This window comes from Eschrichtius robustus, chromosome 13, assembly GCF_028021215.1.
Source record: "Eschrichtius robustus isolate mEscRob2 chromosome 13, mEscRob2.pri, whole genome shotgun sequence".
NCBI classification, from domain to species: Eukaryota; Metazoa; Chordata; class Mammalia; order Artiodactyla; family Eschrichtiidae; genus Eschrichtius; species Eschrichtius robustus.
In genome coordinates this window covers 97283641-97353444 of record NC_090836.1, presented here as the reverse complement: position 1 = coordinate 97353444, position 69804 = coordinate 97283641, and the positions used below count along the sequence as shown (strand labels likewise).

General features: G+C 49.3%; 3 protein-coding genes across 7 annotated transcripts; 2 read left to right on the top strand and 1 right to left on the bottom strand.

The window, feature by feature from the left end:
• Positions 1-7261: 7261 nt before the first annotated feature.
• On the top strand, positions 7262-25016 carry CBX7 (chromobox 7). Of its 4 annotated transcripts, none has more exons than XM_068560769.1 (6): positions 7262-7363; positions 9635-9678; positions 17535-17600; positions 21624-21690; positions 24346-24418; positions 24812-25016. In XM_068560769.1, the coding sequence occupies exons 1-6, from the start codon at positions 7295-7297 to the stop codon at positions 24967-24969; spliced, it is 477 nt and encodes a 158-aa protein (XP_068416870.1). In that variant the 5' UTR covers positions 7262-7294; the 3' UTR covers positions 24970-25016. The 4 variants fall into 4 exon arrangements, with proteins under 4 accessions (XP_068416870.1, XP_068416868.1, XP_068416867.1 ...); XM_068560767.1 differs by having other exon boundaries at positions 24067-24418; positions 24815-25016; XM_068560766.1 differs by having other exon boundaries at positions 24067-24418.
• Positions 25017-47664: 22648 nt separating this feature from the next.
• LOC137774958 (DNA dC->dU-editing enzyme APOBEC-3B-like) lies at positions 47665-59723 on the bottom strand. 2 transcript variants are annotated; one of them, XM_068560495.1, is made up of 8 exons: positions 59558-59723; positions 58089-58245; positions 55902-56181; positions 55562-55676; positions 50041-50197; positions 49053-49320; positions 48656-48771; positions 47665-47943 (listed from the first exon to the last, which is right to left on the bottom strand). In XM_068560495.1, the coding sequence occupies exons 1-8, from the start codon at positions 59635-59637 to the stop codon at positions 47854-47856; spliced, it is 1263 nt and encodes a 420-aa protein (XP_068416596.1). In that variant the 5' UTR covers positions 59638-59723; the 3' UTR covers positions 47665-47853. The 2 variants fall into 2 exon arrangements, with proteins under 2 accessions (XP_068416596.1, XP_068416597.1); XM_068560496.1 differs by lacking the exons at positions 50041-50197; positions 55562-55676 and having other exon boundaries at positions 49053-49331.
• A 4762-nt stretch (positions 59724-64485) lies between these two features.
• Positions 64486-66881, top strand: LOC137774957 (activating signal cointegrator 1 complex subunit 2-like). The gene is given in 4 exon segments (XM_068560494.1): positions 64486-64587; positions 64890-66373; positions 66375-66802; positions 66805-66881. Coding segments are annotated over 4 exon segments (2067 nt in total). The 5' UTR covers positions 64486-64509.
• The last annotated feature ends 2923 nt before the right edge of the window (positions 66882-69804 follow it).

The following is a 69804-nucleotide window of genomic DNA, read 5'->3' as shown; positions in this document are numbered from 1 at the left end:
CACTTGACAAGTCCTTTCAATTTGATGGCTGTATCTCTGCTGACGTCTGGGAAATTCTTTCCTATTTGGTCATTTCCTCCCCTTCGCTTTCCCTGCCTTCTCTTTCTGGAACTCCTGATACAGATGTTGGACCCTGTAGATCCTTTATATCTCTTGTCTTTTCTTTCATATTCTCCATCTTTTTGTTCTATCTTCTAGAATCCACTAAATCTTCTGTTAATTTTTAAAATTTCAGCAATATTTTTAATGTTCAAGAGTTCTTATTTTCTGGTTGCTCCCTTCTCAAAGCATCTTGTTCCTGTTTTTCATATGTGGTATCTCCTAAAATATCTCTGAGGAGGTTTCATCCCAACAGATCACTGAGGGAAAATTACAGCTGAATTTAATTCCTCAACATTCTTTGTTAGGAAATTATTTGAGCATCTACTTCAGCAAAGTTATCTTATATCCTGAATTATTTTATTTTATTTTGAGTCAGTTTTTTTCTATTATTCTTAGTATTTCTCTTTCAGCTGTAATTTTCCCTCAATGATCTGGTACTTTTTAGGACAAAGACAAAAATCCTCAACATCAGCCTAAAATGCCCTGTAGAGTCCCTAACTACAGTTTCAGAAAGATTTCTTTTAAATTTAATTTAACTTTTGGATTGTGACACATAATGCATACATGAATGTATAAAAGATACGAACATTCAAAGACTAATGATAAAGCTGACACCCACATAAACAACTCTCAAATTAGGAAAGGGGACATCACCAGGAACTGTGTGTTCCCCTGCATCCATACTCACCTCTCTCCCCAAAAGGAAGTCACTATTCCAGTCTCTGCAATAATCATTTCCTTGTTTCCTCATGAGTTTTTACCATCTACACCTGCATCCCTGTACAAAATAGTATTTAGCTTTGCCTGGTTTTGAACTCTATGTAAGTGGCACCATATGGTTTATATTCTTATTTCCATTGCTAAACCTTATTTTGAAAGACTCATTCACGCTGATGTGCAGCACTATAGTTCGTTCAGTTTCAACGCTGGATAATTATCCAGTGTGTGAATATCCCGGACTTTACTTGACCAGCCTACTGGAAGTGGGGGCTGTTTCCAGGTTCAAGTTTTTGCAAATGTTGTTCCCGTGAGCACTTTAAAACATGTTTTCTGGTGCGCATGTGCAAGAATTGTCCTAACGCGTGTCCCTAGGAGACAAGTTGCTGGCTTCGAGGTGATGTGCAGGTTTCCATTTACTCAGTAGCGCCAAACTGACTTCCAAAGTGGTTGAGTCCACTTCTATTCTCACCAGAAATATCTGAGATTTCCTGCCGTTCCACCTTCTTGTTGGGACTTGCCATTATCAGACTTTACAATTTTTGCTTATCAGGTGGGAGTGAAGCTGTATCTCACTGGGGGTTGGTATTTGCATCACTCGTGAGGTTGAGCGGCTTTTCATTTTATTGGTCTCTCGTGATTCCTCTTTACAAATGCCCGTTCCAGTCTTTGGCCCACCTTCTCTGCTCCTGGATTTTTGTTCTATCCTCCAACTGATTGACAGGAATTCCTGACAAATTCTCCTTTGTCAATTTATGGTGTTTTAAATATTTTCTTTATCTTTTCACAATCTACATAGTCTTTTGATAAAGAACATTCATAATTTGAATGTAGCTGAAGTTATTGATTGTTTCCTATGTGACCTATGTTCTGTGTTTCTTGTGTAAGAAATTATCCTCTACCTCGTGTTAATAAAGGTATTTTAAAATACCATCTTCTAAAAGTCTCAGAGTTTTGCCTTTCACATTGAGGCTTGGAGTTAATTTGGGGGAATGTAGGAGGTCTAGTTTTATTTTTTTCCACATATGGAGAACTAATAATCCAGCACCATTTATTGAAAAGTTCATACCCACTGACCAGCGTCTCAGTCTCTCTCTCCCTCTCTCTAGATAGAGCAATCTATCTGCCTGTATCTATATTCCTCTGAGCTTTCATTTTGCCTTCATTGTCCTATTTGTCTGTTCTCATGTCCATAGTTCACTATCTTATTTGCTTTAGCTTTATATTGTCTTGATATCTGCTAGGGACAATTCCATCACCTCCATCTCCTCTACCTTCTCCTCCTTCAGGTGTGCCTTGGCTTGTCCTAGCCCTTTGCACTTCCATATAAATTTTACATTCAGCTTATCCAGTTTCAAAAAAATACCTGTGGTGATTTTGATTAGGTTTGCCTTGACTCTGTAGACCAGTTTGGGGAAAATCGCCATGGTTCCAGGACTGGGTCTTTCAACCCATGAACATGGCTTAACTCTCCATTTTTAGATAGTCTTTAATATCTCACAATAAAATCTTATGATTTTATTCCATAAGGACCTAGATGTATAAATCAGTAGATTTACTCTTAGGTACTTTACATATTTTTATTATACTTAAGGGGTATCTTATTTTACTTCATCTTCTAATTATTTACTGCTGGCATAGAGGAACACAAAACACAAAAGATTTTTGCATATTGACTTTTTTAATCCAACAATTTTGCTAACGTCTCTTATTAATTCTAATAAATATTTTGAAGAATTTTTGGATTTTTCTACACAAAATCGGAAAATGACAGTTTTGTTTATTTATTTCTAATCCTTTTCCCTTTGTTTCATTTTGTTTTCTTACTGTCTAGGTCAGCATTGTCCAGTCAAATCTAATGTAAGTCATAAATGCAGACCACAGGTATATTTTAAAATTAATAGCCACATTAAAAATTAAAAGAAGCAGATGAAATGAATATTTATAATATAGTTCATATAACCCAATGTATCAAAATACTATTGCTTCAGTATGTAATAAATATACAATTATTAATGAGACATTTTATGGTGTGGGGGTTTTTTTGTACTAAGTATTTAAAATCCAACATGTATGTAATTTGACTCTTACATCTCGATTCAGACTAGTCATATTTCAAAATCTCAGTAGTCACAGGTAGCTAGTGGCTACCATATTGGATAACACAGGTCTAGAATATTCTGTGCCCTGTTTAATGAAAATGGAGATTGCAACCATCCTTGCCTTGTTACTGATCTCAAGGGGAATGCTTTCAACATTTCACCATTAATTAGGATATTTGCTGTAGGATTTTTGTAGATACTTTTACCAGGATAAAGACATCCCCTTGTATTCCTAATTTACTACAAGTTTTAAAACATAAACAGATATTGACTTTCCTGGTATCTTTTGTGATAACAATATGTTTCTCTCCTTTAACTTTTAATGTGGTGAATTACGTTGATTTTTTTTTTTTTTTTTTTTTGCTTTTGCTTTGCAGTGTTTATTGCTAATGAGTGGTAGCATTTTCCCCAAGATTTTTAAATTGAGGTATAACTGACATATAACATTATATTATTTTCAGGGGCACAACATAACGATTTGATAGTTGTATACACTGCAAGATGACCCCCACAGTAAATCTAATTACCATCTGCATATTGACTGACTTTCAAATGTTAAGCCAATCTTGCATTTCTGTATGAGATCTGATTTTGTCACAATGCATTATCATTTTTATATACTGCCTGATTTGGTTTGCTAATGTTTTGTTTAGGATTTATGTATTTGTACTCACGAGTGACATTGGCCTATGATTTTCCTTTTTTGTAATATCCTTGTCATAAAAAGAATTGGGAAGAATTCCCTCTTTTTCTATAATGTGGAAAAGTTGGGGCAGGACTGAAATTTTTTCTTCTTTAAATAATTCATAGATGAAGACCCATTTTCAGTGAAGCCGGAATTTTCTTTGTGGGAACATTACTGATGATCGGTTCAACTCCTTTAATGGTTGTGCAGAGGTCTGATGTTCACTGGTGCCACGGAACGTCAGACTGCTAAAGTGCTGAAATAGTTTCATACCAGTTGGTGCATACCACCACTCCCAACCCCCTAAGTGCAACAACCCCTCCAAGGCTGCCCCAGATTCCCCAGACCTTCTAACAAAATAGATCTGCTGACAAATAGATCAAAGAGTGAATCCCTGCATAGCCAGGGGGCTCTTGGGCTCTGTTCAGTGTTAAGGTTGGCACCTGTTATGAATGCCCAGTGCCTGGTGGTTAAATCCTGTGGTACTATGACCAGGGATGGTGATCATTCAGGTTTCCTCTTGAATTAATGCTGGTAAATTATATTTTTCTAGGAATTTGCCCATTTCATTAAAATTTGAAAGCTATTGTAATCAAGTTATTCACAATTATCTTTATCTTTTCTTTTTTTCGGTGTCCGCATACTCTTTAGCTTTTCATTCTGGATATTGATTAATTGTGCCTTCGCTCTTCTTTCTTGATCAATTTCACCAGAGGGTTGTCAATACAACTAGTGTTTTCAGAGAAATAATGTTTGCTTTTGCTGATCCTTTTCATTATTTTCTGCTCTTAACTTTAGTCTGTCCTTCCTTTTGTTTTCTTTGGTGTACTGTTCTTTTTCTAGCTTCTTGAGATGGGAGCTTACTTATTACTTTCAGCCTTTGCTCTTTTCTAATACAACCATTAAAGGCCATAAACTCCCCTTTAAGTCGTGCTTTAGCTGTATCCTATAATTTTTAATATGTAATATTTCCATTCTCATTCAGTTAAAATATTTTCTAATTTCCATCATGAGTTCTTTTTTGATCCATCTCTTATTTAGAAACACACTTCTTAACTTCCAAACATATGGGGCTTTTGAAGTTATCTTTTTGTTATCAATCTCTGGCTTATTTGTGCTGTGGTCAGAGAATGTACTCTATATGATTTCAGACTTTAGAAATTTCTTGAGTTTCACTGTTTTTGTAAATATTTCATATGTCTTGAAAAGGAGAGTATTCTGCAGATGTAGCCATGGTGTTCTGTAAAAGTCCACTAGTCAAGTTTCTTAATATTATCCTTATTGAATATATTTCTGCTTATTCTGCCAATTACAGAGGGATGTGTTTTTAAATCTCCCCTCATAATTGTGGATTTGTCTGTTTCTCTGTGTAGTTCTCTTCTTCATGTTTCTTATATTTTAAGACTATGGTATTCACATACAAATTTGAAATTGTTCTATCTTTCTGGTCAGTTGGACCATTTTCATTTTGAAGGGAACTTCTTTATCTAGTGATGTTTTTTCTGATACTAAAATACCTGCACCAGCCTTCTTTTCGTTAGCCTTTGAATGATACATATTTTTTTTACTGTACATTTACTTTCACCCTTTCAGTATCCTCATGTTTTGGAAGTGTCTCTTGTGGATGTCTCTTGTAAATTGCATATAGTTGGATTTTTATCCAGTCTGATAATCTTGTTTTAACTACAACATTTAGTCCACTTGCATTTATTGAATTATAGTACATTTGAATTTATAACTGTCATTTATGTGTCCCACCTGCCTTGTATTTCTTTTTCTCTCCATTCTTGCTTGCTTTAGGATTGATTGGATTGATGTTCTCATTCTATTTCCCCCCTCTAATAATTTGGCTAAATATTATACACTGCATTTTCATTCTTTTTGTTTACCCTGGTAATGACAACGTGCAGTCTTAACTCATCAAAGTCTAAGTATATTTGATATCTGTTTTCGTTTTCCTCCTGAGGAATAGAAGGATCTTGGAACACTTTAATCCACTCACCCAAGTTCTGTGCCATTGTTGTTGTGTATTTTAATTCTATTTTTATCCAAAAGACATTGTTATTGTTTTATATTATCAATGCTCTTCATTGTTCTTTATTCCCTATTGCTTCAGACCTCTGTCTGTGATCACCTTCCTCCTGCCTTTAGTCCCTCCGTTGGAATTTCCTTTAGGGAGGGTCTGCTAGCGTCAAAGTCTTAGTTTTTGTATTTGTAAATGTTATTTCCCCTCGTTCTGGAAAGACATTTTCACTGGGTACATAAATCTCGAAATAAAATTTCACTAAATTTCTCTCAGGGCTTTGGATATATCATTCTACTGCCTTCGGGCTGGCTTCCGTTGCTCCTGATAAAAAGTCAGTGTAAGTCTATCTATCTTTTTTTTTTTCACCTGTACGCCCGACAGAGGCGTACAGGGGAACAGGAAGCTGTGGAAGGTTTTTAAGCACTAGGGTGACCCAGTTAGATGTGCATTTTAGAAAGCGCGCTCTGGCACTGTGGTCTCGGAGGGGATGGCAGTGAGAAGGTTGTTGCTGCGATCAAGATAAAGGACAAGGGGTGTAGAGGGGAGGAAGTCAGAGAGGCGGGACTTGGGGTCCATGCAAGCAGGCGGTGGGAGCCGGAGGGGCATGGATGACTCGGGTTCCTCCCATTGAGGATGAATGGTGGCGCGGTAGAGAAGACAGAACGAGGTTGGAGTGGATGGGGAAAATGAGTTGGTCCCGGACCTCAAGATCCATTCATCCCACAAACAGTCGAACACCTACTACATGCAGAGCGCCTAGCACGTGTGACTGGGGACTTGGGGCTGCGTGGCAGCGAAATTTGTCCCGCTGTGCACCTTAGATCCGCCACGGCCACACCTGCCGCCAAGTACTGCCTAGCCGGGGCCCTCGAGGCAGCGGCCGCGCGATCCGGGCATCTCAGCACGACCACCTACAGACGGACGGACGGACGGACGGAAGGATATACGTGGAGGCGCCTGCTCAGGGCTGGCAAACCACGTCGCTCCGGAGCCCGGATCTAGAGAGACCACTGTGCTGAGACGCCCGGACAGCTTGGGAAACCTTGGCCGTCCCCGCCCTCCTGCCGCCCAAGGGTCCGCGCCGCGACTCCGTCTATCCTTTGTGGGAGGTGAGGCAAATGGCCTCCCCGCTCTGCCCGTGTCCTCATCTGCCCAACCGGGGCCATGCCGTTTCCGGCCCCTCAGAGTCACCGGGAGGACTTTAGGAAACGCGTCTGGGTATTAAGATCTCGTCCCACCCCCGCCCCGACCGGCGCCGGCGCCAAATAAGTCCCGCGGGCTAGCGGATCCCGAGAGCCGTGCGCTACTGACGGCCCAGGCGGGGCGGAGCTCCAGAGCGGGCGGGACCAAGAGGGGGGCGGAGCCGAGGAAGAAGGGGCGTGACCTGCCCGGCGAGAGCCGAGCCCCCGCTCCGCCCCCGCCCCGCGCGCTCGCTCGCCGGCTCGCGCGCGCCGAGGAAAACGTTGCGCAGGTTCAAAAATGGAACGTCGGCGGCGTGAGGGAGCGCGAGGGGGTGTGCGCGCGTGCGCGTGCGCGTGCGCGCCCGGGCGAGGGTGACTGGGACCCCGCCGGCCCGAGCATCGCGCGCCGCAGCCGCGGCCCCGCAGCTCCGCCCCCGGCCCGGCCCGGCCCGGCCCCGGGCCCGCTCGCCCGCCGCCCCGCATGGAGCTGTCAGCCATCGGCGAGCAGGTGTTCGCCGTAGAGAGCATCCGGAAGAAGCGCGTGCGGAAGGTGAGGCTGCCCGGGGGCGGCTCCCAGGACCCCTGTGGAGTCCCCTCCTGTCCCCAGCACTGTCCCCTCCGCGCTGGAGGCGAGGGAGAAAGTGGGGCGGGGGGGATGGGCAGGCAGCCCCGCGCTGCCGGGCTCGTATCCCCAGCCCGTGCCTCAGTTTCCCCCGCCACCTTGTAGGAAGAGTAGAATAAAAGTTGTCGCCCCAGGATGCTGGGGGCAGCTGAGTCCGCCAGAGCTAGAGGGTAGGATCGGACTGTAGGGATCCTGAACGCCATCCTTTCTTATCCTCCCCTCATTCTAAATATGGGGAGACTGAGGCCCGAGTTGAAGAAACGGCTTGCCTAGTGTGTTCGCGTCGGAGCTGGGTCTCGAACTCAGGACTCTGGACTCTTGGTGCCAAGTCCTTTGAAGTTGGAGGCGGAGCTTTGGAAAAGCGTCGTCCCGCCTCTTAAGTCTAACTGCTGGACTTCGATCCCCTCCACACCCCCACGTCCACGTCTCTCCCCCACTTCCAGTGCACACCCCTCTGTCTTGCCCTCCCCAACTCCCAGCCCCGCCCGGCCGGCTCCGTGGAGCCGCCTACGGCGCTGGGGCATCCTCAAAGCTCCTCCCCCTTTGCCTTCGCCTCCAAAACATGCACCCTGCAATTTAAGGAGCCATCTGTTCTGCTAGGTTCGGTCCCCGCGCCTCGGGCCTGGGCTTTGGCCGTGCACATTTCCTGTGCACACGTCTGCAAAGTGGTCTGGCCCCAGATTGGAGGTTGGAGATGGAAGTCTTTGGGGAAAGTTCCTGTCCGGGCACTCACCACTCTCCTTTTCCCTTATCTCCTCCCTGCAGCCCCGTGGCAGGCTCTAGCGGCAGGGCCGGGAGGGGTCTTGGAGTTCACCTCCTCCCATTTGACGAAGGCACAAACTGAGGCCCTGGCTGGGGAAGTGACCTGGTCAAGGTCACACAGCAAGTTAGAGATGGGTGTAGAGCAGGAGCTCAAGTTGGCTGTTTGCCAGCTCATCTTTCAAGAGAGAAAACTCAGTCCCGGCATCTTGGGCTAAGGGTGACAGTCAAGGTGGGCCATGACCTTCTTTTCTTCCCCAACTCCAATGGGGTTGAGCTCTATCTTCAAGTTGGGGTTGCCCCTCCTCCTCCCTTCCCTCGGGGTTTCCTCGATTTGAATTTGTTCCTCAAAGCCCAGTGTTTTCCACACAGTGTAGCCTCAGCAGGTCCAGTAATTACCCGCTTCTACATGGGGCCTGAGGGGTAGTGCCAGAGAGCGAGAAGCAGCATTCCTTTCGCCATTCATTCAAAATATATTTATTGAGGACCTCTGTGCGCCAGGCACCATTCTAAGCCCCGGGGAGGGAGCTCCTTCCCTCGTGGAGCTGCCATTTTGGCAGCGGAGACACACAGTGAAAGAGGAAATAAATATAGATGCTTTCCAAGGGGGCTGTGTGCCACACAGAAAGAGAACTACTGGAAGGCGGGAGGGAGGGTGTTGGGAAGGGTGGCCAGGGCAGGCCTCTTTGAGGAGGTGACATATCTTGGTCTTCGAGTTCCAGTGTGGAGGGGTATCACCCATCAGACGGGGTTGGACTGGGAACTTTTAAAGGCCTCTGTCACCTTTGAGGAAGGGAGGAACCTGGCTCTATCTCCCCTCTACTGGAGGGGAAAAAAGAAACTGCTTTTCTGTCTCCCCTCTACTGGAGGGGTGATCACCCTTTCTCAAGGTGGAGACTTTGTCAGCCTTCTCCGGGGCCCTGCCAGGGTCTTTTGATTTGAGAGTGAGTTGAGAGTCTCGGAGTCACTCGCCTGTCACCTCTGGCCCAGAGGCAGCCTCTCACAGGGAGGGGGCTGATGGGGCTAGAGCCATGTGGGACACGCCAGGGAGGAGTATTCTAGGACTTGGAGAGTCTTCTAATCGAAAAAGGAAAGAGAATTTTGGTCTTAGCCCTGGGACACTGGACACTGGGTCTTTGGCCATGCACATCCCCACACGGTCTCGGTTTCCCCCACGTGACATGGGCTCCAAGCTTGTGCCACAGGAGCCCCAGAGGTGCTTGGGGCCCAGTGCACTCCTGTGTTCTAGTAGGGAGGATGGTCTGGGGGGTGGGGGTCAGTTGGAGGATCTCTGGTTGATGGGGATCTTGTGGGGGGGCGTCCCTGACAGTGTGTATGTGTTGGGGCACTTCTGTCTGCAGAGGGGATTGGGCCTGTCGTGCAAGTGGTCATAGAGGCATCTGTGTATCTCACTGTGTCTGCTTCTCTCTTTCTTCCCAGGGTAAAGTCGAATATCTGGTGAAGTGGAAAGGATGGCCCCCAAAGTAAGGCTCCTTTGTGTGTGTCTGTCTGCCTACCTGTACATCCTTCCGTCCACCTTTTACCCTTTCTCCTGCCTCACTTTTCACTCCAGCTGCTCTAGTAATTGGCCAGCAGACCTTGATTAATCATCCTCTTCTCTGGGCCTCGGTTTCCCCTCTGCCAGCTGAGGGGCTTGGAGCACGTGAGGGTGAAGGTGGGCCCCAGCTTCTCTTCTCATGGGCCCCATTCAGTGTTGCACTCCATCTTCTGGTGGGACCCTCTGCTCCCCTGCTTCTGGCCTTTCCCAGCACCTAGGAGGTGAAGGCCCAGCATCTTGGCTTCAGAGATGGCTGCCTGCAAGGTGGAGGGGCACTCAAGCTGCAGCAAGTACAGTGCCGGATGGGGGTTTGTGGGGTTGGGCAAGACAAGTCTAGCCAGTGGAGCACGAGTCCTCAGTGCCATACAGCTAGGGACAGAGCCTGGCCAGGGGCCTTTGGACAGCACTCTCCAGTCTACAGAGCAGGCTCCTGTACAGCCCTGTGAGGCAGCTGTGGTCTTGATCTCTAAAGATGAGGAAACAGGCTCAGAGAAGGTAAGCAGCTTGCCTTAGGTCACACAGCAAGTGGAAGCAGAGTTGAGAGTTGAACTGTGCCTCTCCATCTTCAGGTATCTCTTCTGTGCCTCCTCCATCTCCCAGTTGCGGGGGCAGGGAGCTGGGTCTAGGACCTCTCCCAGTTGCCCCACCTCTCCGCTGAGGCCCAATCAGGAACCTTCTCACCAACCAATCACCTCCCAGCAGGGAGTTGTTGGGGGAGGGGAGGGAAGGAGCAGGTCGTGGGGCCTCCCCATTGGTCTGTGGGTGCCCCACCTCCCAGCCCTGCCTCCTAGAGACTGACTCCTGGAATCCCCCTCTGTCCAGAGCCCCTGCTCTTTTTGCCAGGGGCTTTCTGCTGTGCTGGTGTTGGGGGCTGACCTGGTATTTGGGTCCTGGGAGTGTCTTGGACACGCGGTGGTGAGAGACGGCAGAGAGGAAGACAGGCCATGCTGCCTCAGCTTCTCTCTCTGCAAAATGGGTCCAGAAGTCCAGGCCCTGGTCTCTTCTCACAGGCTCCTTCACTTTGTGGGGTGGAAGGCCTGGGGGTGTGTTCAGGATGGCCTGCAGGCATCCTGATGATTAGGGTTGGTGGCTGGTTAACCAGATAATGCATTCATCCATTCCTGCTGCCCCTTCCCAAACCCCCTGGAACTGAAGGATAATCCCCTCCTCCACTGAGCAGATGAAGGTGGGCTTCTGGTCTGGGTGAAGGGGTTGGTAAGAGGAGGTGGAAAGCTAGAAAAGGAAGATGTTCAGGGTGGGCATACTCCCTGGGTACTCACTCCCCTCTTAGCTTCTGCGCCAGAAGGCATTGCGTCCCAGTGGGACACCAGCCTGTTGGCCTTCAAGGCACCGTTGGCTATTTTTCCTGCTCTGTAGACTCCCTTCTCTAAACCGAGGTTTTTATCTATTTAAAGTTCCTTCCCCCACTTTTATTAATCCTGAATGAATACGTCTGCCCATCAGAGCTTCAGTCAGGGGAAGGACCTGGCAGTCCAAGAGCAGTCCCTCCATGGTTCTCCTGGCCTGTGCCCCCGACCCTGGGGCCCACTTGTTTCCTAACATGCTGAGACCACCAGATGGGCCCTCATGACTGCTTTTTGTGACACCCCCCCCTCCAAGGGAGTTCTGGAAGCCCTGTTTGGCCAGATGACCTGGGGCATTTCTGGCTCGCCTACACTTTGATCCTGGGTTCCTGGCCTGGCTCGCAGCTAGACAGCTGGGAGCCCTTGAGCAAGTCCCCAACATGGCAGGACTTCTGCTTCCATCTCCAAATTGGAATAAATCCTCCAGTACAACAGTGTTGTGAGGATTAGATGATGGATATAGAGTACCTGATGCATGCTTAGCCCGGACCGAGCACTTAGTGGACGTTCGCTGTTAATAGTAAGTTACACAGCTCAGGCTTCTAGGTCTCCCCCAAGCCGGGAGAGGGGTCTGGGGGCGTCTGCTCCTCACAGGAGCCCAAAGTAGCCTTAGCAATCATTTAGATCAGTCCTCTCATTTTTCAAATGGGGAAACTGAGGCCCAGAGAGGGGAGTTATATACAATAATATAACTGCCAACCCGGTGCAGCATGGTGCCCACTTCATGTCATCCACTGTGCCACCCCACTTCACTTGGGGGAAAACAGGTTCAGTCACAGGGAGAAGCAGGAGAACCAGGGCTCCTTTGTAACCCTCTTGGTCTTCAGTCTCTCCTCCTCAGGGGGCCTTGCTTGAAGAAGAGGCTGAGAAAGAGGGTGGGGAGTAGGTAGTTGGGCAGGCTGCTCCCTGCAGGCCTGGGAGCCTTGGCTAGGGCAGTGATAGCCTGGGTGGGAGGGGAGTCAGATTCTCCTGCTCCCCAGCACCCTCTGCCCCCTGGGCAGGAAGGCTTATGTTAATAACAGAAGCCATGATTTAAACGGACACTCACTCTGTGCCAGGCCCCTGTTAAACCTTTGGGTGCTTTGCCTCTTTTCTCTCCCCAACAGCAGACAAATGACTGCCCTTCCTCCCCAGCAGATGGGGCAGAGGAGCTATCTTGCTTGTTCTGGAAGGAACAGCAAATGGCGCAGGGAGGGGCTGGGGGCACAGGGCAGAGGATGTTAAATAATCAGCTACATGCTGTCAGCCCCACAGAGATGCTCAGATACCCCACTCTCATCTCAGCCTGCCCAGGACCCTGCTGCTCCTCTTTGGAAACGCTTTCCTTCCCTCCATTCTTACCCACTTGTGAATGCTACCCCATTTGTGGGGAGGACCGCCTCCATAGAGCGTCAGTAGTGATATTATCGGTGAATCAGGGTACAGCAATAACCAGGCTGCCTATCAGTAAGCCCCTGTTAAGATCAGGCATTGGCCCATGTAATTGCCTAATGGCAACCCATTGTACAGATGGGGAGACAGAAACCCTCAGCAGAGGCGTCCTTGCCCCAGGTCATAAAGGTGGGACGATTTGAACTATGGGCACCTCCATTTCCCCACCTGTAAAGTGGGGCCCTAGCCTCACGGAGACCTGTGGAAGGCTGCCTGAGACAAGATAGGGTTCGTAACAGTGCCAGACGCAGAGGAGGCTCTTCTTTCTCCTCCAAGGCCAGGTTGGGTAGTGGCAGCCCAGAGTCCTCGGTTTGGCCCTGGCAGGTGTGTGTTTGCGCTCTCCAGGCTTTTGATATTGATTTAATAAATGCTTGTTTGCTTTTATTATGTACCACACTGCTCTAAGTGCTTTATGGGGCTTAACACATCTAATCGTCACATCACCCCTAAAAGACAGGGACTATTGGTAGGTTCCCTTCACGGATGAGGAAACGGAGGCCCGAGCAGCGGAGTCACTTGCTCACCGCCGCCTTCGGGAGTCCGCCGCGCTGCTTCTCATTTGGGTGACTCTAAATCGGAGTCGGGGGCTGGGGCGGGCCTGGCTCTGCAGGGCGCCCCGCCCCCGGCACGGCGGGAGCCTGCGCGGCGGGGCCCAGGAGGGGCGGCCGCGAGCCTGTTTACCCCGGCTCGGGGGGCGGGGAAGGGGCGGCGGTCACGTGGTCGTGTTTACCTCGGAGCCGGCGCGCGCCGTCCCCGCCCCCGCCCCGCCCCGCCCCCCATCAGTAGGCCGGGTAATCTGGCGCGCACGCCCCCGCGCTGCGTGCGTGCGTGTGCACGCGCGGCTGCCCGACCCCTGGGGGGCGGGGCGCACGGCGCTGCGTTGTGGAGGCTTCTGTCCGCCACGCTCGGTTCCCGCCCAGCCGGCGGCCCGGGAGACCCAACCTCCGAAGTCTCCCAGGCCGCGGGCTTCGCCGGGTGCGCCCTCCTGTCCTGCCTGCCCCCGGCTGTTCACAAAGCGTGTTTGCCCTCGCTGTGGCTTCTGGCTCCCCACACTGCGGAGGGCCGCTGATGGCCTGCTGCTTTGGAGGGCCGGGGTGTCCGAGAGGGTGAGGCGCCTGTGCAACGCCCCCCGCCCGCCTTTCCGCAGCACCGAACGGGGCCAGGCCTCCAGCTGCCAAGTCTTCCCCTTTCTGTGCACCCACTGTGTGCCAAGCCCCGGGTCAGACGCTGAAGACGTGGCCAATCAGACTGTGCCCCTCTCCTATGGACGTCACAGCCCGGTGGGGGGCCATTTACCTCGACGTGTGAGAGATCCAAAGGGAGAGGGTGGCCAAGATTCAACTGAGTTCTGACCACAGATTGGCCACCTACTGGCTCGGTGATCTTGGCAAGATGCTTAACCTCTCTGCCCCAGTTTCTTCATTTGTAACATCTGTAACCTACCTCATAAGGGTGTTATAAGGAATGGATGCGTCCTTGCAGTAGTCTGCTCTGGCACCTTGCTGTTACGGTGGTGGTGGTGGTGATTCTTAAGATGAGGAAACTGAACTACAGAGAAGGTTAGGGACTTGCCAGGAACCACAGAGCAGCTACATCAACAAAAAGTGGGCAAGGCAGTGGGGAAGTGGGCAGGGCAGAGAGGACTAGAGCACTGAAGAGAAACTTCCACAGCTAGAGAAGGGAGGGCCAGGCAGAGGACACTGGAGGAACACAGAATTCCCCCTCTCTTCTTACTAGTTACAGTCGAGGAAATTCAACCGTTGTTTGGGGGAGGGGAGGAAGGTTTGAAGTCTGCCAGCTTCTGGTTGCTTTCAGTTTGGGCTTTACCCAAACTATAAAAAGAAATCTCAGTTTCACTTTCAGCATTTCTCCAGGGTGAGCAAAACTCTTCAGTGGCTTCTGCAGCCATTCCCAGAACACCTGGGGGCTGGGCTGGGCACTCTGGCGAGGCGTTACAACCTGCCAGCCAGGACACCAGCTTGATTCACCAATAAGGATGATTCACCAATAAGGATGGCAGGTGCCAAGTGCGATAATAAGGCCTTGGAGAGCAGCTGAGGGGAGGGTTCATTCTGCTGGGAGTAGGACAGCTTGGAGAGGATGTCAGGAAAAGCTATAAGGACCTGACTTTTAAAGGATGAAGGGTTCACTGGAGGAAGGGGGCCCTCCAGGAGGAGAGCACAGCACATGCAAAGGAAAGGAGCTGTGATCGTGCCTGCTCAGGCTGGGCGTGTGGCACTCAGGGCATGGACCTTCACTGCTGAGTCCACGGGGCCCGACACGAAGTAAGTGTGCAGAAGTGTCAGTGAAAGAAAGGAAAGAAGAGTTCTGTTCTTGGGCAGCTTGTTGTTTAAATATTGATTGGACTACTTTTAGGTTTCACAGTAACCAGGATGGTTGAAGATGAAGGTTTAAACTTGGCTGGTAGATGGCAGCAGGGGCAGGGGCTCTGCCTGGCCTCTCTCTGCCTCGCAATACTTCCCTAATACCTCCTCACCTCCCTCCTTTATTTATTTATTTATTTTTTGGCTGTGCCACGTGGCTTGTGGGATCTTAGTTCCCCAACCAGGAATTGAAGCCGGGCTCTTGGCAGTGAAAACTCGGAGTCCTAACCACTGGGCCACCAGGAAATTCCCTCATCTCCCTTCTTATCCAGCAGTCCTGGGTGCAGTCTTGGCCAGAATCACAATCCGTTGCTTTGGTTTTGTTTACACACACCCATGTACATACATAGACATATATATGTATTTTTATGATTATATGTGTATTTGTATGCATGCATATACATACACCCATACATATATATATGTATATATATATATATATTTTTTTTAAAACAGTTCTCAGGACTTGGACTGTTTTTTAATGATTTTCTTTCTTTTTTTTCTTAATAAATTTATTTATTTTTGGCTGCGTTGGGTTTTTGTTGCTGGGCGCGGACCTTCTCTAGTTGCAGCGAGCGGGGGCTACTCTTCGTTGCGGTGCGCAGGCTTCTCATTGCAGTGGCTTCCCTTGTTGCAGAGTGCGGGCTCTAGGCGCGCAGGCTTCAGTAGTTGTGGCACATGGGCTCAGTAGTTGTGGCTCACGGGCTCAAGAGCGCAGGCTCAGTAGTTGTGGCGCATGGGCTTAGTTGCTCTGTGGCATGTGGGATCTTCCCAGACCAGGGCTCGAACCCATGTCCCCTGCATTGGCAGGCGGATTCTTAACCACTGCGCCACCAGGGAATCCCCATATATATGTTTTTTAATTAAAATTTTTTTATGTATTAGCATCTGTTTATGATGAGTCATCCTGGTTTTTCCACTTATGGAAGTCATAAAGAGTTTGCTTTTAAAATAAAATGTTTTTAAAAAGCGAGCTAATTTTTTTTATACATACATTTATTTATTTATTTATTTATTTATGGCTGCGTTGGGTCTTCGTTGCTGCATGCGGGCTTTCTCTAGTTGTGGAGAGTGGGGCTACTCTGTGTTGCAGTGTGCAGCCTTCTCATTGCGGTGGCCTCTCCTGTTGCAGAGCACGGGCTCTAGGCACGCGGGCTTCAGTAGTTGTGGCACATGGGCTCAGTAGTTGTGGCTCGCGGGCTCTAGAGCGCAGGCCCAGTAGTTGTGGCCCACGGGCTTAGTTGCTCAGCAGCATGTGGAATCTTCCCAGACCAGGGCTCGAACCCGTGTTCCCTGCATTGACAGGCAGATTCTTCTTTTTTTTTTTTTTTTTAACAAACTACTCACATCAAGTGGAATGATGGATATGACTTTTTTTTTTTAATTTTATTTATTTATTTATTTATTTATTTATGGCTGTGTTGGGTCTTCGTTTCTGTGTGAGGGCTTTCTCTAGTTGCGGCAAGTGGGGGCCACTCTTCATCGCGGTGCGCGGGCCTCTCACTATCGTGGCCTCTCCCGTTGCGGAGCACAGGCTCCAGACACGCAGGCTCAGCAATTGTGGCTCACGGGCCTAGTCGCTCCGCGGCATGTGGGATCTTCCCAGACCAGGGCTCGAACCCGTGTCCCCTGCATTGGCAGGCAGATTCTCAACCACTGCGCCACCAGGGAAGCCCGACAGGCAGATTCTTAACCTCTGCACCAACAGGGAATTCCCAAGTGAGCTAATTTAAAGGCAGATACTAAGTAAATAATCGTGCGGTGAAAGGAGGATGGAAATGCCCAGGTCTGTCCCAGCAGGGAATGCTGTCTGGCCTGGGAGTGGTGGAAGGTCCCTCATGGAAAGACCTAGGGGCCTGCTGTAGGATCACTGTACCATTCAGTCACTGAACATTTACCAAGTTCCTGCTGTGTGCCAGGCCCCGCCTGAGAAGGGGACTTCAGACCTGGCCTTGATGGTGCAGATGTGTTCCAAGGAGCGAGGGAGCAGCTCAGCCTGGGCAGAGGGCCCACTGGGGCTGGGGCATCAGGGGGGCTAGGGGTGGTGACAGTAATAAGCACAGAGCACTTCCTGTGCACCAGGCACTGCTCTAAGCACCTAGATACATGAACATGTTTAATCAGCACAAGAGACTGTTACAGATGGGGAAATCAGCATAGAGACACTGAATAAATTGTTTAAAGCTGTACAGCTAGCCAGGGCAGAGCTGGGGTTTGACCCCAGCCAGTCTGGCTCCAGAGCCGCTGCTCTTCACCACGTGCTCTTGCCTCTCATAGGAAGGGAATCCAGGGACATATGGGGCCTGCCCTCTTCACCTGAAGTGAACATGGGGATCTAGTCCGGAGTTGGACGCAATCACTTATAAAGTGGTGTGATCAGTGCTCAGAATGAGGGGAGTTCTGGTGTCATGCAAGCCCCCAGGAGGCCTCTGACCTACCCTGGTAGCCAGGGACAGTTCATGGGATTAGGCGACAGTTACACTGGATCAGGAAGGGGCAAACTCCTGCAGGCAAGTGGGCCCTGATGGAGCAGCTGTGGCCTCTGAGTGGCGGGTGGCGGGGTGGGGGGCAGGCCAGCTCTGACCTCTTGTCTCTCTCCCCAGGTACAGCACGTGGGAGCCGGAGGAGCACATCCTGGACCCCCGCCTGGTCATGGCCTATGAGGAGAAGTAAGGGGCTCAGCCTTCCAGGGGGCTGGGTGGAAGGCAGGCTCTGAGGTTGCATAGGGAGCTGCTGCTGGCTTGGCTCCGAACCAGGGTCACTGGGGGCGGGGGTCTGGCAGGGACTGCCGGGTCTTGTCCGCAGCTGGGGGAAGGTGCTGGGCACCAGGTCCCAGGGCAGCCGAGGGCCCTGTCCCTTTCCTGCTGCTGGGTGATGTCAGCCACTCCGCTAACAACCCCAGGCCTCTGTCTCTCTGCTGTTGTAGGCCACCCCCAACAGCACCTGCCCCGATTTCCCCAGAAGGCAGGGGTTTCAGTTGCCGTGAAGAAGGTGAAAATGGGCGTAGAGATGCCGTGCGTGTGAGGGGCAGCAGTATCAGTCATGCCCGGTGATGGGCCAGAGGGAGATTCCCCCCTACAGGTCCTCTCGCCAAGTTTGATGAAGCTCTCAAGAAAGGCCAGGGGAGGAAGTGTGGCTTTGGAGCCAGGACACCTGGGTTCCGGTCCCTCCTGCTTGGTTGCCTCCTAGCTGGGAGGCCGTGGGCAAAGCTGCCTCCAGGTCGCAGACTGCCGTGTCTGCCAGTGCTCTGCTGCAAGTGCTCTTCCCAGGGTTGGTTAGTGATTGGCAGCTCGTCCGATGGGCCGTGATGGCACACCTTAGCGGGGAGCTTTTGCCAAAAATGTTGTTTCTCCTGGTGGGAGGGCCTTTTGAGCATAATCTAGCCATTCCCGTCTGCTGCATGAGCCCCAGCGTTACTGGCCTCCCTGCCAGCAGGCTGCCCAATCTTTCTGCCTCTCCCCAGCCCATCGACCCTGTACAGTGCGGGACCGTTTTATAAAGTCATTTTTATTTAGTTCCTTTTAGTAACCGCCTGAGACAGGGATGAGCGTCTCATTTGACAGATGAGGAGACCGAGGCTCTGACGAGCTAAGGGGCTTGTCCAGGGTCCTCACAGCTGGGAGGCAGCCCAACCAGGGCTTAACCTGGGTGGGGCTCCTGAGCCCCAGTGATGCTGTTCCGCTGCCCCTCCTCGCCCCCTTCTGATCGCTTCTCCCACAGGAGGTCTCCCGCTGCTGATTCGAAGGAAACGTTCCCACTGCTCTTTCCTTTAAAAATCACAGTGTTCCTGTCCCACAGCTTCTTTCTGGTTCCCGAGTGCTGGTGGGGCCTTGATCCAAAAGGGTTGTGACACTGAGAGAGCCCTGTGGAATGTCCTGGATTGTGGTAAGGAGAGCATTGGGCCGGTGTCAAAGGCCTGGATCAAATCCTGGCTCTTCCACTCACCAGCTGTGAGGTGCTGCACAGGGCCTTTTTCCTCTCTGAGCCTCAGCTTCTCTGTCTGTGAAATGGGGAGAACAGTGCTGACCTCAAGGGCTCTCATGGGGAGGAAAGGCGTGTGAAAGCACTCCGCAAACCATTAGGTGTGGGCACACACGGGCAGATGTCTTCCTGATGGTAATTAGGGGTCAGCTAGTTCATTCTTTCATTTGTTCAACAAATCTTTATTGAGGTCCTACTGTGTGCCAGGCACTGTTCCAGGGACTGGGGCACAGCAAGGAATAAAACCAACAAATGTCCCTGCCCTCGTGGGGCTTACATTCCAGTGTGGAGACCTGCAGTGAAAAGTACACCAGTAAATGTGTAGATGCCGACGTGCTGACTGCCGCACAGACAGGGTCGGGACGGGGCCGCTGCTTTCAGTGGGATGGTTAGGTGGTGGCATTTGACCAGAGACCTGAGCTCAGTGAGGGAAGGACCCCAGTAGGTTATTTTAGAGAAGACCATCCAGGTGAAGAGCACCCAAGAAAGTGATGCAGAGACCCTGGGCTGAGGAACTGCATGGAGGCAAGCGTGGCTCTGAGTGTGGCCAGCTGGAGTGGTGTGAGCTGGGCAGGGGTGGGGCGTCTGGGGGAGGGGCAGGGGCAGGGGCAGGGGCAGCTGAAGGAGTGGGCGTGCAGCTCAGGGAGGGCCCTGTGAGTCCTGGTAGAGGATTCGGATGTTGCTTTCAGTGAGTCAGAAAAGTCCGTAGTTAAGGAACAAATGAGAAGCTTGGGGATTTCTACAGACCCACTGTGTGATTTGACTTCCTCTTTCTCTCTGGGTCTTGGTGAGAAGGAGATGGAAGCGGGGTGACGACCATTTTAACACCTGCTTTGCAGGGTTTTTAAGAGACTCAGAAGGAGTCGAGCCAGGGGGCTCTAATGGGGAGTCCCTGCATCCTGGGAGGGGCCAATGGGGCACTGAGGGCTTGTGGGACCACGATCCCCACAGCCCTGGACATTGATGGGCCCTGGGTAGGTAAGGACTGGACAGAATGGAAGCCCCCCCCTCCCCCGCCCCACTCCCACGGTTGCAGGGCAGGAGCAGGGGTGCTACAGATGGGAAGCCAGGTCATGTGGCCTGGGCTGCAGGCCTGCCCCCCTGGCCCTGACTGGGCCCCCAGGCCTGACCTCGCCAGGCCTGGAGCCCAGAGCTCAGCATCTTCACCAGTGGCAGAAGTTGTCAGAATTGTAGCATCGGGCAAATGACTTAACCTCTCTGTGCTTTAGCTATAAAATGAGGATAGAAACTGTGCCTCCCTCATAGGGTGGCTGTGAGGGTTAAAGCATTGAGAGCAGTGCCTTGTACAAAGTGTGCAGGACATAATAATAAAAATAATAGTAAATAACACTTATACAAAAATAATAAAGACATATTATTCTTATTCTTTTCCCTCAAGGCCCTTTCCTTTTTCCCTGTCTCTACTTCCTCCTTCTCTTCCTCTTTATTATTTTAGTCTTTCTACCCCCCATTTTGAGAAATGCCAGGGGCCTCTCTCACTCCTCCCAGGAGCCCCGGGGACCAGCTGAGAAGGGAAGCTCTTGCTCCAGACTAGAAAACTGAGGACCAGAGAGGGAAAGTGACCAGCCAAGGTCTCCTGTGGGTCAGGTAGAGCTGGGCCTGGAACAGGGTGTCCTGGCGCCCAGCACCGGCTTCTGAGTTAAGGTTCTCACCCTCTAGGGCTTGGGAGGCCTGTCTTGGTGTGGGTATCCCACGCCCTGGGTGCTTCTCTCGAATGCTGGTTCTAGGGCCCCACGGCAGACCTGCCGAAGCTGACTCCGTGGGGAGGGAGGGAGAGCCCTCCCCCCAGCGTCCCTGGAGTCTGATGTCTGGAAGGGGGTGGCAGCCACTGCCTCGAGGAGGGACTAACAGTGGAAACAGGCTCCACGGATGCACTGGCTTAGCTTGGCTCAGGCTGAGAGACTGGCCCAAGGCCACAGACAGCATGATGGAATGAAGTGAAACAGAATGAAACGACTTTGAATTGTCCCATCACTTCTAGCACATTGTTGGGGTCTCTGGCGTGTTGTCTTGTGTGTTGTGTGTGGCTTTGTCTGCGTCCTCAGGTTGTGCCTTGTGTGTTTGTGATGTGAGGAAGGCATCTGGCAGAGAGTCTGGCATCTACCGGGGACTGAATGCAGGCTAGATTTTCTCCCCTTCCCCAACCAGACGATACAGACAAATGGGAGCCTGTCCTCCCCACCAGGTTCGTGGAGATGCCAAAGTGGGGGGAGATCTGGGCAGAACTTCGCATGCGAAAGGACTCGTGGCCATTCTCATCAGTCTGCCTGAGGCATTCAAGGCAAATTCAATTGACAGGTTTCTATAGAAGTCTCCTAAGAGTGGAAACTGGAACTACATTGTTTTGGGGGCTGTTCCCAGTACACGTAGAGCAGAGGTCTGGCATGACCCTGGGGCCGTGAAGACCCACATATTTTTGGAGATGTCCCCCGAGTCCCACCTCTAGCAACTGGGACCAGTCGCTGTGCCCTCACCTTTAGTCAGATGGGAAGATGCAGCCCTGGGAGTTGAACACACGACCCCATTGTTATGGTCTAAAGTGAGGAGCCCTACCCCAGGATTGGGGGGTGGCCTGTGTAGGGTGTCCCCCTCCCCAGTAGACAGCAGAGAGCTGGGTGGAGCGGATGCCTTACTTTCCCTTAAATGTCAACAGTGTTTCCTTTTGTTCTGCCATCTGCTTTGCACCCCAGGGAGGAGAGAGACCGAGCATCGGGGTATAGGAAGAGAGGTCCGAAACCCAAGCGGCTTCTGCTGCAGGTAACCCTACCAGCTCTGGTGCCCACCCACAGGGCCCCCTTGCTCCTCCCACCAGCCCCTGCCCATCCGTGCATTTGCACTGGATAGTTCTGCTGAACCACTAACCCTCCTCGGCTCCACCCAGGACACTGTGGGGTGGGGCAGGGCACTTAGTGGGTAAGTTTCAATGGGAGGAGTTGGGAAAAGTCAGAATGTGGGGCTGGTGCCCCTGGAAGACACCGTGGGTGGAAGGTACTGTGGAGGGAGGGAGGGTGGATGTGTGGCTTACGGGATCCTATAATTTTGAAAGCTTAGAATCTTGATGCTCAAAGTCCCCAAAATACAAAATTGTAGTATTTGAGAATCTTAGAAGCATAAACTTTAGAATTGAGGAAGCAGGGGAGTCTGGAATTTTAGAATCCAAGAAAAGGAGATTCATAGAATTCTAGAACCATAGCCTTGGAATGGTCTAGAAATGGGTCATTTTTTTTAAATTTTTTTTTAAATTTATTTTTTATTATTATTATTTTTTTTGGCTGCGTTGGGTGTTGGTCGCTGCACGTGGGCTTTTCTCTAGTTGCGGCGAGCGGGGGCTACTGTTCGTTGCGTTGCGCGGGCTTCTCATCGCGGTGGCTTCTCTTGTTGCGGAGCACAGGCTCTAGGCGCGCGGGCTTCAGTAGTTGCAGCACGCGGGCTCAGTAGCTGTGGCTCAGGGGCTGTAGAGCGCAGGCTCAGTAGTTGTGGCTCACGGGCTTAGTTGCTCCGCGGCATGTGGGATCTTCCCGGACCAGGGCTCAAACCCGTGTCCCCTGCATTGGCAGGCGGATTCTTAACCACTGTGCCACCAGAGAAGTCCCTAGAAATGTGTCATTTTGAGTGAGGAGAAGCCCTCTGCCACAAGACTGGCAGCCCGTGTTACCCAGGTCCTGGGGGCACTTTGCTACTTTCTCTGGTTTGCACTGAAAAAAGGATGGAGTCTGAAGTGATGTAGTTATGTGATTTGAGGCAAATCTCTGAGCTTGAGTTTTCTCATCTGTGAAATCGGGATGATAAGAATACCTGCTGTCCTTAATTTAATAAGGCCCACCCGGGAATTTGAAGCCAAAAAAATAAGGCTTCTTGGTCCACGTGCAGTGTGAGCCATGTCCAGCCTCCTGTCCATTCCATCCAGAGTCACACAGCTGGATTAGAACCCGGATCTGAGTCCTGGTGCTCCTGGACCTGTTAGTTAGTAACTGTAATTCTGCCATGGTGAGGTAGAGAAGGACAAAACTGTATGAGAGTTACTAGGCCTGTGATGGTATACGAGCCAGGCTATAGGGGTGGGTTTTGATAAAGTTGCATACGGGATAAGCCCTCTTAGCATTGCAGTATTTTCACAATCTCCTCCCAGTTCAGCTCTCCTCCCATCACCATGACAACCTGCACCCCATGCTGAGTGATGGGGATTAGCTAGTAGGACTGAGGAATGGAACTTGCACATGTGATCTCTGCCCCCAACTTGAGATGTCTGACCTACAGGTCCTATCTGCTGGCCTCACTCTCTTCCTGGGAGCTCTTGGCCTCTGGTGACAGGTAGCAGGAGAAGCTACTGTCCCAGAGTGATCCAGGCCCCTGCAACATCTTAGCACCAAGGATCTTTCTTGGGTTTGTATAAATTTCCCCCAAAAGTCAGTAAGACAAATGCACAAATTATAAAACTTCAGTCTTTGAGTGGCAGAAGAATGTGCCCTCCAGCCCATTTAAGCAAGAAAGAGGCAGGGCAACAGAGGTCTGGACCCAGACAGGGCCACCCTGCGGCTCAGAGCCCAGGAGAGTCCTGGGGGAATCAAGGGGTGTCTGCAGGCTGCTGGCAGACCTTCCTGTGGCTGGGTGACATGGTGCACCCCAGTGCTATGTGTACCCCTGGTCAACTTGCCCCAGGAAACTTCAGAGCCCTGTGCCTCACACCATTTCCCTAGCGAGCTGGCCGTTTCAGCTTTGGGGGTTCTTTAGAAGCAAAGATTCCTTCCCTGTAATGAAGAATAACTCCTTAATTTATCTGCCTCAGAAATGCAGGTGTGTTTTTTGTTGGTCAGTTTTCATTTTGTACCGCTTGTGTGCCTCTGCCGTGGACCAAAGGAACGTGCCCTGAGGCCCCATCCCTGAGCCACTTACAGGGCCCTGGGAGATGAGGCCGCGCTGTGAGGCCAAGAGGAAGGCTGAGCTGGGCCAGGCCCTGACGCTGGGGCTGGTCAGGGGAGCGCTCTGGGCTGGGGTGCGGGGCGGGGTGCTGGCTGGCTCTGAGCCCTGAAACACGGGGAAGGGGACCCCGGGCGGGAGGACCAGCACGAGCAAAGGCGCGGCAGTGGGTGGGAGGGCAGGGCTGATCCGCCGTGCCCTGGCTTGCCCCCGCAGCGGCTGTACAGCATGGACCTGCGGAGCTCCCACAAGGCCAAGGGCAAGGAGAAGCTCTGCTTCTCCCTGACGCGCCCACTCGGCAGCGGGAGCCCCGAGGGGGTGGTCAAGGCGGGGGCACCCGAGCTGGTGGACAAGGGCCCCTTGGTGCCCACCCTGCCCTTCCCGCTCCGCAAGCCCCGCAAGGCCCACAAGTACCTGCGGCTCTCACGCAAGAAGTTCCCGCCCCGCGGGCCCAACCTGGAGAGTCACAGCCATCGACGGGAGCTCTTCCTGCAGGAGTCACCGGCCCCGGACGTCCTGCAGGCGGCCAGCGAGTGGGAGCCTGCTGAGCAGCCCCCTGAAGAGGAGGGTAAGGCGGCCCAGCCCCGAGGCTCAGACCCAGGGACCCTCAGAGCTGGAAGGGCCCCTTGAGGCATCAGGTCCAGCTGGTCCAGTGCCCAGAGAGGGCCTGGGCGCTCCTGAGGCCACATAGCCCGCAGGGCCCCTGGCACCAAGCCCAGAGCTCTTTCCGTGGTCCCGCTCAGGATGAGTTCGTGTCCAGCCAAGGAAGGTACATGTAGGGACGTCTTCCTGTGTGTCCAGCCTTGAACTAGGCCCTGACCTGGCTGGAGACTCAGAAGACGATCAGGTGTTGGGGGTGGGGTGGGAGGTGGTCGACAAGCTGCCACCCACGCCCACCTACCCCACCTTGTTGCTAACGCTGTCCCCCGTCTGTCTGTGTGTCTTTGTCCCATGGCTGCAGCAGATGCAGATCTGGCCGAGGGGCCCCCTTCCTGGACACCCACGCTCCCCTCAAGTGAAGTGACAGTGACCGATATCACCGCCAACTCCATCACCGTCACCTTCCGCGAGGCCCAGGCAGCTGAGGGCTTCTTCCGAGACCGCAGCGGGAAGTTCTGAATCACCATTTTTACTCTTCTTAAACTGTTTTCTTTTGGGCTTGGGGTGGGGACTTCCAGAAATGGGGAGGGGTTGGGGTGGGTAATTATTTTATTTAAAGAAACATTGATGAGGAGAAGGGGGGAAGATCCCAACACTCTCCCACCGCCCCGCCCCTTTCTCTGTACGGACGTTTACAGGGCAGCCTTGGGTCTGTGTCAGGGCTGGGCCTGGGGAGGCCTGGCACTGCTCTGTCACTTGGGGTACCATCTCCAGGGTAGGATGGGGACAGGACCAGCCTCCCCCGGACACCTCCATCACCATTCTTCTCTAGAGAGACAGCAGCTGGTCCCCAGGACTAAAGGAGGATGGGAAGGCCTGAACCCTCCCCTTAAGTAGCCCACCCCAGCCTTTCTGGTTGGTTTCCCCTTTGCCTTTTTGTGTGTGTGTGTTTGGGGAGGGGTCTTTATTTTTAACTTTCCACTCCAGCTTTGCGGGGGGATATGGAGGCTGGCTTTGGCCAAAAGTGATTGGGTCACAGAGCTAAGGGGCTGGGAAGGGTTTGAGATTGCTGGGCTCGTCCCACCCCTTCAGAAAGGTCTCTCCTTTCCCCTGGGGGCAGCTGCCAGCTAAGCCCCTTCTGCCGAGAGCCACCCGCCCCAGCTCCATCACCTGGCCCGTGCAGACCGCTCACTTGCACACCCAGCCCCGCAGGTGTGTGCACACTACCCCTCGCGCCCTCATGACTGCACGCGCCGGTCCGCAGACGTGTGCAGTGGGTCTTGCAAGCCTCCTGACCAGGTGGACGGGGTGGGGGGGATGGGGGGGGAGTGATTCACAGCACAGAAGAGCTTGCTCTAGGCAGCCCCGCTCATCCCACCTTGCACAGCACTTCGCCTGACAGGACCTATCCGAGTCAGCGTGGATAGCTGTCAGTGGAGGGCAAGGCTCCGGCCGGGGGGCAGCCGGATGGCCTCCGACGCTCCAGGCGTGCGGATGCAGTCTTGTGGTGTCACCTGGGCAGCCACAGGTGTGCAAGCCTGTGCGTGTGTGCTGTGCACCGGCGCGAGCTCTGCGGCACTTGTGCCCTGTCCCCCCACCCCCGGGGCTCCTGTTCTCTCTGACTCAGGTGACTTTCCAGCACTTCTGTCTCGCCTCTTTTTCTGCTCTCCCCTTCAACTCAGCCAACCAGACATGGGCGTGGGTGGTCAGGGAGGGAGGAAGCGTCCCACCACCTTCTCAGGGCAGCCCTCGACTCCTGACACCCTTCCTCCTTCCATTCTGGGTCTCCCCCCCATCCACCCTCAGTGCTGCAGCTGGGACTAACCTTGTTTCTCTGCGGCGGGACCTCTGCCATGTCTTCCTGTGGTCGGGCTGTAGTGGGCGATGGGTCAGGCTGTGCACGAGCCCCCCACCCTGGCAGGGGCCTGTGTCTGCCAGAAGAGGGGCGCTCTGTTTGTGGTTTGCACAGACGTGCCCTGTGGACTAGTGGCTCCCCTGGCAGTAAGCAGTGACGTCTCCCCTGTCCTGGTCCTGCGGGGGAGAAAAAACCAGACTGGGGGTGGGCACCAGGGGAGCAAATGAAAGGCTGACCCCTTCGCCTCTCCCCGTTGTCAGACCAGGCACTCAGGTCCCTCCCCCAGGGCTGTCTCCACGCTCTGCTTTGTCCTGAGGAAGTGGGCAGAATCCTGCTGAGGCTCGACTAGGGCAGTTCTTCCCCCAGACCCCTTCTTCCCAAGTTCCCAAACCAAAGACAGCCTGCACCCCATTTTTGTTTGGGGTGCCTTGCTGGCAAGATCCCAGATCCCTGAGTGTCTGTCTCCCCTTCCTCCTTAATCCTTTGTTGTCCAGGGTCAATTCAGTGCTTCCATTGGGGGATGGCTTCCTCCCCCCTACCCCATGACTTGATTCACCCCCAGGCTAGGGGGTTGTGTCTAGGGGAGTCTGGGGGTGGACCAGGGAGAGGAGGGGCAGCAGGGAACCTGCCCAGCTATGGGACCCTGGGGAGGGGAAGGGCAGCCTGAGTGGGAAGCTGTCCCAGATCAGGGGCTCCCGGCAGAGGGGAGGGTGGTGGGCAGGGGTGTCACGCTGACAGAAAGCTGTGGGCCCTGGCTTGGTACTCGGCTGGCAGCTTCCAAGAGAAGTCACACTCCCCAGCCCCCAGGGGACGTGTGGCCTCCTCCTGCGTCACTCTGAAGAGCTGTCTTTGTAGTTTGCGGGTCTGGGGGCTCGTGTGGGATGAGGCAGCTGCCGCAGAGGAGCACTTCTAGCCTCTCGCTCAGCCTTCACGGCCCGCAGGGCGCCCTGCTCTCTGGAGGGCCGGACCTGGGAGCAGAGGCTCCCTGGGGGAAGGGCTGCAGGCTGTTAGGACCTTCCTGCCCAGGACCCAGGACGGTGACCTCTGTGAGGGGCTGGAAGTGGCCTTGCAGGACTCCTCCCTCCCTGAGCGTCCCAGAGGGCCTTGGGGTGAGAGGGGGCAAGGCGGGCGCGACCTCCCACCCCGCTGCCACCCGAGAAGGCCAGTACTCACTTGGGGGTGGGCGTTGAAAAAGTTGGACCACCTGCCTGTCCTTCCCCCAGCCCCACCTGTTTTGAATGTAGAGAGACCGGTTGGTACTTTTCTTTTGCTGTGGGGTGGGGCGAGGGGCATATTCTCCGCCCGTGGCGCGGCCCCTGGTAATGCTGCGGGCCACTCTGGAATCACCACCGCTCTTAGGATGGTGGTCCCTCCACCGGCTTCCCCCTGGCTCCTGCCCTGGGGGAGGGCGCTTGGCTTGTCAGGTGGTTTCGCTTTTGCTTTATAACTGGCCAGCCTGGCCTCCGGGTCTCAGCACAAGAACGCTTCCTTTGCACAGAATGAGCGTCCGAGCTTTGTTCAGACTAAATGAATGTATTTGGGAGGGGTTGGGGGCGCGAGTCGATTCCAAGCACACACCGTTTCAGAGTGAGTGTGTGCGGGGAGAGCTAGAGCAGATGCAGAGCGTGGTTTTATTTTTGTACTGATATTGGTAAGAGACTGTATAGCATCTATTTATTTAGATGATTTATCTGGTAAATGAGGCAAAAAAATATTAAAACTACATTAAAGATGATTTTGAAAAAAAGCTCTTGGGCATCCGATCATTGCTTGTGATGGTGTCACAGCTGTGCCGAGAAAAGAGCTGCAGCCCTGGGGGTGAGCCCTCCAGACCTCCCAGACCCCCCGGAGCCATCTTGGCAGTACATAGGGCTGGCGCCAGGTGTCCTTGTCCGCTTGCCAAATCCTGAGACGTGGAGATGCTCTCATGTCCATACACTCTCCCTGTCTGGTTCATTTTCCCCTCCAAGTCGCAAACCCTCAAATCCAGCCCCACACGTGTTCTTGACGCTCCTGTTCCTGTGTATCTGTGGGTCTCGCAAGTCTTCCGGTGGGTAAGTTATTTCCTCCTGGGTAAGGAGTGTGCTCCCCTGCCTGGTCAATGCTGGGAAAAGGCGGGGGAGGCGAAGGTGAATTGAGAAGGAAACGTGCGATCTTGAGGAGTATCTGCCTCAGGTGAAGCCCTTACTTGGTCACCAGGTAGTCAGCCGTCTTCCGATGCCAGCCGGAGAGGTCAGGGGATTCTGGTGGTCAAGTTTCTTGGACCCTTTATCCCTAATGTTTTCATCCCAGGGCTTCGAGTTCTGTTTCTTCCCTGTTGGCCCTCAACTTAGCATAAGAGGCCCATGAGGCTGTGTGTTCAGTCTCCTTTGCAGCTCTTTCTCTCTTACAACTAAATATCAGGCCCCATGGCCAGCAGGATATGCCCCGTGGCTGCAGGAGGTCAGGGGCTCTTTAAACACTCTCATAAATAAAATACAAAAAAAAATATGATTGATATACATACATGGAAAGTAACTCTACTTTCCAAAACAAAAAAAAAACCTAGAAGAGGCCTTCTGGCTTTCACAGCATGGCCTGAGTTGATAGTGGGCTGACCTGGGGCTGCCGTTCTCTTTATTCAGGCTTTTACACTGAGCCGACTCTATATTCAGGGCTAGAGCTGTTGTGTGTCCAGTGCTTCATCTGCAGCCCGTCCCAGTGCACAGGTGTGGTGAGGCCGCCGCATGTCAGGGATTATCACAGGGTCCCTGTTGCCGTCTGGTGGGGGATCGGGTTGCACATCCCACCCTGAAGATCCGTCTCTGAGACCCACGTGCAGGACCTCTGTCTTCGCTTCGGTTTCTGTTATGGGTTGAATTGTGTCTCCAGAGCCAGCCCCATCCCCTCACCTCCCAGAATTCATATGTCGAAGTCCTAACCTCCAGTGCTTCAGAATACGACTTTATTTGGAGATTGAGCCTTGACAGAGATAATCAAGTGAAAATGATGCCATTAGGATGAGCCCTAATCCAGTGCAACTGGTGGGAAATTTGGGCCCAGAGACAGACATAGAAGGAAGGAAGAAGAGACATGGGAAGAAGATGGCCATCTACCAGCCAAGGAGAGAGGCCTGGAACAGATCCTTCCCTCACAGCCCTCAGAAGGAACCAGCCCTGCCAGCACCTTGATCTTGGACTTCCAGCCTCCGGAGCTGCGAGAAAATGAATTCCTGTTGTTTAGGCTGCCCAGTCTTAACTTTGTTACCGCAGTCCCGGCAAACTGCTGCCGCATCCATGAGAACAAGAGTCTGGGACTAGGCTTGGGTGCAGGTCTGAGACTTTATTTTGGAGGTGGGCCTAGGGAGCCGGGGTAAGGACTGGGAGAGAGGGACAGGGAAGGAGGAAAAGCCAGGATAAGGTGTGTCACTGAGGTTGATGCCATGGGCAACAGGGGCTTGATTCCACTCAGACTTTGTGAGAAGCATTGCAGTGCCCCTCCCCCACCCCCTGCAGATTGTCACCCCGGAGGACCGGAGACCGGAGTGTTTATCTGCAGCCTCCTGTCCCTCATAGGCAAGGGTGCCGGGGCACTGACTCCCTTGTACCTAGGAGCTGTGTTCCTACAGAGGTCAAGGGCATCAGAGGAGTCCGCGGGGCAGGAAGTGAAGATGGGCCATCTACCCTCCACGGCTAACATCGGAGAGGAGGGCGAGAGGACAGGAGCTGAGCAACCAGAAGGAAGAAAGACGATCCAGTCAGTTTTTCCTTCCGAGTTTAAAGTGTTGGTGGGCACATAAGTGGTAGATAAAGCCACAGGGGTGATGGAAGGGGTCCAAGGTCAGGGTTGGTTGGGAAGAGGCGAGAAGGCAGTGGGTAGGCGAGCTCCCGCTGCCTCTTAGTTTCTGCCCTGGGGAGAGTCTGGCCTCTTCCCTGGCAGCTCCTTGATAACTCCAGTTAGAGACTGGAGGACTTAGCAGGCCTTGCCCTCAGCTCTGAGCCTTGACCCTAATTCTGGGTCCCCAAGAAAAGTCGCATGGGACCCTGGTACAGATGTGCAGCCTGACTCTCAGATGTGTTACCTGAGCACAACCTTCTGCGGTGGCACCATTACTGCGCCCACATTTATACGTGGGACAAACAGGGTGTGGTTAGCTATTCAAGTCCACACAGCCGGGTCGTAGGGAGCCAGGAATTTGAGCCTGTGTCTCAGTATTAATCTCTCCACAAACAGTTCTTAAACTTTTTGATGTCAGGACCAGTTTACAGTCTTAAAAGTTATTGAGAAGCCCAAAGAGCTTTTGTGTACGTGGGTTATATCTTTCAATATTTACCGTATTAGACATTAACATGGAGAAATTTTTTAAATATATATTCATTAAAAAATAATATTGACCTATTACACATTGATATAAATAATATTTCATGAAAAATAATTACATTTTCCAAAACAAAAAAAATTAGTGAGAAGAATTGGCATTGTTTTACTTTTTTTTTTTTTCAAATCTCTTTCATGTCTGGCTTAACAGAAGATAGCTGGATTCTCGTATCTGCTTCTGCATCGTCTGTTGCAATAGCCCATGGTATGTAGCCTCTAGAAAATTCCACCATAAACTTGTGAGAGCATACAGTGGGAAAGACAAACAATATCTTAAACATTATCATGAAAAGCTTTTGACCTTGAAGACCCCTGGAAGGGCCCTGGGGACACCCAGGGCTCCTTGGTCCATGCCTGAGAGCCGCTGCTCTTCTTGTGAGCTCTGTGGTGGACGTCTGGGCCGAGGTCTGGTTCTGACTCTTCCATGAAGGCGTGGGGGCAGCCTCACGGTTTCTCCTGGTTGGGGCCTTCAGAGAGCTCATTGCAAGTGACTTTTCTAGAGGTCAGCTGTCAACATCCCACCTTCACTCCTCGCTGCCTTCTAAAAGGAAAAGCCGAAGACCAAGAAAGAAGGCAAGCCGAGGAGGAAGAGAAAAGATGGACAAGAGAGGAAGGATTTAAGGCAAGTGGGAGGAACGGCAGGGGGGGGCGGATGGAGCCCGGAACGGAAGGGGTGGCAGCCAGGGGAGGGCGGCTGGGAGAAAAGGAGGGCACCGACCTGGAGAAGCCATGTAGAGAACCACAGGGCCAGCAACTGTGAAAAGGAAAAGAGGACCCCCCAGAAGGTGGGGGAAGTGAGAGGGCCCTTGGAGGGGCAGAGGGACACCGCCCTGGCCTGGGACCGGGCAGCCAGCAGAACTTCCCAGCTTTCTGAAGGTTCCCAGCTGTCCTTGAAAATGTGAGGGTGCGACGGTCCAGCCACCGCAGGGGGTCTTCCAGGTCCCAACGGAGAGGGGCAAGGGACTGAATAGCACCGCGAGTATGGGGTCAGAAGGACCGAGACAACTGATGGTTGCAAGGCACTTTATTTAGAATTTATTGAATCTTATATAGACAGAAGAGGAACTCATTATTAGACAATGAACCCATAGAATTGCTTATCGTCTCAGTTCATTCACCACCATGGACGTCAAGAAGTTTACAACAACCATCCTTGAACATTATCTTCCCTTAACCAGGCTCACACACAGCCCCCAGCCATAAGGAACAACCAGGACTCTTCAGTTCCCTGAGGTCTCCTGGCTTGAGATAGCTTTGCTAATCTCTTTTACATTCCTCAGGCCTGGGACAAAGAGTGCATTCCAAGGTAAGGGCTTTGCTTTTTGTGAGAGACATACTGTCTCCTCCAGGAGTTACCCCCGGCTAAGACTGCATGCCTCCCACAGGTCCCCCTTTTTGCTTTTTTAAAGCATGTTGTCGTAAACGCAAACCACGGAGCTCAGTACTGAGACGAACGTATCTTTGCAGAACAAATTTTACAAAGCATGGGATAATTGCCAACATAAGAAAACACATAATGGCTAGAGACAAGCCACCCTGAATCCAGTTTTGGGGATTGAGCCAATGTAGTTGACTAAGCAACCCTTTTATAATTTCTGTTGGATCATTTTCATCTAGGTGTGATCCTTGTATAGCTTGAATTTCTGCATTTAATTTACGTATATCTAAACTAATTTTGCTATCAGACCATACACTAAGAATATGCATTTTGATTTTACCTTTCCAGTATATTGCACAGTATGTTCAAAAGCTATAGCTTTAACACATCCTGATTCCAAATTTAGTGGACTTAAACGTACAGGAAAATAATTAAACCAATTGGAATAATTCACAGACATATTTGCCATCTTAATATTTCCAATAAAATCTCCAAAAACAGTATCATTATAAAATACAGGGAATTCAGCATCAATCCAGGAAACAGGTTGTAGCAAAGGGGGGTCAGGAACATAAGCCCAGTATAAATCATCAGCTTGAACAGAAGAGGTAGAAAGAACAGCCAACATAGCCAAAAACATTGTCATAGGGGTAAGGAGTCCTTTGAGCAGTCACTAATTCCTGAGCTTGAGCCACCAATTTCTTCAATTGACCCCAGGTCGGAGGATCACTTTGTCGAGTCCTTCGTGCTGGACGCCTCCTTTTTTGACCTCTTCTCTTGGGATCCATCCCTGGAGCAGTCTTCGCATTCAGTGAGAGGCGCCGCATCCTCCGAATCAGTTGCGGGGTCTTTCTTGTCATCTATCTGTTTAACAAGATGTTCAGGGAGCCCCCTAGGGGAGTCAGCACTTCTAGGAAAAACACAAACATGACCTCGACCCCAGATTAAAACTGGATCAGGTCCATTCCATATATTTGTCAGAGGGTCCTTCCACAGCACCTGTGCCAAAGCTCCTTGAGCTGCGGAAGTGGCCATCAGACGTTCAAAAGCTGTGTTACCTGCTCGATCAACTGTCAAAAAATTTAAAATAAACAAGGCATGATTCAATAAGGCATGGGGTGTCTTAGCATATTCACCCTTTTGTATTTTAGAAAGAGTGAGCTTCAGAGCTTGATTTGCACGTTCAACAATGCCTTGTCCTTGAGGATTGTAAGGAATACCAGTAAGGTGAGTGATGTGAAAAGTAGCACAGAAAGAAGCAAAAGAGGTACTAGTGTATCCAGGGGCATTATCTGTTTTAAGTATTTGAGGAATTCCCATGAAGGCGAAACAATGAAATAAGTGGGTAATAACGTGCTTTGTGGCTTCTCCAGTCTGGGCAGTAGCACAAAGGAAGCCAGAATAAGTGTCAATAGTTACATGAACGAACTGAAGCTTTCCAAAGGAAGAAACATGAGTAACATCCATTTGCCATATATGAGCAGGGCGAAGACCGCGAGGATTGACTCCGAAATGAGGAACTGGGAGATGTGGAGCACGTTGGGAACATCGTTTAACGAGTTGTCTAGCGGCCTCTCGAGAAATAGCAAATTGTTTTCGTAACATGGCTGAAGATTGATGATGTAAAGAATGAGAATTTTGAGCGTGTTGCACAGCAGCAGGCTGGGTCACAGCACCTGCTAAAGATTTAGTGAAAGAATCTGCCAAAGTGTTACCAAAAGTCAATGGTCCAGGCAGGGAAGAATGTGCTCTAATATGAAGCACTGCGACGGGACCTTGATGTGTACGAATTAAAATGCTGTAAAGTCATAAAGGTATGAAACAACTGAGCATCATTAGTATGGCCAAGTGTGGCAGTTTCCAAAGTTACTAGGACCTCAACTAAATAACGACTATCAGAATATAGATTAAAAGATACCGTGGAAAATTTTTGAAAGGCCAGAATAATGGCATGTAATTCAACTCGCTGAGCAGAGCGCAAGTCAGTACGTTCTTTAATTTGGATGCCAGTATCTGTGATTATAGCTGCAATGCCATTAGACGATCCGTCTGTCAAAACAGTAAAGGCATTTGGTAGAGGAAAATGTTTAATGATTGTGGGGAAAATGTAAGGAGTAGTGAGGCTGACTTGTATTAGTTTATCAGAAGGATACTGATTATCTATAGGGCCAGAATAACCACAAAAGGCTAGTCCCCATAGATTGCTGTGCTGTAATAACCAAGTGAAATGTTCTGAATTATAAGGCAAAATTATGTGTGTAGGATCATAGCCAAAGAGTTGCATATATCGAGTTCTTCCCATCTGTACTAAAGAAGCAATCAATTCATAATAAGGAGTAATAACTTTAGAAGGAGTTATTTTCATATGGAGCCATTCAAGAATCCCCACAGGTTGCCACAAAACTCCCGTAGGGTCATGTGGAGTAGGACAAATGATTAATTTTACAGGTAAATCTGAATGTATACGAGTTAATTGAGCTTGCTGTATAGCAGCATTGACCAATTGTAAGGCCTTGGCTCCCTGAGAAGTCAGTGTACGTGGAGATAGAGGGTTAGAATCTCCTTTTAAAATATCAAACAAAGGTTGCAATTGGGCAGTAGTTAATTTTAAAGACAGTCTCAGCCAATTAATGTCTCCTCAAAGTTTTTGAAAATCATTTAATGTATGTAACTGGTCAGTACGTATCTCAATTTTCTGTGGAATAATTTTTGTGGCATCGATACATTTTCCCAGATAAGCAAAAGGGGATGTTTTATGAATCTTATCATCTGCTATTACTAGGCCAAAATTTTGAAGTGATCTTTGTAGTTGTTCAAGGGCATGCTGTAACATAGTAACATTAGAATGAGCTAATAATATATCATCCATGTAATGAATTAAATATAAAGAAGGAAACTGAAGACGGACAGGTTGCAATGCCTGAGCAACATATTTCTGACATAAAGTAGGACTATTAGCCATACCTTGAGGCAACACCTTCCACTGATATCGTTGCATAGGCTCTCGGAAGTTAACAGCAGGCACGCTAAATGCAAAACGCTTTTTATCTTCAGGTTGTAAGGGAATAGTGAAAAAACAATCCTTTAAATCTATAACAATAATATGAAAAGTATAAGGAATGGCCGAAGGAGGACCTGGTTGTAATGCTCCCATAATTAACATAGTTTGATTGATAGCCCTTAAATCTTGTAATAGTCGATATTTTCCTGACTTTTTTTGTATAACGAATATCGGAGTGTTCCAAGGACTAGTAGAAGGTTCTAAATGTCCTAATGATAATTGCTCATTGACCAATTGACGAGCAGCTAATAATTTCTCCTGAGTCAGGGGCCATTGGTCCACCCACACAGGTGAATCACTCAACCATGTTATGGGATCAACAGTGAGTGGAGGAGACTCCAAGGCCCCTAAGAAAAACCCAGTTCCTGTCTATTAGGGAAAGTCCTTGGAACAACAGGTTCAACAATTCCCTGTTGACTAATGCCTAAGCCTACATTAGGAAAAAAACCTTGGTTTAATAACATATTAGTCACAGTAGAGTTAGGGCTACACAATAACACTCCCATATCTTTAAGTATATCACGGCCCCATAAGTTAATGGGCAATCCAGGAATAATGTAAGGTTGAAAATAACCCATATGTCCTTCTGAATCCTGCCATTTTAACAATTGAGCACTTTGTAGAGGAGCAGTTGTTTGCCCTATTCCTTGTAGCTCCGAAACGGATGAATGAACAGGCCATTGTTTTGGCCAGTGGATTTGTGTCATAACTGACACGTCAGCTCCAGTATCCAAGAGCCCCAAAAACCGTTTACCATTAATCATCAATTGCATCTGTGGGCGTTGCCTTTCTATTTTTTGAACCCAATAAGCTGCATTAGAGGAGCCAAAAGCTTTAGTCCCCCTTTTCTGATGTTGTAATATGTTTCCCTCAGGCACATATGGAAATAAAATAAGTTGAGCAATCTTATCACCAGAGTTAATAGTAATAATTTTCTTCAATGTGTAAGCCATAATTGTAATTTCTCCCTCATAATCAGCATCTACAATTCCTGGCAGGATAGTCAATCCTCTCATAGAAACACTACTCCGGCCTAAAATAAGGCCAGCTGTCCCCGGAGGTAAAGGCCCAAAAACTCCTGTAGGTAAAGCTTGAGGCTCCACTCCAGGTGTTAATACATATCTGGAGGAGGCACTGAGGTCCAGTCCTGCGCTATCGGGCGTGGTTCGGAACAGGGAGGAGATACCAGGCCGAGATTTTGCTTCATAAAACTTTTGGGTATAGTCTGAGGAGGACAAATAGACAGGTTTCCTAGACTCTTGGGGACACTCTGAGGAGGGCAGATGGTCATCGCCCCTATTGTTTGGCGGGGCCGGGGAGGGCCCCGCAAGAAGTTTCCTGACAAAGGAGTTCCATCTCTATGGGTCTGAGATCGACATTCTTTAACCCAATGTTTTCCTCTCCGACATCGAGGACATAAACCAGGTGCCCTGGGTCCTGTAGGTGCCTCCACCCCCAGACCAGCCTTGGCACCGGGGGGAGCCCTACAGTCTTTGGCAAAATGACCAGGTCTGCCACATTTAAAACATGGACCCCTTTTTCTAGTAGGTTGGACTATGCCAGCTTTTGTAAGTGTGGCAGCAATAGCAGCTCCTTGTACATAAGCAGGTCCAATATCTGAGCAAAGGCGAATATAATCCTCTAAGGTTCCTTTTTTTTTTTTTTTTTTTCCCAAGGTCTAATAGCCGCCTGGCAAGCACTATTAGCATTTTCGAAAGCCAATTGTTTCACTATAATAGCTCCTGTAGGGCCATCCACTATCAAGCGCCCCACTGCCTGGAGTAGCCGATCCACAAAATCTGCATAAGGTTCATCGGGCCCCTGTCTAATCTTTGAAATATCTTCTGTTTTTTGAGTGGGAGGCAATTTTCTCCAGGCTTGTAGAGCTAAATGATTAATTTGAGGATAGGCTATTGCTGGATAAGTGAGCTGATCTTCCAAAGATATATACTGTCCTTCTCCTACCAACATGTCATAACCAATAGGAATATTGTGAGCAGCATTTTTTTCAGCTTGCTCAGCAGCCCTCTCATAAACGTCTGATTTCCACATGAGATAATCTCCCCCATTCAAGCAGGCTCGCGCAATAGATTTCCAATCGAGGGAGGTAAAGCCTCCCCGGCTATAGTGTCAATCATAGCTGTTGTAAAAGGGGCTGTAGCCCCGTATTGGGCACATGCTGCCTTCAGATCTTTCAAAACTTTAAAAGGGATATAGCCTGATGTTCCCTAATACCCTGCTGAGGATTATTAGGATCTGGTCTTTCAATAACCGGGCAGCAAAACAAAGGATCTTCTCCTCTCTGCATTGCCCCTTGAACAGCCCTCTGCAGCGGGCTTAAAGGGACAGCATCATGTGCTTTACTCACATTCAATTTTTTAAGAGACTTTTCCACCAGAGCTAATAAAAACATCATCATTAGGATATTTATTCCTTTCATATCGTGCAGCTTCCTCAGCAAGATTAAAAGGCACATCCTCATCTGAAAAAGGAGGGCTGATTGCAGCCTCTGCAAGCGGCGGAGCAGAGGAAATAGGTTTAATGTGTTCCCCTTCAGAAAGGCGGGGTACAGAATCACAGAGGGGTTCCAAACATTCCTTGATCAAATTCCATAGACTAAAGGTAATAATCGGAACTTGAGCTGGGCCATTGGCCTTATAATGATTGCGAAGATCTTCCCTTACTTTCTCCCATATAACGGCATCTATAGAACCTCCCTCAGGAAACCAAGGAGAAACCTCACATACATGCTGCAAGAATTCAGAGATCTGTGAGGCAGATACTTTTGTGCCCCGTGCCTTTAACATAGACAACAGCACTTGGGCGAACAACTCACGCTCCTTGGAGCCTTTTTGTCCCGTCTTATTTTACTTTTGACTCTATTTGCCTTGTGCTTTCTGTTTCACGTATTATATTCGTGGCGGCCACTTACTCTTCTATATTCCGCATAAGGATCCACTTACCTCTTTTTCTGTATTTCCTCAGCCGTCAGGTCCCTGTTCGGGCGCCACTTACGACGGCCCAGCCACCGCAGGGGGCCTTCCAGGTCCCAACGGAGAGGGGCAAGGGATTGAATAGCACCGCGAGTATGGGGTCAGAAGGACCGAGACAACTGATGGTTGCAAGGCACTTTATTTAGAATCTACTGAATCTTATATAGACAGAAGAGGAGCTCATTAATAGACAATGAACCCATAGAATTGCTTATCCTCTCAGTTCATTCACCACCATGGACCGTCAACAAGTTTACAACGACCATCCTTGAACATTATCTTCCCTTAACCAGGCTCACACACAGCCCCCAGCCATAAGGAACAACCAGGACTCTCAGTTCCCTGAGGTCTCCTGGCTTGAGATAGCTTTGCTAATCTCTTTTACATTCCTCAGGCCTGGGACAAAGAGTGCATTCCAAGGTAAGGGCTTTGCTTTTTGTGAGAGACATACTGTCTCTTCCAGGAGTTACCTCCGGCTAAGACTGCATGCCTCCGGCTAAGACTGCACGCCTCCCACATGAGGGGAAAGGGGAAGAAACCCTGGCTCCCAGCGTTGGGGGCTGCAGCCCCACGTGCCCCCGGGTCAGGCCTTCCCCATCCAACCCCAGCACCCGCAGCCCAGGGCCTTCAGTCTTTTCCTGGACCCCACCCTTTAGATGGAATCAGGCGCGTCTGAGCCTGGCGTGATCCTAACACCCATACACCCTAGTTCTCTTCCCTGGAAGTTTGATCTCTCTTCAGTCTCTCTCCCCGCTGGGAGCATTCCGACTCTGGGAGGCTGGGAGTGGGATGGGAGCCCCTGCCTACCACAGAGAGAAAGGAGTCTTGCCAAGGAAGCTGTGTGGCGGGGTGTCGGGGGAGCCTCAGGGCGGCCAAGGACGGGGCAAGGTCTGGTTGAATAACCAAGCACAGCAGTCAAGCTGCCCCCAGGAGCTTTCCGTCCGCCAGCCCTCAGTTACTGGAGTGAACATTTTTCATCTGCTCAACCATTCGTTCACTTTTCTCTTGATTCTTTCATCTGTCCAATCATTCAGCCAGCACAACCCACACCTCTGGTTCAAGATGGCAAACTGACCCCAGGCATTTATTTTTTCTCCCTCCTAAAATCCCAGGAAAATGACGGTCAAGCAACCAATCAAGCTGAAGCTGGAGAAAGATGGATAGCAGGACTGGAAAACAGGAGAGGAGGCATCCAACAAAGGAGAAATGGTGAGGAATTTCCAGAAGGTATCAAAGTGACCGAGCTCAGAGTAGCATGGGGACCAATCAGCTGATAGGGCAGCAGGTAGAGGGCTCACTCAGGAGGACAGGTAAGGGGTGGGGACAGGTCTCCCAAGCAACAAAGAGTCTAGTTTTTCAAACAGACCTCGAGAACACTCCCACTCTGGACATTGTGACGTATGAACAGAGTGGTCAGCTTTCTAGAAATGACCAGCCAGGTTGGCTCCTATGGGGGTTGGGGAGGGCTTTCCCAATAGGCTTCTGACGTGGACGTCAGGGTCAGGGCACACAACAGGGAAGAGGGAATAAAGTGTTTCCAACAGCCATAGAGCACCCCCCCACCCCCTGCTTCTGGAGCTTTGTACCCACTTCTTGCTGAAAAAGGGCCCGGGTGGGCTGACTGTCTCCTGAGTCCTGCCCTCCCCAACCTTGCTCCACACTGAGGTTGACACTCTTAGTTGCTGCATTAGTGTCCTAGGGCCTCCAGAACAGAGGACCACAAATGGAGGGTGGGGCTTGAACAGCGAAAATTTATGTCCTCACGGTTCTGGAGGCTAGAAGTTTGAAATCAAGGTGCCAGCAGAGTTGTTGCTCCTGAGGCCTCTCTCTTTGGCTTGTAGATGGCCGTCTTCTCCCCATGTCTTCACGTGGTCTTCCTTCTGTGAGTGTCAGTGTCCTAATCCCCTCTTATAAGGACAACACTCATAGTGGATTGGGGTTCACCCCATGACCTCATTTAATTAATCACCTCTTTAAAGGCTCTATCTCCGAATACAGTCACATTCTGAGGTCCTGGGGATTAGGTGTCCAACATGAACTTTAAGGGGGGACACAAATCAGCTCATAACAGTTGCCTCCCGACACCCAATTCGTCTTCCTGCTAGTAGAACCTTCATCATTCAGGAGGAGAGGAAGTGGCAATTATCCAACGAAACACTCATTTTCCCCGTTCCCCTCCCCAGCTCCCTACAGCTAGGAGTGCTATATGACCAATGACAGGTAACTGAGCGATCTGAAGTGTGCCCCTGAATTTGGGCTCATCTGATGTTTCCTCATGTCGCTGAAAATTCAATTAGCTATCAAGTTAAGAAGAAAAAGGGGAATTTTATTTGAGCCAAACTGAGGATTATAACCTGGGAAGCAGATTCTCAGAAAGCTCTGAGAACTCATCTGCCTGTTAATTAGAAGTCAAAGGCACAGTCATATACATTTTCGAGACAAAGGATCGTACATTGAAATGACATACTGATATTTTACTTAAAGTTCACCAAGGATACATAGTCCAGGTAAGCCTAGACAAAGCAAGCAGCAAATCACCATGACCCCCTACAGAGCTGGGAAAGAAAGCTATTCTTTAAGAAGTTACATTGCTAGCATCAGAAGAAAGGGAAAAAATTGATCTTTACGGTCAAGTAGGCACTCCCATCTTTGAGGAGCTCTGGTTAATGTGTAATGCAGATGCACACCGCACATTAGGGAGGGAGGGAGGGAGGAGGCCCAAACGAACACGCAGAGAGAGAATTTTATGTTTAATTTTTCTTGTCCTGCCTTAAAATATAAATTTTATTTCATCACTTGTGATTAGATTCAGGTCATGCATCTTCGGCAGGAATATCACAAAAGTGATGCTGTGTTGTCATGGTACCCCATCCGGGTACCATCACTCATGTTGTCCAGTTTGATTATTTGATTAAGATGGCGTCTGCCAGGCTTCTCCACTGTGAAGTTACTCTTTTTGTTTTGAAATTAATAAATATTTTCTGGAGGAGGTATAGGCGTACCTTGGAGATATTGCAGGTTTGGTTTCAGACTACCACAATAAAGTAAATACCTAACTAAAGCAAGTCACACAAATGTTTTGGTTTCCCAGTGCATATAAAAGTTTTGTTTACACTATTCTATAGTCTACTAAGTGTGCGATAGCATTATGTCTTTAAAAGTGTACATACCTTAATTTAAAAATACAAGTTGGGCTTCCCTGTTGGAGCAGTGGTTGAGAATCCGCCTGCCAATTCAGGGGACATGGGTTCGATCCCTGGTCCGGGAAGATCCCACATGCAGCGCAGCAACTAAGCCCGTGCGCCACAACTACTGAGCCCGTGTGCCACAACTACTGAAGCCTGCGCACCTAGAGCCCATGCTTCGCAACAAGAGAAGCCACCACAATGAGTAGCCCCCGCTCACTGCAACTAGAGAAAGCCCATGCGCAGCAATGAAGACCCAAGGTAGCCAAAAATAAATAAATAAATAAATTTCTTTATTAAATAAAATAAAAATACAAAATGAAAAAACCCAATTAGAATAGTAACATCAAAGACCACTGATCACAGATCACCATAACAAATATAATAATAATGAAAAAGCTTGAAATGTTGAGAGAATTTCCAAGTGACACAGAGACACAAAGTGAGCAAATGTTGTAGGAAAAATGGTGCTAATAGACTTGCTCAATGCAGGGTTGCCACAAACCTTCAGTTTGTAAAAAACACAGTGTCGGGGACTTCCCTGGTGGTGCAGCGGCTAAGACTCCGTGCTCCGAATGCATGGGTCCGGGTTCGATCCCTGGTCAGGGAACTAGATCCCACATGCATGCCACAACTAAGAGTTCACATGCCGCAACTGAGGAGCCCACGTGCTGCAACTAAGACCTGGCGCAACCAAATAAATAAATAAATATTTTAAAAAACAAACAGGGGACCGCCCTGGTGGCACAGTGGTTAAGAATCCGCCTGCCAATGCAGGCGACACAGGTTCAAGCCCTGGTCCGGGAAGATTCCACATGCCGCAGAGCAATTAAGTCCGTGCACCACAGCTACTGAGCCTGCGTACCACAACTACTGAAGCCTGCGCGCCTAGAGCCCGTGCTCCGCAACGAGAGAAGCCACTGCAGTGAGAAGCCCGTGCACCGCAACGAAGAGTAGACCCTGCTTGCCGCAACTAGAGAAAGCCCGCACACAGCAATGAAGACCCAACGCAGACAAAAATAAATAAATAAAATAAAATAAAATAAAATAATAAAGAAAACAGTGTCTGCGAAGCACAATAAAGTGAAACGCAATTAAACAAGGTCTGCCTATAATTTGAAACTATGTAAAATCCCATTCCTCATCAGACTTTCAGTGTAGTTATTTATTTATATGAGTATGGATTCATGGTTTCCTATTTTATTCAATGGCTATCATTCATTATTATCACTATTTACTTGAATGCTCAAAATTTCTCAGATTTGGCCAGTTTTAACCTATTTTGGCTACTATAGCTTTATGGTGTGCTTAACATTTAATGTTTTTAAAGTTTTTAAATACTTGGCAGGGCAATTCTCCTCCCTGCCCCCCAGCAACATTGTTATTCTTTTTCAGAATTGTCTTGGCTATTCTTGCAGAGTTTCCCTTTCCATATTGAGTTTAGAATTGGATTTCTCAAATTATATAACATTTTCAAATGAAATTTTGGTTAATATTATTTCAAATTTATAGAAGAAAGGAGAAAGAAAAATAAAATATTTTCTCTAGGAACATTAAATATTTCTTCACTTTATGTAGCTTCTATTTTATGTCCTTTATTATGGTTTAACAATTCTATTCATACAGTGTACATATTTCTGCTTAGGACGCTTCCTAGGCATTTCATGATTTTTGTTACAGTTGTGAATAGTATTGCCCCACACCAAACACACACAAATATTTTTAAATTAGTTATCACTAATTTATTGGACCACTATTTATATATATGTACATCGTAATGGTTTCCTAGGCTGCCATAACAAAGTGCCACCAAATGGGTGGCTTTAAGTGACAGAAATGTATCCTCTCACAGTTCTAGAGGACAGAAGTCTGGAATCAAGGTGTGGGCAGGCTGTACTTTGTCTGAAGGCGCTAGGGAAGAATTTTTCCTGTGTCTTCTCCGGTTGGGGCCTTTCCCTCCTGGTGTTGCTGGCACGCCTTGGCGTTCCTTTGTTTGTAGATCATCACTGCAGCCTCTATCTCTCTCCCCACACGAACTTCTCCACGCGAGGCTGTGTCTCTCCTCTTCTTAAAGGACACCAGTCCTGTTAGATGAAGGGTCCACCCTACTTCAGTGTGACCTCATCATAAATAATTACCTCTGCAATGATTCTATTTCCAAATAAGGGCAATATCCTGAGGTCCTGGGAAGGGGGAGATACTACCCAACTCAGTACATACATATTTCACATTTATTATTAAAAGCTTTCTCACAAATGGGATAGAAACTACTAAATAGCCCACTCTTTTTATTCCCCTTTTTTTCAGAGTCTATAACCCATGATTTTTAGCAAGTTACATGGCCATCCAAAATAAAGGCCACATTTACCATACTCCTTTGCTGCTAGTTGTGGCCGAATGACTAAGTCCTGCTCAGTGGGATGTGAAAATAAATGCCGTATAGCAGCTTCTGGGACCCCTCCTAAGAGACAGCTGGTTTGGTCCTTTGCCCTTACTTCCCCTCTCCCCCCATCCAGCTACAGAACACAGATGTTATGATGGGGCTATGTTTTGGGCCACAAGGACCAAGGCCCTGCACATCCTGAGGATGACAGCAGAAAGCTGGAATCAGCCCAGGTCCTGAATGACTGTGGACCCATTTTCTGAGCTCTGCAGCTTCTATCTGGACTTTTCTGTTTGAGATAAGCATCCATCCAGGGCTGCCATATTGCACAAGCCCAGGGGGTGCTGTTCACAGGGCAGAGGACATGATCGGAAGACTCTGGCGGAAGACTCTGGAGTTGTGAGGTGAACAAACTGCATGGCCATCCTCAGAGGCCCTGCTTCTGTCTGGTTTAAGCCCCTGGTTGGATTTCAGTTACTTCCAGGCAATCTTAATTTTAATAAATTTTTGATAGTTTCTTTAATATCCAGGAGTTTTTTGCGCTTGGAGGGGAATACTCATTAGTATTGGTACTTTGTTTATTACACAATTTGTGAAAATAATATAGCTCTGAAAATCAGTTTTCCTCAAGCATTTAAACATGATTATTAATTTGACTAGCTACAGTCCCTTAAAACTTAAATGGCAATTACAGATCTAGTGTGATTGATTTTTTTTTTTATAGCTACTTTATTTATTTATTTATTTTTATTTATTTTTGGCTGTGTTGGGTCTTCGTTCCGTGCGAGGGCTTTCTCTAGTTGCGGCAAGCGGGGGCCACTCTTCATCGCGGTGCGCGGGCCTTTCACTATCGCGGCCCCTCCCGTTGCGGGGCACAGGCTCCAGACGCGCAGGCTCAGCAGCTGTGGCTCATGGGCCCAGTTGCTCCGCGGCATGTGGGATCTTCCCAGACCAGGGCTCGAACCCGTGTCCCCTGCATTAGCAGGCAGATTCTCAACCACTGCGCCACCAGGGAAGCCCCATGACTGATTTTTTGAACCCTTCAGACATCTTAAATAACAGGCCAAACATTCACAGATAAAATATTTCAGAACAATCAAAGTTGTAGGATCTGAGTAATGTAATGATTGATTCTTTATTGAGATGCACAAACTAAGGAGATTTAAACTGAAATCTTTGAGTGTTAGGCCAAGTCTTTTTTAACAATAATAAATATTTATTTATGGCATCAGAAACTGTTAAGTTTCTCTTTGTCATAGAGATTTTTTTTTTAACTTTTTATCCATTTTATTTATTTATTTATTTATTTATTTATTTATGCCACGGCACACAGCTTGTGAGATCTTAGTTCCCCTGGCAGTGACAGGGCTGAGTCCTAACCACTGGACTGCCAGGGAATTCCCTTTTTTTTTTTTTTTTTTTTTTAATATTTATTTACCTATTTATTTGGTTGCACCAGGTCTTGGTTGCGGCAGGCGGGGTCCTTAGTTGTGGCATTCGAACTCTTAGTTGTGGCATGCACGTGGGATCTAGTTCCCTGACCAGGGAGCGAACCCAGGCCCTTTGCGTTGGGAGCGCGGAGTCTTAACCACTGCGCCACCAGGGAAGTCCCTGTCATAGAGATTTTAATTTCTGACACTTTGTATCTTTTCCAGAATTTATGCATGTTCTAAGTTTGCATGGCAATTTGGGATCCCTTGAAAATCCATATGAACTTTAGGATGATTTTTCCTATTTCTGCAAAAAATGACTGAGATTTTGAAGTGATCACATTGAATCTGTAGATCATTTTGGGTAGTATGGACGTTTTAACAATATTAACTTTTCGAATCCATGAACATGAGATGTCTTTCCATTTGTCCGTGTCTTCTTTAATTTTTTTCAGCAGTGTTTTGTAGTTGTCCATGTAGCGGTCTTTGGCTTTCTTGGTTAACTCCTAAGTATTTTGTCCTTTTTGATTCTATTGTGAATGGGATTGCTTTCTTAATTTCCTTCTCGGATTGTTCATTATTGGTGTAAAGAAATGCAACTGATTTTTGTATGTTGATTGGATTTAGTACTTTTTATTGCTTTTTTAAGTGTAATATTTCCCCCTTTTCCATTTTTAGGTAATTGTTGTTAACATAGAGAAAAAGCTTTTATACATTAATTCTGACTTCAGCCCTCTTGTTTACCCTACGTCTTTTCTCTTTTTTCTTTCCCTTTCAAATTCAAGTCTCGGGTTTGGAAGGTATAAAATCATCAACAATAACAGAAGAAAGTTTGTATCTTCTTTTCCAATGTTTACACAATTTCTGGAATTTCCTTGTCTGATTCCATTCCTTAGAACTCCAAGACAATTTGGAGTAAATGGTGACATGGTCCCAATTTAACTGAAATGATTTTAATATTTTGCCATTGTAATAATATTTATTGCTTTTCTATAAAAATCATTTCGTACACTTCAGCATTTTTAATTTCTATTTTACTGAGCATTTTAATGATGGCTGAATTCTATGAAGTTCTGTTCAGCATCTATTGATATGGACACATGGGGTTTTTTTCAAATTTATTTTTAATACAATTTTTAAAGGTTACTTTCCATTTACAGTTATTACAAAATATTGGCTCTATTCCCCGTGTTGCACAATACATCCTGGAGCCTATCTTACACCTCCCACTCCCCCACCCCGATATTGCCCCTCCCCCTTCCCTCTCCCCACTGGTAACCACTAGTTTGTTCTCTATAACTGTGAGTCTGCCTCTTTTTTGTTTTATTCACTAGTTTGTTGTATTTTTTAGATTCCACATATAAGTGATATCATACAGTATTTGTTTTGTCTCACTTATTTCACTTAGCATAATGTCCTCTAAGTCCATCCATGTTGCTGCAAAAGGCAAAATTTTGTTCTTTTTTAGGGCTGAGTAATATTCCTTTGTATATATATGCCACATCTTCTTTATCCATTCATCTGTTGATGGACACTTAGGTTGCTTCCATATCTTGACAATTGTAAATAACACTACTATGAATATTGGAATGCATGTATATTTTCAAGTTGGTGTTCTTGTTTTTTTCCAGATATATACCCAGGAGTGGTATTGCTGGGTCATATGATAGTTCTATTTTTAGTTTTTTGGGAAACTTCCGTGCTCTTTTCCACAGTGGCTGCACCAATTTACATTCCCACCAACAGTGTAGAAGGGTTCCCTTTTCTCCACACCCTCACTAACGTTTGTTATTTGTGTTTTTTGATACTAGCCATTCTGATGGGTGTGAGGTGATATCTCATTGTGGTTTTGATTTTCATTTCCCTGATGATTAGCGACGCTGAGCATCTTTTCATGTGCCTGTTGGCCATCTGCATTTCCTCTTTGGAAAAATGTCTATTCAGTTCTTTTGCCCATTTTTATTTTATTTTATTTTTTTATAAATTTATTTTATTTTTATTTATTTCTGGCTGTGTTGGGTCTTTGTTGCTGCGCAGGCTTTCTCTAGTTGCCGCCAGCAGGGGATACTGTTGGTCGCAGTGCGCGGGCTTCTCATTTTGGTGGCTTCTCTTGTTGTGGAGCATGGGCTCTAGGCGCACGGGCTTCAGTAGTTGCTGCACGTGGGCTTTCTCTGGTTGTGGCGAGCGGGGGCTACTCTTCGTTGTGGTGCACGGGCTTCTCATTACAGTGGCTTCTTTTGCTGCAGAACACAGACTCAAGGTGTGCGGCTTCATTAGTTATGGCACGCAGGCTCAGCAGTTGTGGCTCATGGGCTCAAGAGCGCAGGCTCAGTCATTGTGGCACACAGGCTTAGTTGCTCCGCGGCATGTGGGGTCTTCCCGGACCAGGGCTCGAACCCATGTCCCCTGCATTGGCAGGCAGATTTTTAACCACTGCGCCACCAGGGATGTCCCTATACTAGGAATTCTTAAGTAAATTTTTCCTTAGTGCTGTAGTATCTAAGTTCTTTATACTCATCTTTTTATGAAGGAAAAACCTGATTCTCCTTTCAGAAAGTAACCCAAGTTTTACAGACTTTCAAATTATCTTTATTTTTTCAATTATAAAAATATTTACCCACTTAGAAGAGAAAGGAAAAAAGAAGAATGAAAGAGGAAAGAAAGGTCTCTGGACTTGGGCGAGGGTCAGGGGTGACCGTGGAGCTTGCTACTTGCTCCTAGGAGTCAGCAGTTTATGAAGCAGTGAGATGCCCCAGGACCTGTCATCTTGAGTCACTTCTTAACGACGAAGGGGATGGGGATCCAAGTCTCAAGTCTCTGAAGGAATCCTCTAAATTATTCCAATTCGAGGGCTGTTGAGAGAGAAATGAGAAAGCTTCGGTTGGCAGGAAACTGAGGGAGGAAGGGGAGCAGAGGTGAGGCTGAAAATGCCGGGACAAGAAAAGAACTGGGTCAAGGCAGGCCAGGGATGCCTTAAGAGAAACAGAAAGCTAAGAAGAGTCTACGAAGAGGGGCTTCCCTGGTGGCGCAGTGGTTAAGAATTCACCTGCCAATGCAGGGGACACGGGTTCGAGCCCTGGTCCAGGAAGATCCCACATGCCGCGGAGCAACTAAGCCTGTGCGCCACAACGACTGAGCCTGCGCTAGAGCCCGCGAGCCACAACTACTGAGCCCATGTGCCACAACTACTGAAGCCTGCACGCCTAGAGCCCGTGCTCCGCAACAAGAGAGGCCACCGCAATGAGAAGCCCGTGCACCACAACGAAGAGTAGCCCCCGCTCGCCACAACTAGAGAAAGCCCACATGCAGCAACAAAGACCCAATGGCAGCCAAAAATAAATAAATAAAATAAAATCTACTAAAAAAAAAAGTCTATGAAGAGAGAGAGAAGGAAGGAACTGGGAGCCCCTGGAAGAGGGGACCTAAAGCGGGTGTCATGAGAAAAGAGAAGGCAGTGGGGAGAGAGCAAGGAGAGGATTGACAGACAGAAGTGGGGCTGAAGCTGGGAAGGGGGTCAGCGGAGGGTGGAGAGGCCAGGGGCCTGCAGCGGGGAGAGCTTCTCACCAGCAGGATCTTCCGGAGCCGACGGCTTATGCTTTCACTGTATTGCTCCAGCTTATCCCAGGACTCGAAGGGCATCCCCTGGTTATCCACAAATTCTTCCCAGCAGTCTTCAAACTCTGAGATGAGAGAGGGAAACCGAGTCAGGCTCCAAGGGCAGGGGAGCAGCAAGCTGGCACCAGCAGGGCCACGGTCCCTCCTTCCTTTCCGCTTCCTTCTCTTCCTCTCCCTGGAATTAGTCTGTCCCTGGAATTTCCCCTTCGGGTGGTTTCACACCCGGGGTTTCAGCTGGGCCGCCGTCCTTGTCCAGCCTCCTCTCCCCCGCCACTCCTACTCAGTGGCTTTCGTTCTTGGAACTGCAGATCCTCCCGTCCACCGACAGCTCTGTCTCTCTTCCTACCTGAGCGGGTCATGACAGCCACTGAGACCTGGGCTGCCTGTAGCTGCTGCAGCCCCCTCTGAAACAGCTTGAGCCAGTGGAAGTACAGGCGGGAGGCAAAGATCTGCAGGCTCAGGTGGTCCTGACCGTTGATGAAATCAACCAGTTCCCTGGCACAGGTAGGGCAAGGGCTCCACGTGACATAGCAGATGATTTTGTAGCTCTGGTTTGGGTCGAGATTCAGCGAGGTGATCTTGTCAATAAAGCGAATTTCTGCATGTCGCTGTTTCTGGAGAGGGTCTCAGAGAGACGGAAGGGTTGGTTAGAAGGCAGAGGCCAGAGGTCACACACCGAGGATGAAGATCGGCATGAGGGCCTCTGTCCTGTGAACTTCCCAGTATGTGAACTTGCCTATAGCACAAGGAAGAACCTCCTTCTTTCCTTCAGTTATTCATTCCTTCACTCACTCACTCATCCATTAATTCCACACTCCCCAAGCACCTGTAACTTGATCGGAATCGGATCAGGGTCCCAGTGCCCAGAGGAGAAGGGTTGTAGAACAGACACCCCCAGGGCACAGTCCTGAATACTCTGTGACCTGGCTTTTGGACATGTCCAGGAGGTTTTCTGGAGATGTTTGAACCTGAGGGTACCAGGGAGGTCAGGGAGGGAGGGAGCGGGGACGGGACAGGTAGGAAGATGGCAGAAAGGCGGAAGTGTGATGGAGATCTTGCAGGTGAGGTTAGGTGCTCAGTCCTCGGAAGAGCGCTTGGCTTCCCCAAAGTGGTGACTGAGCTGAGATCCGGAGGATGAGGCAACATTAACTTCTCAAAGAGGGGCAGGAGGAACGTTCTGCTGGAGGGAAGGGCTTGTGTGGTGGCCCGGGGATGGGAAAGAATGTGGAGAGCTCCAGGGAAGCAGGGCTCACTCAGACTGCTAAGCCTCAGGATTTTCCCTGCATGGTGCGGTTGCCCCTGCTTGCCCTGTGCCCAGGGAGCCCACTTGGCACCTTGTTTCGGAAGCAGCCTTTGTCAAGCGTGAAGCCATCGAGCTGCTTCAGCTGGTAGCACAAATAGGTCTTCCTCCGGTAGCGGGGCAGTGGGACCCGGTGCTGGTTGCCAAACTGTTGTTGGAATACTTTTTTTTTTAGCAGATTCATTGTGTTTCTGTGCAACAGGAAGGAGAAAATCAAAGATGCAGAGAGTGTTTTCTGGTGTCACCCAAGGCTCTGTCACATTCTGAACCCAGCTTCTTGGGTTCACCTAGGCCCCTAAGGAGAGGTAAGGGAGAGTCTCTTCCTTCTTTATTGGCCAGGAGGACTGGGAGGGAGAGGGAAGAGGGCGAGCTCTCCCCCCTCACACATCACCACCCCCTCCAGCCCACGCTAGAGGCCATTGCAGGCAGGACACCTGGGCTGAGTGGGGGGCCCCCCACCCCGAGAACTGGACACGGCATGTCCTTCCTCGTCTCTCACATCTTTGTCCTGAGTCCCAGACCCCTCTGTTAAGGTCCCACAAGCACCTCAACCCGGTACCTAATGTCAGGACCCTTCTCTTTGGGGAGTGGGGAGGGGGATGGAAGTTAAAGAGCTTCCTTTAACTCTGTGCTCTTGGCCGAGGTGTGTGTATCACAATTTTGTCTGTACAAAGAGCACAGAGGCATGTGAACAGGAACAACTGTTGTCACCAGGGGAGTATTGTGACAGAGACTTTTGGCTGAAGGGCTCACATAGCTTTTTCTCCCCCTAATTATGATGGTACTCTATAGAGTATTCCATTTTCTATCTTGCTTTTCTTTCATTTAATATTATACTGCAAAGTGGCCCAGCCCATGTGGGGATGCAGAACCACCAGGTTCTTTTCAGTAAATGCTGTCGGCTCTGCGCAGACAGCAGTAGGTGGATGTAACCAGGCGCCTTCCTGCCGGGCCCGAGAGGCGCATGACGGCACCCTCTGGCCGGAGCCGCACTGCACGTGGCCACCCACGACCAAGCAGATGCCAGTCTGAACGAGTTTGGGAGGCTTGATGGCCCAGCCCATTGCCCTTCTGGACACTCCACCCAAGGTAATGTCACTTGGTTGACCATCGAGTCAGACTCAGATGACCTCAGAGCCTCAGAATTGGCATCTGGACACAGGAATCAAGCCAAGGGTGCCCTCACGGCCCAGACCACGGGGCACAATTCTTTGTTCCTGCAAGGCCAGAGAAGTCTCTGCATATTTCCAGCCAACTCACCAGTTCCACCAACGAAAAACCATTTCTGATATGTTATGCTAATTAACAAAGCCACAAACTTCATCAGTGGAAACCTATCTCTGACGTCCCTTGTGTTAATTAGTAAAACTTTAGATGGATTTGGATAACGATTGCTGAAGAGACCATCTCTGGACTGTGGCCTTTGATGACTGGCCAGTGATCTCGCCTGGAGTTCACACTCCCCATGAGGGCAACTGGCCACCGTCAGGGTAAGGATTAGAAGGGAAACCCCATTCATATCACACCTAAGACAACCACTGCCCCGTTTGCCCGGAATCTTCCTGATTTTAGCCCTGAAGTTCCCATGTTCTGGGAAACTCCCCAGTCCTGGGGAAAGCCAGACACTCAAGGCTGAGATATTTCACATTTGAGACAAGAGGACTTATCTTCATAGCACAAATGTTGCCCCTTGCCCTTGAATAGCTAAAACTGTAGGTACGATAGAAACAACTTGTAAGAAGTACTTAAAAGACCAGCTGAATTTTTCATACTTGGTAGTGTCTTCATGGGAAACGAGTTATCTTCTTGTCTTGGACAGTTTTCCCTCCACAGAGCAGAAATGAGAATATTCTTTACAAAACTGTGCCTCTATAATAAAATTTTTAAAAATGCTTTTATAGCTGACTCCAAACATTGTTTCACTCATCCTTGAACCTAAAGTCTAGGACTGAGGGTGCACAGAGAGCTTTAGGAAGACCCAGTGGCCATGCCTATGGGATATGGCCAGGGACACAGACAGGCTGTGGCAGAGGCAGGGCTGGGAGGCCTGAGGCAAGAGAAGGAGCCAGAGAGGAAGAGAACCCAGGGCTGGGCGCAGAGCCCGAGGCAGCGAGGAGGACCAGGCAGCACCACCTGGTCCCTGCAGCCGGGCTCCAGCCTCCTTGGCACACGTCCCAGCTTGCCCTGGGCACTGGGATCTCTGGCTCCACCTCCCTCTCACAAGGCTGCCCTTGGCCTTGGGAAAGTCCCTTATCTGAGAGTGTTGCCCTACAGCTCTCTGAGCGGTAGATGCCCTTCCTGCCTGGGTAAGCGGAGGTGGGAGGCCTAGGGTGGTTTTTGTCTCTCAGACCCATCCTCTTTCTTCCTCCTGGGCTCTGGACTTACCTGATCCCAGGAGTCCAGATGCAGTCTCCTGGCCTAGGAAGGCTTGTCCAAGCCCAGCCCTTTGTCATAGGCACTCTGCCTCGATTTCCTCTCCCAGGACCCTTTCTTTAGGACAGCCCCTTATCTGAAAGCGACCTCCCAGGCCGTCTCAGCCGAGGCTCCACCTCCTTCCTGCTTTGGCACCAGGGGTGGGAGGGCCCTGGGGTGGTTTGCTTCCTCAGGCTCTGACCCACCTACTCTTGGGCCCTCCCTCTTTGGCAGAGGTCGGTCTCTGATGAAGCCAGACCCCTCTATGCAGCAGGACCCGACGTTATTGCAAAGGGAAAGAGAAAGTAAAGATGCCAGAGAGAGGGGGATGGGACAGACCCTGGCGGAAGAGAGCAGGACAAAGGCCTGCTCCCATTGGGGGAGGGGCGGGCTGGAGCCCTCTCCACCCTACTCCTACTTGGCACTTAGCTTTTATTCAGTACCCTGACAAGACTCTGGGCAGGATGGAAAATGAGGGCTGGGGGTCAGCACTCCAGATCTTCATCTCCAGCCCTGTGTTGAGCAGATCCTGTGCACCATCTGCTACCCAGCTCCCCAGTAGCATCAAGCGGGGAGGAGCATTATCCTGACATTTTAGATGCGGTCCCAGCACAGAGAGGTTAAGACACTCTCTTGAGGTCACACAGCAAATAAATGGCAGAACTGGAAAGCTGTCCAGGAAGCCTGGCCTGGTTCCCTCCCCTTGCTTCCTCATTGTTCCATGAAAAGGAGTTGGGGAGGGGGCACAAGAGAAGGGGTAAGCTGTCTGCTTACTTTGTCACGTGGCCACCAAGACCTCCAGATGAGAAAACAGCTCTGGGGAAAGTTGAAACCTAGGGAGGAGGTCTTAGAGCAGTCACGGCCACCTCCAGTCCAGACTGCACACAAATGTGATTCCCAAATTAACTTTTCCCAGCTTGTCATCCCATTGCTACCCGACCCTGCACACACCCCCTTCTGCCCCACAGGCCCTGGTACGGCCTCGGGGGTAACACAAGCTTGGGCAGGAGGTTAGAGGATCCACAGGAATGGTGTCCCCTTCACCCCCATCTGTCCTAATGCCCAGGGCCACAGCCAACAAAAGATTCTAGAACGAGCTGGGTCCTTCTGGGAAGAGTGACCAGATTTTTTTTTTTTTTTTTTTTTTTGGCCACAGCACGTGGCATGTGGAGCTTGCCCAACCGGGGATTGAACCTGTGCCCCCTGCATTGGGGGCATGGAGTCTTAACCACTGGACCACCAGGGAAGTCCAAAGAGTGATCAGATTTGCACACTGAAGTGTTGGTCAAACTCAGAGAGCTAAGTCACCGCTGGCCTGAGAGGCAGGAAGGATGGACGAGAAGGCTGAAACCCTTTGCTGGCCTTTCCCTAATGACAGCAATCCTACAGCCCCGGCTTGGAGATTCCTGTGAGCCGCCTGAGATGGGCCAAAATGCAGGTGTGCCAGAAGCGGGACATTTTAAGCTGGCCACTGTGGCCCGTTTTAATGCCCGAGACAATCAGGAGGTACGTCATCCACATCCATGTCCCTCTGTGCCTCCCTCCTTGAAGGAAACACCGACAGGGAGAGCATCAAGGCAGAAGAGCCGAAGCAACCAGAGACCCCCCTGGATTCTGCCCAAGACCCCCAGGCAGCAGTGCAAACAGGAAGGGAGAGTAAAGGGACAGGTGTCTGCTGCCACTGACAATTCACACCCAGACGGCCAAGATCAGTGGGACCCCAGACCTTCTCCACAAGGACTTTAAGGACAGATTCCAAACCAACAGCTTCCCACTTGCTGTTCCTTCCTCTGCCTCTGCCTGCCCAGAATCCCACCTCATCAGGCTCTTACTCCCTTTTTGCCCTGCCACAATCCCAGCCACCCTTTCTGGAACCTCCACGGAGTTCCTCCCCGGTGCATTCACGTGGCAGCTGGCTCTGTGGACAAAGGGCCAGACGCCCGCTTCCTGATCTACCTTGAGCAACTGAGCTGTGGTCTCTGACCTGACTCTTGGCAGCCCTTCCACTTTCTAGTCTGCTTTTTGAAAAAGCTCCAATAATCTCAATCCTCACGTCCCCAATCCTACTTTTTTCTAAAAACTTATTTAAATGTAAACTTAACCATTTTTTTTTTTCCTTGCTCATTCTCCATCACCATCCCCAGAGCTTCATCTCTGGCAGCAATTTGGGAATGGGATGAGGGATGAGCAGAGTGAAGACAGGGTGTGATGATCACAAAGTGAAGGCAGGGTGGCGGTGGGGTTCTAGGGACACCAAGGTCTGGAATGGAAGCAGAGGAGTCGGGGTCAAGGGGGCATAAGCCGGAGAGAGACACACAGGACGAGGATCCGGCTCTCACTGCACCTGCCCAGCTCGAAAAAGCCTTTGGTCATCGTATGGGCTGAACCGTGTCCCCGCAAATCCACATGCTGAAGTCCCAACCTCCAGTTTCTCAGAACGTGACTGTACTTGAGATAGGGCCTTTAAAGAGGTGATTGTGTTAAGAGGAAGCTCTTAGGGTGACCCTTAGTCCAATCTGACTGATGTCCTTATGAGAAGAGGAAATTGGGACACACAGAGGGACACCAGGGGCTCCCCAGGGGTCATGCACAGAAGAAAGACCATCTGAGGACAGAGCGAGAAGGCAGCTGTCTGCAGCCAAGGAGGGAGGGTGCAGGAGAAGCCCAACCTACCGACTCCTTGATCTTGGACTTCTAGCCTCCATATCGGTGAGAAAGTAAATACCTGTTGTTAAGTCACTCAGTCTGTGGCGTTTTGTTGCGGATATCCTAGCAAACGAATACCATCATTCCCATCAAGGAACCTCGTTCTCTGATAAGTCAAGTCTGTCTTCAAGGATGTTTTTCAAATCTCATTTTCACACTTATACATATTCATGCCCATTTATGTTCAGTTCAATAACAAAGTTTGGTCAATGTGTGAGATGGGAGGAGGCGGGGCTCCCTTGCTGGGGGAGAGGGAGATCTTACAGGGGGAGGGGGAGACGCTGGGGGAAGAAAGGAGAGAGGAGCTGAGGGAGGGCAGGGGCAGCCCAAGGGCAGTGGCCCTCTGGGGCCAGGGAGGAGAGGAGGCTGAGAAGGGAGGTGGAAGGTACTCGGAGATAAGGAGGAGGTGGGGGGAGGGAGGCTAAGGAAGCCCTCACCCGAGAATTTCCTGAAGCTTTGCCGCCAGGAACTGATAATTTTTACGCAGTTTCTTCCAAGGCTTGAAGGGCATTCCCTGATTGTACACAAAGTTTTTCCAACAGTATTTAAACTCTGAGATAAAGAGGAGAGAAAGCCATCAGGTCCGGGCCCTGGGAGGCCTTTCTCTGCTGACCATCCTGTGTCCTGCCCCCTCCTGCCCCCTCCCTGCCATGTGCCCTCAGTCCTGCCTCGTTTCCCAGGCTCTCCTCCCACTCACCCTCGCTGGTGGGTATTCTAGGTCCGCCCCCATCCCTCCCACCTCCCCGCCCTCCAGCCCCCAGCCCCCTCTGCTCTCACCTCGGAGGGACATGAGGCGCACCCAGGCCCTCTGGTGGTGCAGCAGGCGCAGCCCGTGCTGGCACTCTGGTTTCCAGAAGTAGTAGAGGCGGGCGGCAAAGATGCTCAGCCTCACGTTCCTGTTCTCCTTCAGGAACGCAGCCACCTGCTCTGCACATGACAAGCAGGGGCTCCAGGATAAGAACCAGGTGATGTGGTACTGCTCGTAAGGGGACAGCTTCTTGGCGCAAAACCAAGAGAGGAAGCAGAGTTCCGCGTGGCAGGGAGTCTCGGGATAGACCTGGGAGAGATGGAGGCGGAAAGGGGGCGTTCTTGGCCGGCAGAGCAGGCAGTGAGGCCGGGCTAGGGAGCTGGGGAGGAGGGGTAAAGGGGGTGGGCATCCCAGAGGCAGGTTGTTCATGAGTTTTCCCTTCTTTCCATCTCTCCCCTCCCTTCTTTTCTTCTTTAGTCATTGACTACCCTCATTCATCGACTCACCCATTTATTCTAACATCCATCCTCCCATTCATTCATTCTACAAGTAACCTGAGTGCCTGCTTTGGGCCAGGCCCTGTGGGGTCCAGGCTTGGTCCCTAGGTGCTGTCTGCTGGGAGGCCCACAGAGCTGCCCTGTCCATCGGCAGAACCACCAGCCACAGATGTCTACAGAGCACTGGAGATGCGGGTTGTCTGAAGGGAGGTGTGTGGCAAGTGTAAAACTACACAGTTCATTTCAGTGACTTCGTATGAAGAAAAAAGAATGTAAACTATCTCATGAAGAAGTTTTATATTAGTTATATATTAGAAAATACATCTAATTGAAATAATAGATTAGGTATACAGTCAGTCCTCTCTGTATCTGAGAGTTGCTCATCTGCAGATTCAACCAACCACCTATTGAAATTATTCAGGAAAAAAAAAAATTCCAGAAAGTTCCAAAACGCAAAACTTGAATTTGCCAGGCTGGCAACTACTTACATAACATCCACATTGTATTTACAACTCTTTACATAGCATTTACATTGTATCAGGTATTATAAGTAAGCTAGAGATGATCTAAAGTCTATGGGAGGATGTGGGTAGGTTATATGCAAATGCTATGCCATCTTACATAAGGGATTTAGCATCTTCAGATTTTGGTGTTTGTGGGGGTCCTGGAGCCAACCTCCCCACCTCCATATCTAGGGAATGACTGTGTTGTCTAACACAGTGTCAATATTAATTTCGTCAGTTTCTCTTAACTTTTTGAACACTGGGTAGTAGAAAGAGTGAGATGACACCTGTGACTCAGATTAGGTTTTGGTGGGATAATACTGCTTCAGTGCACACCCCCGCCCCGCCCCTTCCGCACACAGGTTCTGAAAAGGCTGCCTTCTGGGTGGAGGAGGGCAGGCGGGTGGGGGGACCTTTCACCAAGCCCGAAGACAAACTCAGAGACCCACCACCAGCAGACTCGCTAAACAAGGCTTGGTGGGATAAGTCAACCGCCATCACGTATCCGGTTCCAGGACTTAAGAAAATGTGTGGGAAGATACATCCGCCACTGAGAACCCCCAAATGGCGTTGGACTTATTACCATTTTTTCCACATCCTCTACTGGCTTATGTGAACCTGTGTAACACCTCTGACATGAGGGACACCATTTGGGGGCTAAAATTTCATCCCATTTTTGAAACAGGCACCAGATTTGAACTATTACACTGGGCAAGGGCATAGGACAGAGCCTGTCACTGCTATATCCGCATTCTTTTTTTGGGGGGGGGAGGGGCCGGGTGCGGGTGACATGCGGGATCTTAGTTCCCAGCGCCTCCTGCATTGGGAGCACCCAGCCTTAGCCACTGGACTGCCAGGGGAGTCCCAATATCCGCATTCTTGATTAAAAACTGGACACACTGCAAAAGGGATCTTCCTAGTATCTGACATAATATACTCTGAAAACCAATGAATTGCAATTGTAATTATATCTCCCAATCATGATATTGGGAAAACAACTTGTGCAAGCATCTTAAACCTTCCGCAATTTGCCAATACTCGCCCCCGCCCCGGCTTTTTTCTCCTTGGCGGGACACAACGCAGGCTGCACCTGAATCTGTGCTCCCCGCATTGCAATTCTAAGGCACCAAATAAATGCTTTTGTGTCTTTGCGCTGCGCCTCTTTTCTGGGTCGACACTTAGCTCCCGCCTGCGATGAGTGTCCTGGGGCCCATACCCGGTTTTGAAAGACCCCCCAGTCGGAGGAGTCAGGTGAGCAGTGCTTCAGTCTTTCCACCTGGTAGCAGAGGTAGGAGCAGTTCCGCCCATTGGCAAAGCTCAGGTTGCGAAAGTGAAAGGAGAAGGTTTGGCGATCTAACCTCTCCACTGGGTTTCTGGGGCAAAAGAGAGAAAAGGGAAAATGCAGAGAGCGCCCCCTGGAGTTACTCCCGGCTGGTCTCTCCGGAGCGCAGGCCCCTGGACGCCCTAGGCGCTGTGCCTCCCAGCAACCCGCCTGGGCCTTGAGAATTTCCTGCGCCTTTCCAGGCAGGAAGGCTGGGGGAGAGGGAGAGGAGAGGGTGCTAGGACAGCAGGGATGGGTGACGTCTCCCACAGGGGCCCTGGCTCTGCTACTTCCAATAGCACACCCCCCACCTCCACTCCGGTTTTCCTGCCCACCCATCCCCCAAATCATTAGAAAAATAAAAAAAGAGTAACGAAAACCTCTCCACTCCAAAATAAGAGGCTTTAACATTTCAGTTCAATTCCTTCCTGACTTTTCACTTGCACATGTTTGTTTGTTTTGTTTTTTAATGTCGGGTTAACACCTAAATTCACAGGCTTGGGCTATGGTTACAAGTGCTTTGTGTATCTGAACTCATCTACTCTCCAAATGCTGCGGGAGCCATGCCCATTTTATAGAGGAGGAAGCGGGGACGCAGAAGGGGACAAGTAACCTGCCTAAGTCACAGAGCTGTAAGTGATAGAGCTGGGTCCCCTAACCAGGCCAGGCCATTTCCAGCTCTTCCATTATATGACCTTGCAGCTGTGTGAAGTCTTGGGTGTGGCTTTCTTTTCTACTTAATTTTAAAATAGGAGCGTTTCTCCTGATCTTTCCTCCAGTTCCATTACAGCTGTTAGTGGTACAGTCATAAACGTGAAGCGTGGTCACCTAGGGTGTGGCCAGGTTTGTGAACGGTGTGCATTTACTTTCCTGCTCAGAGTTGAGATATCCTTGGAAGAGATGATTTATCTTCTTGCCTCAGAGAACTATTCTCACACTGTGTTTACAATGGTGTCAACTGAAACTGATCAGAATGCTTTAAAAAAAGTCACCACCAGCTGCTTCAATCATCCTTTCACCAAATTCTAAGCGTTAACAGAGCACAGATATTTCCGACCAATAGAGGGTGCAGCCCCGCACAGGCAGGGAGGGGACGGCCTAGCCCGACAGACTTTCAGACTGAGAGCTGGGCCAGGAGGACCCTCAGAGCTGGGTGGAGGTTTGGGAGGGGCCGGTTCAGAAGCAATAGTGGGGGCACCCCCAGAACAGGGCAAAGACCCCAGATGGGAGTGGGCCCTGCAGAGAAGGAGCCCAGAGAGGGAAAGGAGCAAGGCTGGGACTGCAGGGACTGCGGGGAGAAGGAGGCCAGCCCTAGAGAGGGCTGGAGATGGGGCCCAGTGGGACAGAGCGGGCAGCAGCGGTACCTGATCCGGGGCCTCTGGCTGCAGCCTCCTTTGCTGGCTAGTCCCAGCCCTGCCCTTTGTCTCGGGCGCTGGGGCTCCATTTCCTCTCCCAGGGCTCTTGTGTAGAAAACCCCCTTATCTGTGAGCGACCTCCCAGGCCGTCTCAGCCGAGGCTCCACCTCCTTCCTGCTTTGGCACCAAGGGTGGGAGGGCCCTGGGGTGGTGTGCTTCCTTAGGCTCCGACCCACCTTCTCTTGGGCCCTCCCTCTTTGGCAGAGATCGGTCTCTGATGAAGCCAGACCCCTCTATGCAGCAGGACCCGACGTTATTGCAAAGGGAAAGAGAAAGTAAAGATGCCAGAGAGAGGGGGATGGGACAGACCCTGGCGGAAGAGAGCAGGACAAAGCCCTCTCCACCCCACCCCTGCACCCAGCCCAAATCTGCACCTGGCTCTACACTTGCCTGTTGAATGAATGGAGGCAATGAGAAAGTATGGACCTTGGATCAGGACTCCTTATTTTCTCCTGGCACAGCCAGAAGTGAGGGGACAGATGTGCTTTGAATTCCTACTTCTGTGCTTGGTCCTCGGCAAGAGTCCCCTCAGCCTTCGCGTGGCAGAGAGAGGGCATGCTTGCACGAAGGCTCTCTTTATAAGGACACTAATCCCCTCATGGGGGTCCCATCCCCATGACCTCATCTAAACCCAATCACCCAAAGGCCCCACCTCCAAATTCCATCACACTGGGGGTTAGGGCTGTAACAGAGTAGAACAAACCTGACTTCATATTGAATCTATTCCTTTACCTCTAACCCTTGTGCTCTGTTGCCTGTGCTTAGTCATGCTGGCTCTGCACCTTTATAAAAGAATGTTGCCTTGAATCTCCCATGGATTCAGGCTCTGGGTCCCACTCTTTAGAGCAGGGGTGGCAAACTATGGCCCCAGGCTAACCACCTGATTTTTTGTAAATAAAGTTTTATTGGGACTCAAAAAAACAAGGGGAAGTCAGGGAGTTCCCTGGTGATCTAAAGATTAGGGTTCGGCACTTTCATTGCTATGGCCCGGGTTCAATACCTGGTCGGGGAACTGAGATTCCCGCAAGCTTTGTGGTGTGGCCAAAAAAAAAAGGGAGGGGGAATCAATCAATAAATATTACTTCACACACACACACACACACACACACACACACACACACACACACAAAAGAATGTTGCCTAGAGCCTGGAATATATGTGATAGCCCATTCTCTAGCCTCTGACCTTTAAAGGCACACTTTTCCATTCATATAGAGATAAAAAGTTGCAGAACAGAAAATAACAATTATCTTGTTGGAGGTTTATGGGAACATTGTGACCAGACCTACCTGGACAGCTGCAAGAACAAAGGATTCCTGCAACGACCAGCTACACCCCCTCCCCTTTTATTTATTTATTTATTTATTTATTTATTTATTTATTTATTTATTTAACTTATGCTTAGTATTTAATGGTAATTTAAATGTAAGTACAATAAAAAGTGAATACCTGAAAAAAAAAAAAAAAGAATTCCATTGTGTATATTTACATAATAATGTATGTTATCAATCACTTCAGGAGCAGATTTAAGTTGTCATCACTCACATCCTTGAGGTAGATCCTAATCCTATATCTTTACATCCTAAATCTTTGAGCACCTACTTAATTGTTTCACTTTTGTTTCTCTTTTGTTCTCAATGTCCTGTCTAGGGAATCCTTTGAAACCCATACCCTTAACCACAGTATTAAGATCCTCCAATAAGCAGATAGAATGATGGGATTAGATGTGTAAGAGAATTTGGAGGGAAACACCTCTAAGGGAAAAATGGGGAGGGAGCCAGAGCAAAGGGGAGAGCTGGTGATGGTAAAGGAGTGGGGAAGAAAGGAAGTTTCAGTAGAAATCATCTTGGAGTGCAATGCAGTTTAGAGCGTTTTCTCTAGGTCAATGGGGAAACCTCAAGCCAAACTTACCTGTCAGAGGAGTTTCGTGTCTCACAGCAACAGGCCTGCCATACTCCCCATCTCCTCAGTCAGTGGCTGGGAGCAGCCTGGAGGAAATGTGGTGGATTCGTAACGCAGCAGTCCGGGCTGTCAGGATTACGCTTCGAGATCTGAGATGCGCGTTCTCATGGCTGCCACAAACACCATCTGTGCTTTACGAAAACTTGGTACTATTCATTCATTGATTCATGACACATTGGGGGCACAAATAGAGTACAATGTGGTGCTTTCATTCTAGTAATTGGCCTCAGTTTGAGTGGATTATCACAAATAATTTTTTAGAAATTAGAAACAGAAATAGATTTCCAGACTCTTGAGGAAGATCTTCAAGGTGTGGCTTCACTATCTTGTTTGAAATGAGTTTTCAGGTTCTAAGGTAAATCCAAAGCTAAACACTAAATGGGGTTTGAGTTCTTCCTCACTGCGTAGACCCAGTCCTGTATTCATATCACTTGATGTAGATAACCTGGGTGAGTTTTACATAATAAATTAAAGTCTAGAACCTGAAACAATAACCGCCATTTCTAAAAAATGTTTGAGAGCGAGAACACCCCCTCCCCTTTTAGTATTAAAAAAGCCTGAATTCTAACTTGGGTAAGATGGTTCTTTGGGACACTAGTCCACCATCTTCTCGGTCTGCTGGCTTTTCAAATAAAGTCACTATTCTTTGCCCCAACACCTCATCTCTCAATTTATTGGCATGTCCTGTGGCGAGCAGTACAAGTTTGGACTCGGTAACAGGACGTCAACATACAAATTTGCACACAAATGTTCATTGTGCACAAGTGACACAGACCTTTAGCCCACAGCAGGCCATGACCAACAGGATTCCTTTGGTTGCCTCCTGGACAATGATGATTTATCACTGCTCTCAGTAGCGTAGGTGCTGCCTTACACCCAGAGCTGAAACTCTGGTGCATATACCTTTCCAGAAGTCGTGTTCACTGCTACCTCACGGGAGGCCCGGAATGTGGGTAATTTTAGCTGGGCCGTTGTTGCCCTTAGCAGGATCTAGATCTCCTAGTGGAAATAAAACCCCATACTTGGCACTCACTGCCAAATTGCTTTCTAAAGCTCTTGTGCGAACAGACACCTCCAGGAGAAATAAAAAGTGTTACCATTTCCCATATCTTCACCAATACTGGTATTATGAGACCTCTCATTTCCCAACCTTCTGGAATGTGAAAAGCTATCTCATTGAGGTTTTATTTTATACTTTCCTGATTTCTAGTGAGACCAAGTGTCTTTTCTTTCTTTTCTTTTTTTAAAAATATATTTATTTATTTACTTATTTGGCTGCACTGGGTCTTAGTTACGGCACATGGGATCTTCGCTGCCGCATGTGGGATCTTTTAGTTGCAGCATGCGGGCTCTTAGTTGTGGCATGCATGTGGGATCTAGTTCCCTGACCAGGGGTCAAACCCGGGCCCCCTGCATTGGGAGCTCGGAGTCTTAACCACTGGACCACCAGGGAAGTCCCCCAAGTGTCTTTTCATATTTTTCTGTCCCTTCTATTTTCTTCTTTTATAGAATTGTTGACTGAATCCTTTGTATATTTTTCTAGTAGGAAGTTTGTCTTTCCTTATTGCTTTATAAGAATTTTTTGATATCTGCGTAGTAATCCTTTGTCAGTTATATACATCTCAAATACTCTCTTCCAATCTGTGATTAGGCTCTTAGTTTATGAAGTCTTGCCATGTGTAGATGTTTTAATTTTTAATGTTTTCAAATGTAACCATTTTTCCATGTACTTGTTTGATATGACATAGATATTTAATTTTTAATTTTGTATATGGAAAGCCAATATAAGAACAATTTAATGAATATCTATCCATGTCCTCCTGTCCTATGTGTAATTCTGCAAACTTATTTAATGTGTGTGTGTGTGTGTGTGTGTATAAGCTGTCTCTCATCTGCTCCACTGTCTAACCCTGTGCTACTACCATATTGTTCTCCTTATTTCTTTCTAGTACTCTTAATATCTGATATGGAGATCCATCTTGCCTTCTTACTCTTTGAAATTGTATTGACCCCTTATAGATCCATATGAATTTATGGACAAAACTTTTCATGTTCCATGAAAAATCCCAATATCAACGTGCAGATCAATTTGGGGAAGGATAGACATCTTTGTGGCATTGAATCTTTCCATCCATTAACATGGTATTTACCTCAATTTATACACGTCTTCTTTGATGTTTTCCGTAAGTCTTATACTTTTTCATAAAGATCTTACACATTTTGTCAGGTTTATTTCTAGTAAACTTTTTTGGCAATATTGTAGACTTCATCTACCTTTATACTTTTGTTTGTTGCCAGTATCTGGGAACACGATTAATTTTTCTAAATTGAACTTGGATCTAACCCAACCTTGCTAAGAACTTGCTTACTATTTCTAGTAGTTTCTGTTCTTTTCCAATCCCTGAAGCTCTTATTTCTAATTGTGGTCCTGGGACACTGGATTGGACCACAGTACGGCATTGAGCAGCCACAGTCATAAGGGGCATCCTGTGTCCTTCCAGTTTAAAGAAAATTCTTCTTTTTATTTTTTGGCTGCTGCCATGCGGCACGTGGGCTTCTTAGTTCCCTGACCAGGGATCAAACCCACGCCCCCTGCAGTGGAAGCACGGAGTCTTAACCACTGGACCACCAGGGAAGTCCCAAGAAAATTCGTCTAAGGCAGGGAAATAAAAATTACAAGTCGTGTATTCTTTAAGTCTTCCTTGGCTTGAATACTTGTTTGCTAACTGTTTAATTATGATTTTTTGCATCTATGTTTATAAAGAAATATGGCTATAATTTTTCTTTCTCATGTTCTTTGTATTCAGTTTTAAAATCAATATTATTGTGGACCCCGGAAGTGCCGGCGCTGTGGGAGCTGTCACCATGGACCGCGGCGGCGGCGGCGGCGGCAGTTCAGCGCCGGCAGTGGAGCCGCCGGGGAGGGTCAATGCAGCACAATGCCAGCTCTGCCCCTGGACCAACTCCAGATCAGCCACAAGGACCTGAAGACAGGGAAGCTGAGGACTTCACCAGCGGTGACCTGGAAGTGGGTGGATTGTGGTTGACAACAGCTGAGACGCAGCCCGGCCTTCTTCCCTGTTATCATCGACCCCCCCCCGGAGAAAGCAGCCCTTATGTAGTCAGAGGAGAAAACTGAGCTCATCTTCTCTTCTTGGTGAACAAACACCCCGAGCAGAAGACAGACCGGTATTTTGCGTTATACAAACCGCCCCCTAAAGACAACATTCCCGCCCTAGTGGAGGAGTAGCTGGAATGCTTCGTAGCCAGTGACCTCGACTGGCTCCTGGCCCTGCCTCACGATAAATTCTGGTGCCAGGTTGTCTTCGACGAGACCCTGCAGAAGTGCCTGGACTCCTACCTACACTATGTCCCCCGAAAGTTCGACCAGTGGGTGGCCCCAGCCCCTGAGGTCGTTGACATGGAGAAGTGCCTCCACCGACGTGTTTTTCTCGCCTTCCTTCGCATGTCCACTCACAAGGAATCCAAAGATCACTTCATTTCCCCCTCTGCTTTTGGAGAAATCCTCTACAACAACTTCCAGTTTGACATCCCAAAGATCCTGGACCTCCGCGTGCTCTTTGGAAAAGGCAACTCCCCGCTGCTGCAGAAGATGATAGGAAACATCTTTATCCAACAGCCAAGTTACTATAATGACCTGGATGAAACCATGCCCACCATCCTTCAGGTCTTCAGCAATATCCTCCAGCACTGTGGTTTGCAAGGGGACGGGGCCTGCGCCACACCCCAGAAGCTTGAGGAGAGGGCCCGGCTGACCCCCAGCGACATGCCTCTCCTGGAATTAAAGGACATCGTTCTCTACCTTTGTGATACCTGCACCACACTCTGGGCCTTTCCGGATATCTTCCCTTCGGCTTGCCCAACCTTCCAGAAACACGACTTCTGTTACAGGCTAGCTTCCTTTTACGAAATAGCAATTCCCGAACTGGAGTCTGCAGTTAAGAAGAGGAGGCTTGAAGACAGCAAGCTGCTAGGTGACCTGCGGCAGAGGCTCTCTCATTCCAGGAAGAAGCTACTGGAGATTTTTCACATCCTCCTGAACCAGATCTGCCTTCTCCCAGTCCTAGAAAGCAGCTGTGACAACATTCAGGGCTTCGTTGAAGAGTTCCTTCAGATCTTCGGCTCCTCGCTGCAGGAGAAGAGGTCTCTCCGGAACTACGATGCGCTCTTCCCTGTGGCCGATGACGTCAGCCTGTTGCAGCAGGCCTCGTCAGCCTTGGAGGAGACTCGGACCGCCTACGTCCTCCAGGCAGTCGAGAGTGCACGGGAAGGGGTGGACCGAAGGAAAGCCACCGATGCCAAAGACCCACCGGTGGCTGAGCATCCTAACGGGGTCATGGAGGCAGCGGAGGCGGTCAGCAGACCGTCATCACTTCGCCAGAACTCGGAGGAAGAGGAGTGCCTGGGGGCAGCGGCTGCTCCAGGCCCCGCCGTGTGCGGCGTGGAGCCGGACTCACTCATCTCCCAGGTGAAGGACCTGCTGCCAGACCTCGGCGAGGGCTTCATCCTGGCCTGCCTGAAGCACTCCAGCTATGACCCGGAGCAGGTGATCAACAACATCCTGGAGGGGCGGCTGGCCCCTGCCCTCTGCCAGCTGGACCGTGGCCTAGACAGACAGGTGAAGCCAGACCCGACGCCCCTGCTGACGTCTCGTCACAACATCTTCCAGAATGTTGAGTTTGACGTGCTCAGCAGGGACTCGGCGGACCTGAGCCGGGTACACAAGGGCAGGAGGAAGCAGGAGAGCGCACGGAGCCTGCTGAACGACAAGCGGGGGGTGGCGGCGCTACGAGCAGTACAGCGTGCTGGTGGAGGAGGTGCCAGTGCAGCCAGGGGAGGACTCGCCTTACGACTGCGAGGATGAGTATGATGCCACGTATGATGGCAGCCCGGTGGGCGCCAACGACGCAGACTCAGGTGATGAGCTCCTCAGCCGCAGGCCCTTCACCATCCCTCAGGCGCTGAGAACCAAAGTGCCCAGAGGAGGGCAGGAGGAGGACGAGGAGGAGGAGGAGGAGGCTGAGGACGAGGCCCCCACGCCCAACCATTTTGCGCAGGACCCCGCAGCGCTGCGGGGAAAAGCAGAAGCCAGGCGCATGGCCTTCCTGGCCAGGAAGGGGTACCGGCATGACAGCTCAACGGCAGTGGCTGGCAGCCCCCGGGGCCATGGGCAGAGCCGAGAGACAACACAGGAACGCAGGAAGAAGGAAGCCCGCAAGCCACACGAGCCAACCACAACCGGAGAGCCGTGGCTGACCGCAAAGGAAGCAAAGGCATGATTCCATCCTGAGGCCGCTGCGCCAGGACCAACCGGACCTGCCAGGCTGAGGTACCATAGCCTGCAGCTTCCTCGCCAGTTGGCCCCCTGCCAGGCCCCAAGTTCAAGTCCACCCCTCAACAGCCTCAGCTTCGCAGCCCCTGAGAAGGCTGCCTCATCGTCTGCCAGCCGGCCGTGAGCGCCTTCCTGCAGAACACATAGCGCCTTTATCCACAGCGGAGGAACCGTGCGGCCAGCGCGCAGGTGCAAGGGACGGGGTTGGAGCCCCAAGGCCAGTACCCAAACCTCGTGCAGCCGGACACCACGTCCCTTTCTCCCTGGACGGCAGGAAACCTGTGCACTCAAAAACAAAAACAAAAAACACACAAAAAGCCCTGCGAATAAAGTTTTTGACCCTTTCAAAAAAAAAAAAAAATCAGCATTATTGTAACTGCCCAAAATCAATTGGAGGAGGTTTACGTTTTTCCTATTTCTTGAGAAACTTTAGTTCTGATCCTTATAGGGTTGATTGAACTCAGCATAAAACCTCCTGGGCTGGTAACATGATATGGTTGTTTATGTGGACATTTTAACTAATAATTGCATTTCTTTAATGGTTTAGGGTTAACTCATACGTTCTATTTTTTTTTTTTTTTAATATATCTATTTATTTATTTACTTAGGCTGCGTTGGGTCTTTGTTGCTGCGTGCAGGCTTTCTCTAGTTGTGGTGAGCGGCCGCTACTCTTCATTGCGGTGCGCGGGCTTCTCACTGCCTTGGCTTCTCTTGTTGCGGAGCACGGGCTCTAGGCGCGCCAGCTTCAGTAGCTGTGGCGCGCAGACTTAGTTGCTCCGCGGCATGTGGGATCTTCCCGGACCAGGGCTCGAACCCGTGTCCCCTGCATTGGCAGGCGGATTCTTAACCACTGATCCACCAGGGAAGTCCCTGTTCTATTTCTTTTGCTATCATTTCTGGTTTTTTTTTCTAGAACGTTGTTCTTTCTGCCTAATTCTTCAGATTTATTGGCATAAGTGTGTTCATAGTATTCTCTTCTGACTTTTTACACCTCTATAAAAGGTATGGAGACTTTTTACAGTGTCTAAATTTATGATCCCATTTTATTCATAATGTACTTTATTTTTGCTTTCTCTTTTTTTTGCAGAGATTTTTCAGCTTCATTTGCTTCAAAGTACTAGGTTTCGACGTTAATCCTTTTGCTATTCCCTTTTCTTGACCTGATCACTTAAGCTTCAAATATCAACTTTTTTTCTTTTCTAATACATGCATAGGACACAAATTTTCTCTTAAGTACTGTTTTCGTTATATTCCACAAATTTGCTTTCTATTGTTTTAAATAATCAATGAGTTGTAAATATGCCCAGTTTCCACTACAATTTTGTCTTTAGCACATGAATTATCTATCAATGTGCTGGTCTAGGTGAAAGCAGGGATCTGACTCAAATCCTGATGACTTAGCTTGAACCCACTGGAAATCAATATCCAACTGTCTGTGGGTACGAGGGTCAATCAGGGCTCAGCCTTCATCATATCCCCAAGAAACAAATACATCTCACACGAAGCAGAAAGAACATTAAAATTTTACTAATATTCTTGGAGAGATGAAGGAGGAGAGTAACACTTCAGGGATGCATTAGTCAGGGTTCAACCAAGAGTCAGAGCATCTACAATATATACATTTCATATAAGGACTTCTCTTTTTTCCAGCTTTATTGTGGTATAATTCACAAATACAATTGTATATACTTATAATATACAACATGATGACTTGATATACATATACATTGTAAAATGATGACTACAATCAAGTTAACACATCTGTCACCTCACAGAGTCAACTTTTGAATGGCAAGAACTCTTAAGATCTACTCTTAGCAAATTTCAAGTCTCCAATACAGTATTTTTAACTATAGTCACCATGCTGTATATGAGATCCTCAGAACTTACTCACCTTATAACTGAAAATTTGTACCCAATGACCAGTATCTCCCCATTTCCTCCACCTCCCAGCCCCTGGTAACCACCATTATACTTTCTGTCTCTATGAGTCTGACTTTTAAAAAATTTCACATATAAATGATACCATACTTTGTTTTTGTTTTTCTCTGTCGGGCTTACTTCCTTTTTAAAAAAATTTTATTTAATTAATCAATTTATTTATTTTTGGCTGTGTTGGGTCTTCATTTCTGCATGCGGGCTTTTCTCTAGTTGTGGTGAGCGGGGGCTACTCTTTGTTGCGGTGCACGGGCTTCTCACTGCGGTGGCTTCTCTTGTTGCGGAGCATGGGCTCTAGGTACGTGAGCTTCAGTAGTTGTGGCACGTGGACTCATTAGTTTTGGCTCATGGGCTCTAGAGCGCAGGCTCAGTAGTTGTGGCACATGGGCTTAGTTGCTCCGCAGCATGTGGGATCTTCCTGGACCAGGGCTCGAACCCGCGTCCCCTGCATTGGCAGGCGGATTCTTAACCACTGCACCACCAGGGAAGTCCTGTCGGGCTTATTTCATGTAGCATAATGGCATCCAGCTTCACCCACATTGTCACAAACAGAAGGATTTTCTTCTTTTTTATGGCTGAATAATATTTCATTGTGTGTGTTTATATATATATATATGCAATATCTTCTTATCCCCTCATCCATTGATGGGCACTTTGGTTGTTTCCATATCTTGGCCATTGTGAATAATGGTGCACTGAACATGGGACGTATCACAAAGCGATCTCTCTCTGACATACTGATTTCATTTCCTTCCGATATATACCCAGAGGTAGGATTACTGGATCACACGGTGCATATAAGGGTTTCTTACAGGACTCTGACTTTCTGCAATTGTGGGGGCTAGTTAAGCAGTCTCCATCAGGTGTTGTCTTATGTCTGATGCTGAAGTCTGCAAGAAAGTAGTTGGGAAGGGAAGATGGATGTAAAGTGTGGGAGAGTAAG

Bases quoted from the DNA above. Each gene is read 5' to 3' on its own strand.
- LOC137774958 (XM_068560495.1), bottom strand. From the start codon at position 59,637: ATGGAGCCCCAGCGCCCGAGACAAAGGGCAGGGCTGGGACTAGCCAGC. The intron at 55,677-55,901 runs GTGAGAGCAGAG...TCTTTATCTCAG, and splicing joins GCGCCTCATGTCCCTCCGAG to AGTTTAAATACTGTTGGAAA. The intron at 49,321-50,040 runs GTGCCAAGTGGG...GACCCTCTCCAG, and splicing joins AAGGCTGCTTCCGAAACAAG to AAACAGCGACATGCAGAAAT.
- CBX7 (XM_068560766.1), top strand. From the start codon at position 7,295: ATGGAGCTGTCAGCCATCGGCGAGCAGGTGTTCGCCGTAGAGAGCATC. The intron at 17,601-21,623 runs GTAAGGGGCTCA...TTTGCACCCCAG, and splicing joins GTCATGGCCTATGAGGAGAA to GGAGGAGAGAGACCGAGCAT. The intron at 24,419-24,811 runs GTAAGGCGGCCC...CCATGGCTGCAG, and splicing joins GCAGCCCCCTGAAGAGGAGG to CAGATGCAGATCTGGCCGAG.